The sequence below is a fragment of the Haliotis rufescens genome, unplaced genomic scaffold (genome assembly GCF_023055435.1).
Source record: "Haliotis rufescens isolate VD_foot unplaced genomic scaffold, xgHalRufe1.0.p SCAF_24, whole genome shotgun sequence".
Taxonomy (NCBI): Eukaryota; Metazoa; Mollusca; class Gastropoda; order Lepetellida; family Haliotidae; genus Haliotis; species Haliotis rufescens.
The window spans coordinates 290,395-362,483 of record NW_025963935.1 but is presented as its reverse complement, the minus strand read 5'-3'; the positions used below and the strand labels follow the sequence as shown (position 1 = coordinate 362,483).

Sequence of the window (72,089 nt, the reverse complement as noted above, 5' to 3'; positions counted from 1 at the left end):
AAAGGGAAATGAATTTCCCTCATATGAACATTTAACTGTTCGTGTACATCAATCATTTTTGGGTATGTTGAGCTTTCAGGGATGATATTTTCACCGATAGCTGTACTATTCAACTATAACAACTACTGTGCAAATCACAATAAAGCTCTTATGGTAGTTGTTTTCGCTCTGAAATGGTCAACTATTGCCAACTGTTGAATTTCACTTTTCTCTGTATAAAGAACTCACTGCATAGCTGGCCGATGTATGTCATCTAGAACCACGAGACCGTGAGTGGGGGACATCCGTCAGAATAGTGAGTGTGTGAGTGAGTATGGTTTTACGCCGCTTTTAGCAATATTCCAGCAATATCACGGCGGGGGGCACCAGAAATGGGCTTCACACATTGTAGCAATGTCGGGAATCAAACCCGGGTCTTCGGCGTGACGAGCGAACGCTTTAATCACTAGGCTACCCGACTGCCCCCCGTCAGAATAGAAATTGTGAGCCGGAAAGTGTTCGAGTGTAAATGACCCTTATACCTTGTGAGAAACTGCCGGGGACAATAGTCTACATTGAGAATCTGGATAATTGTATCTTCCTGACCTTTACCCTGACTCTGTATATAGCTATGTAGTATTAAAATAGGTCACAGGTTCTCACTTGAACTGATATTCGGATATTTTAAAAATTATATGTGCAATTATACATTACAAAAGGCAGAGCTGCGGTTACTACACTATTCACAAGATGTATGACTGTACATGGTGTACAGTAACTGTGCATCACTTTGGGCTTATTTACATACCAATCTTTCAGCAGTGATATAACTGAAATACTGTTAAAACAAAATTCACTGGCTAACCATTTACCTTGTGTAAACTTCCATTAACCCTCTGGATGCCGAGTTTTTTTCTGACGCGCATTTTCCTCACACGGCACCGGATCTACCTCTGGCTATAAAATTACGGTTTAGGTGGAGGTGGAGAATATTAAATTTCCCATTTGATCGTGTAAAGGTAACTGCAAATATTAAACCGATTTTAAAAAATACACTTTTAAGTGTTGTCCGAGAATATATTCTGCATTGAAATACATTAAAATTTCTTCACGACTGTGCAACGGTTTATTTTATTAGAAGCGTTACGGAAACTGTGAGCGAACAAAATACTGCCTAATATCTGAACGACATAACTATATATCAAATGGAGTTATATGCGTACGCATAACGACATGTATTCAATGCAAAAAAATAGCATGCCGTAAATGATGAAAACTGATTTTTTTTTCTCTATGACGCCAAAAGGCAACAGAGAGGTTACACATGTACAAAGAAAAGGGGGAATAACTCCACTATGCTTAGCTGTCGATTATTTTAACTCAGGTCACTTGGTGAGAATTAGCTGTGGGTAGGGATAATATATTTTCGTGGTGTTTTGTTCACGAGGAACCAACACCAACACAAATGTCGATAAAGAAACTGTATACGTTTAGTTATAAAAGCAACACCATAAGGAATGATAAAATCGTACTTCATAAAAAAGAGGTAACAGAGGAATGGATGGCCCTATCTAACCTCTAACTTAGTCCTCAGATTCCAACAATCTCCTGGATGTCTAGGTGTAACTTGACTAATGTTGCACCATTATTTATGGAGCACTAGTCTTATCATCAAATGTAATGAAACACGAAAAAAACCAACTCCATTCTATTTGACGTCATTGCTGGTTTTATGTCATATATATATCTCCCCTAGTTTTCATTCATGGTATGGATAATCTCGATGTGTAAAACGCAATTTGACGCTTTTTTGACACAACATAAAATGACTGCTTTCACGAAGTAAATTCTGTCTTGAATATGTAAACAATTAGATAGTTTATCGCGTATCTTAATTGTACAAGACACGCACCTGTTTGGCATCAATGTACGCAATGAAATTTCCAAAAGAATATATCAAAACAAACCAAAGCCTCGTTCTAATCGTTGCAGATTAATCACTCTTGTGTAGATTTTTCGGTAACAACCGAACACAGTAGTTAATCTACACACGAGTAATTAATCTGCCATGATTAGAACGAGGCTTTGTCGAGCTCTAATCGTGCCAGATTAATCACTCGTGTGTAGATTTTTCAGTAACAACTGAAGGACAATAGGACAGAAATGCTGCACTGTGTAAAATCTGTATTTTGCTTTGTTTAAATTTCAAACCAGTGCTGTGTTTCGAGCACAGCTTTCGTTTTCACACCTAACTTATTTTGCTTGATGACATCCAGACACTTTGCTGACAAAGACCATTGGTCATTTGATTCTAAAATGTATGAGGAATTCAAGGATGTATGTACCGCAGCTGAGTTTGAAACCTACGTGATGTTACAGACGCCTCATAACCGTTGTACCTGAAACGTGATGTTCTGAAGACATGTTCGTTCATTAAAAGTGTGCTCCAAAACGCACCCGGAGCCTCTAGATCGCGCTTCACGTGCACTCGTGTCAGTGTTAAATAAAGAATCTGTTCTCCAAAACGCACCCGATGCATAACGATCGCATCGCCTGAACGCACCAACGTATGGCTGTGACTGCACGTGAAATGTGAGGGTTGTGAGCAAATATAAGGCGGTAGCGCGCATCAGTTAGTTACTTGGTCAGAATTCGTTAGTTAGATGGTCAGAAAGAGAGAGAGAGAGACTTGGTCATAGTTCGCTAGAATGTTCGTTAGACCATTCGTTAGATGGTTGGTTAGATGGTTAGAAAGTTGGCCAGAGTTCGTTAGATGGTGTTAGATGGTTAGACAGATGGTGTCAGTCAGACAGTGTTAAGACTCCCTTAGGAGTAACTGTTAGAATTAGCATTTAGTTTCTTTCATTTGAGGTTGATTCATCTTTCCATCACATAATAACAGGTAATCACGTTTAGTTCCTCATAGATCTTCATAGTTTTATAATAGGTTATCACGTTTAGTTCCTGGATTCATTCAAAAAAGGTAAGTCATACACAGTTTAGATTAGTTTTCATTTTAAGTTAAACCACGCTCAAATATTCAGTTCCACTGCGCAACATTTGGTAGCAGAGCGTGGTTTCTCTGGTTAGAATATTTTAGTTTTGTATTAGGCTTTCGTTAGTTTAGATTAGCATTAAGTATAGCTAATTGTTACAAACAGCAGTATGTCGCAGTTAGGGTCTGCGAGTAAGGCGGAAATAGAAAAGAATACTTCTTCAGACGTAGGACTGAAACAGAACAATTCTGAACTTGAGCTAAAGATAGCAAAACTTAAGCATCAGAAAACTATTACAAAGTCAGCTTTGACAAAATCAAAGAACAAATTGTTGAATTTAGTTGAACTTGAGACACCAGATCGTAAGACAATAAGGAGTCTAATTGATCAGGTAAGTTTTCTGCAAAGCAAGGCTATAGGTCTCATAGTGGAATTACTAGAAGCTTACAACTGGGTTAGTGACCTAGAGAAAGTTCAGAAAACTAGTAAGGAGATAGAAACTGTTGAAGATGAAATTGAACTTGCCCTTGATAAGGCTGAAGCATTTCTTAAGGACAGATCACATGTTAGTTCGGACGCAAAAAGCATTCAGTCAGAAATGTTAAGGTCTCGCCAATTCGATGCGAATCGGTCGCATGATAGCTGTAAAGGTTTGTTGCACGATGCAGACTTGGACAGTGATGGCGCTGGGCAAATCAGTAACCAAGGTTACAAACATGCTGCGTTCAAGTTAAGCCATTTTCAACAAAGGTCAAATATGGATATGAAACGGACACCAGTCCCAGATAACACAAAAGGTTCTTATACAACTTCAGGTAAGTCATCTAGGCAACACAATTTAGGTGAAGATATGTGGAAACAATTGAAGAGAGTTTCCATTCCAGTATTTTCTGGTGACGTCAGAGAATATGAAGGCTGGAAGTCTGCTTTTATGGCATGTGTTGATAAAGCTCCAGCCACCAATGAATATAAACTTCTGCAATTGAAGCAGTACCTTTCTGGAGAAGCAGCACACATAGTTTCAAGGCTAGGTCACAGTTCTTCGGTCTATGATGTAGCCGTGGAGAGATTGGACAGAAAATATGGCGGCAAGAGACGCCAGGTAGCATTACAATTGGAAGAAATATACAATTTCAAGCCAATACGATTAGGGAATGCTAAGGATATGGACAAATTTGCGGACATGCTTGATGTAGCTGTAGTCAGTCTGAGAGAATCTGATAAAATAGAGGAACTTGGTAGTGGATGTTTGTATTCACTACTGGTTAAGAAAATGAATGAGCCTATGATTACTCAGTTCCACAGATGGTTATTTGAGCACCAACGACAAGAGTCTGTTGAGACGCTTAGGGAATGGATTCTGCAAGAAGCAGAGTTCCAAACGATAGCTTCAGAGGTAAAACATGGAATAGCTGATAGGTCAAAGACAACAGACAAGAGAGATAGTTCTAAGAAAGGAACATATGCAACCACACATAATAAAACTAGGGCAAGGCAATGTCATGTGTGTCATGAAGCAGATCATGACATTTCAGATTGCATAGAGTTTAAATCTATTGGCCTACCTAAACGCTGGGAAAGGGCAAAACAGTTAGGTTTATGCTTTCGTTGCCTTGATATCGGTCATCTGGGAAGATCGTGCAGCAGAGTTTTGAAGTGTGGGATTGATGGCTGTACAGCAAATCATAACAGGTTACTTCATGATCAAACCAAAGTTACAAGCAGTGCTAGGGCCGACAGTGGTAATGTAGAGATGAAACATACAACAAGAACACCACAAGCAGGTAGGTCAGAAACAATCACCATGGCAACTTCTAAGCAGGAAGGTCATTACCTTTCACTTAGGACAGTTCCTGTTATCCTTAAGAATGGTCAGCACAGACTGATGGTTAATGCCTTGCTGGATGACGCCAGCACGCATACTTACATCAACGAGGATGTAGCAGCAGAACTTGGTGTTCAAGGTCAGACACAGCAAGTGTCAGTCAATGTCCTCAATGACAAACAGGAAATATTTGATAGTATGCTAATTGATATCGGCTTAGAAAATACTGATGGTTCAGTTGACATGAACATCACGGCTTTGACAACTACCAAAGTAACAGGTAGAATGGAGGTCATTGATTGGCGCAAACATGCCAACGAATGGCCACATTTGACGAAAATAAAATCTCCAAAGATAAGTTCACGTCCAAGAGTTGACATCCTGTTAGGTATGGATTATTTAGAGCTGCATTCCTCTCTTAAAGAGGTTCGTGGAGCTCAAGGAGCGCCTGTGGCTCGGTTGACACCCTTAGGTTGGACCTGTGTTGGTGCTGTATCAGGTTCAGACAAAACAACACACGTAGCAGGTTCCTTCTTCATCAGAAATACAGAAATAGAAGCAATCGCAGATACAGATATTGAATCTTTGATTCACTCATTTTGGGAGTCTGAAAGCATTTCAGGTTTGACATCGATTAGAAGCATTGATGAGAATAATGCAGTTAAGGCTGTAGAACAGTCCCTTGTTTAGAGAAAAGACAAATATCAGGTTGGCATTCCATGGAAGGAGGGTCATGAGAATCTGAAAAACAATTATGACATGGCATACAATCGTCTTCTTAATTTAGAAAAGAAGTTGTCAAAGGATCAAACGATTTCAGGAGCCTACAATGAAGTCATAGAACAATACCTGAAAAAAGGTTACATCAGAAAAGTACCTGAAACAGAAATAGATCAAAGTAAATGGTACTTACCACATTTTCCAGTCATTAAACCAGACAGAAGTACAACAAAGGTGAGAATCGTATTCGATGCATCTGCAAAGAATAAAGGCATATCTCTAAATGATGTCATTCATCAAGGACCAAAACTCCAGAATGATCTATTCGAGATCTTGCTGCGGTTTCGAAAACATCCTGTTGCAATCATTTGCGATATTGCTGAAATGTACCTTCAAATTGAAGTCGCTCAGGATGACCGTCCATATCTAAGGTTTCTTTGGAGGTCTATGGATCTGAACAAAAAGCCAGATGTGTTTGAGTTCTCAAAGGTTGTATTTGGACTAAATTGTTCCCCCTTTTTAGCTCAGTATATCACTCAAGAACATGCTAAGTCCATGGAGAAAGACCTTCCATTGGCTGCAGCAACCGTGGAAAAGTCAACATATATGGATGACAATATGGATTCCGTTGACACAAATAGCAAAGCTATAGAGCTTTACAAACAGCTGCAACAGCTGTGGAGTACAGCAGGTATGCACGCTCGTAAGTGGGTTTCCAATTCCGTTCAAGTTCTCCAAGAAATACCAGAAGAGGATAGATTGAAAGAGATTAATATTCAAATGAGTGAATTGCCATCTGTAAAAGCACTGGGCTTACTGTGGAATGCAGAATCAGATGAGTTTAGATTTTCTTTCATGTCCTTAAAGCAGGATATCAAGATGACTAAGAGGAACTTCTTGAAAGAAACTGCTAAGCTGTTTGATCCTCTTGGGTTCTTAGGTCCATTCATCATTAGGGCAAGGGTTCTTCTGCAAGAGATGTGGATATCCGGTGTTAACTGGGATGAAACCCTCAGTCCAGATCTGGAACAAAAAGCATGGTCTTGGTACCTTGAAATTGAAAAGTTGTGTTCTGTTAAAATTCCAAGGGGGCTTGAGGTTAGCTTAGATACTTCAAAGATGAAGTTGCACACATTTGTAGATGCTTCAGAGGCAGCATTTGGAGCTGTGGTATATTTAGTAACCACTCGTGAAGATGACACAAAGTCTAGTTATTTAGTTGCTTCCAAGTGCCATGTTGCTCCCCTCAAGGCAGTTAGTATGCCTCGATTGGAGCTGCTTGCGGCAGTTCTGGGTGTACGACTGTTACTGGCTATAACAAAGGCATTAGAATTACCTTTGCAGCGTGCAACGCTATGGTCAGACAGCCAGAACAATCTGTGGTGGATCAAAAGACAGAGTCGGTGTTTTAAGCCATTTGTAGCAAATAGGATTGGATACATACAGGAGCATACAAACATCAGTCAGTGGAAATACGTACCATCCAAACTGAATGCTGCAGACATTCTTAGTAGAGGTGTGGACGCTGAAGCACTTTTGACAGAGAAATGGCTGAATGGACCTGAATTTGTGACACATGATGAAACCGAATGGCCGAAGCAGACCATTGACATGGACAATACTGAGACATCAGAACTGAAGAAGCCTTCTTCTCAAGTAAACATCGCCATGTTTACTAAGTCTGATCCAATCTCTTGGAGATTAGCGCCATCTAGATTTTCAAGTTGGAAGAGATTGTGTAGAGTATCGGCATGGATCTATAGGTTTCTGAACAACGCTAGGGTTCCATATTCACTTAGGAAAAAGGGTGAACTTGATCCTGAAGAAATTGAGGATGCTGAAACTACAATTATGGTCAGGACTCAAAGAGAAGAATTTTCTGATGACTATTCGTCACTGATGAGGAAATCAAACTTGCCTTCAAACAGCAAGTTGTTTGGCTTACAGCCTTACGTTGATAAAAATGGGTTGATGAGGACAGGAGGGAGACTCAGATTTGCTGACGTATTGTCATTCAGTGCCAGATTTCCCATTATACTCCCTAGACATAGTTGGGTCACCAAACTGATTGTCAAGTTTTACCATGAGCAGGTCAAGCACACAGGTACGAATAGTACGTTATCAGCAGTGTCATCTAGGTTTTGGATTATTTCAGCTAGAGAGGAAATTCGTCAGTGGGAAAGAGAATGTTCTTGGTGTAGACGACAAAAAGCCAAACCAGCGCATCAGATAATGGCAGACCTACCGAAGATCAGAGTGAGGTGTACAATGAAAGCATTTGTGACAACAGGTGTGGACTATGCAGGTCCCTTTTTCACTGTACAGGGTCGAGGCAAGAGTCGACAGAAACGTTATCTCTGCCTTTTCACGTGTTTGTCAACCCGAGCGGTTCATTTAGAAATGGCATTCGGTTTAGACACAGATTCATTTCTGAATGCTCTGTTTCGTATGGCTCACCGACGAGGTATGCCAAAGGAGGTAATCTCGGACAACGGAACCAACTTTGTTGGTGCTGCAAAGGAGCTGAAGCAGCTCATTTCAGGACTAAACTCGGATGTGATTAAGTCAACCTTGGCAAACAAAAGTGTGAAGTGGTTGTTTAATCCTCCACACGCACCATATTTTGGAGGTGTTTTCGAGTCTTTAGTGAAGTCAGCAAAACGGGCTATCTATGCTATACTGAGCTCAGGTGACGTCAGCGATGAAGAGCTGATGACAGCCTTTACAGGAGCTGAAGCTCTTCTGAATTCTAGGCCTTTGACCTATCAAAGTGCACATCCACAGGATGATGTGCCTCTTACGCCCAACCATTTCCTACATGGTCAGGTGGGTGGAGATTTCGCACCAGAGTTAGACTCTACCTCGTTCAGCCCAAAGAAGCGATGGAGGAGAGTTCAAGAACTCATCAGACATGTGTGGAAACGATGGATGAGGGAGTGGCTCCCGACTCTCAACATCAGAAAGAAGTGGTTCACACCATCCAGAGATATACAGGTCGATGACGTTGTCATTGTGGTATCTCCAGATACTCCTCGTGGAGTTTGGCCTCTTGGCAGAGTTCTCAAAACGTATCCTGGAAAGGATGATCACGTTCGTGTTCTTGATGTTAAAGTTGGCAAAACAGTCTTGAAAAGATCTATCACGAAGGTCTGCCCTCTTGAATGGAGTTGAGTTCTGAAATTGTCAAATTGGATAACAGCAACAATTGTACATACTCATAGATTCATATTCTTTTTTTCAGTTTCTTCTAAGTTTAGTCGGTTTTCATGATAGACATGGATCTATCATGGATGGGGGCATGTTCTGAAGACATGTTCGTTCATTAAAAGTGTGCTCCAAAACGCACCCGGAGCCTATAGATCGCGCTTCACGTGCACTCGTGTCAGTGTTAAATAAAGAATCTGTTCTCCAAAACGCACCCGATGCATAACGATCGCATCGCCTGAACGCACCAACGTATGGCTGTGACTGCACGTGAAATGTGAGGGTTGTGAGCAAATATAAGGCGGTAGCGCGCATCAGTTAGTTACTTGGTCAGAATTCGTTAGTTAGATGGTCAGAAAGAGAGAGAGAGAGACTTGGTCATAGTTCGCTAGAATGTTCGTTAGACCATTCGTTAGATGGTTGGTTAGATGGTTAGAAAGTTGGCCAGAGTTCGTTAGATGGTGTTAGATGGTTAGACAGATGGTGTCAGTCAGACAGTGTTAAGACTCCCTTAGGAGTAACTGTTAGAATTAGCATTTAGTTTCTTTCATTTGAGGTTGATTCATCTTTCCATCACATAATAACAGGTAATCACGTTTAGTTCCTCATAGATCTTCATAGTTTTATAATAGGTTATCACGTTTAGTTCCTGGATTCATTCAAAAAAGGTAAGTCATACACAGTTTAGATTAGTTTTCATTTTAAGTTAAACCACGCTCAAATATTCAGTTCCACTGCGCAACACGTGATTTTGTATACACTATCCAATACGGCGGAAAGTTCACTTCGGCGTTCGTGTTTGCGTATTTTCCAAAACATTTTAAACTATTCAAGGGTTATCGGAGACGTTTTGAATGATCATTGGTCATATAAAAGACAGATACCCGTGATCACTAATATGCTATTTTTGAAATTCATTTCTCCGAGTAAATATCCGAAATTTACATTTTAAAACATGGCATCAATAACGCCGTGAGTGGTGATTTAGTATTGTGTAATAAATGGCGACATTTACGATATACCTAATTTTCAGAGGTCATTTTCAGTACTTTTGCTTGGCCTAAGATACCAATGGATGATATCACAGAACAGAGAATTGCCCATCTTATTCAAAACCGTGAAGTGTATTTGTGTGGGTGATGTATTTTGAATTTATTCGACTCCAAAGTGAGGGTTGTAGAGAAGGGACATAGATGTCCCTGTGGCATCTATACCTCCATAAATACAAAATACATTGAAGTCAATACCTAGTCCGCTTTATCCAAAGTATGTGTTTGTACAGTGTGATGATATTACACAGGTCACACACTGTCACGTAGATGGTATACATGAGTTATTATGCTATCATAGTCTGCTTTATCAAAAGAATGTGTTTGTACAGTGTGATGATATTACACAGGTCACACACTGTCATGTAGATGGTATACATGAGTTATTATGCTAGCTTAGTCTGCTTTATCAAAAGTATGTGTTTGTACAGTGTGATGATATTACACAGGTCACATACTGTCATATATACGGTATACAAGCTTGACCTCTCTGGTCTGCAGTGTCAGGTGTTTTTGCGTCCCGCCTGGGTACACCAGTGATTGTCAAGCACATCAACAAAGTGTCTAAATGCTGAACGGCACAAGGGAGACCACTCGGTCAGTTTCAGACATAGAAGAGAAGCTGCGAATCGCCGCTTGCGAGCTGCACAGTCACACAGTAAATCAGTCAACATCATCGCAGCAGTGAGACAGAGTGGGCTCACAATCAAGACAAGCAATGTGCAAGGGAGACAACTCCTGCAGTCCCACGTTACAGGGCCATGCGTCAAAACTGACAACACACCTGCCTTGCGACCTAAAACGTTTCCCTGCAGTGTTCCCACTCCAACTTTATTTCGTTTATTTCTTATATTATTTAGACAGTTTCTTGACAATAGTAAATTAGTTGTTGGAACCGTAACTTTAGTCAAGAGTGTGAAAAGAATATTGATATTGGCTGGTATTAAATACACACTAAAACATTCCTTACTTGGAAAGGTCAAAGAGAAAGGACTGTTTATATAGCCTATCTGGTCCAGGCCTATTTAGATAGCTTCTTTTGAATAGTAAACTGGCTGTTGGGGCTGTAATTTTAGTCGATATTGTAAAAAGTCCGAATAAGAGAGTTGAACGGAAATTACAGTAATGATAATTTGCAAAGAACTGAGGGGACCGGATACATTTATTAATTTATCCATGTCCCATATCATACAAACAAGAATATTGTGATATTTGCCAGCAAAGTTTTACGATAATAACTGTCAGTTAATGTATAACTATACTTCATAAACCCAAACAGCTGTAGTCAGTTTGTAATTACAAAGTGCGTTATAATTTGTACGTGTGATTTGTACATTGCCATTGTCAGCAAATCCCATTATACATAGAAATAAAACATTCGTCTCAGTCTGCGCCAGTAATATTCCTATTTGAATTGTTACATATGTAAATAAAACTCCAAAGTATATCATAAGCAAATGTCTGTGAATCACTATCAAACAGTGATGATACCTGGTATTTGTGTTAATAACAAGTGCTACAAGTGAGAACGCTGAGATCTCAAGAATTGAAGCACCAGTTACGGCAGATGTACGTTAGTCGCTGGCTTGGTGCAAAGTGATAGTCACTGCAGAGAGAAGAGTTTGTAATAGATGTTATAGTTCAGGAAAATATATTATGTTACATATGAGTGTTATTCATAAACAATCATGGTAAACAGGACAGTTTCCAACATTGGATCAGTATACTTATGTAATGGAAATCACTGGCCGTGAATATAAGCACATTTGGAAGCAACGAGTTGTGCGGATATCCAATGTTCTGGTGCCAGACGTGATGTAATCTGGTATATTCCTGGAGGCGCTGTGCCCTAAATTACCGCGGATGACTTTAGTCTCTGACGTAGTAAGATGAGTCAAGTAAGGCCTACATCTATATCGGCCATTGATGAAAGCAACCTGCCCTCAACGGCTACAGACGAACCATATTTCGCAGAAAAATGTAAAAAAGCTCTTGGCAATTTTCGTTAAACATTATTTTTATCCTCGGGTAGGAGTTCCGTATTGTGATCGCTATTTATACGTAACTTTGGATAGTGTTGGTTTGAATTGAGTGTCCCTCCATCACACCTATTTTGGCACAGCGTTCGATGAAGCTGTCTCTAAAGCTCATTGGTTGCTTATTGGTCTGTCCACTTGATAACCACATTGTAACTCTGCACAATTATCGCCATCGATAGATTTCAACATTCCAACAAGGTAATGTACAGCAAGGGCAAAGTTCTCAAGTGCATCATTATCCCCAAATTGTACAAAAGGGTATAGTCAATATTCCCCTTGAATTAAATGACGAGAATGGGTAAATTTTGTACATCTGTTGTTGACAATGTGTTCACATTCACATATATTCTCATATTATTTTCATTGAAGTAAGAGAAAAGTATATTAACTGTCTAAAGTTGTTTCAAAAAGGATTTCTCTGCAACTGTGAGATTTCTACCAGGATTTCTACTACTACACCAAATAAGAATCAGTCGTTTGACCACCGCCGTCATATAGCTGGAATATTGCTGAGTGTGGGGTTAAACAACAAACAAACAGTCGTTCGGCCAGCAGCTTTTCTAGAGAATGATTGTTTGTAGATTGAGATACCTGTGATTGGATGATCTTGTGTAAGATTTGTTGATGTTTTCAAACGTACATCTATCTATTCAGTAAATTGAATGTGACCCTGTTTTTTTCAATTTTAAGTGTTGTCTTTTTAACAGGGTGACTAATCCTGTTTGTTACCATGCATGGGGATGCCTTTGCATATTGTGAACATTTAATATCAGTGTTACCATCTTATATTCCTCAAAGAGGATCTGAAAGTAAAGGGTAAAGCTCTTAAACTATAGGAAGGAGGGGGGGGGAGTTGAAATGAACACATGACCTACAATATAACTTTGTTTTCTCAATTGTAACTAAGATTCATCAGAAAACATGAGCAATGCTGGTAACATTGACCGTCCCCATGGTGCACTGGATAGAACGTCTGCCTCGAGTGCAGAAGGCTGGTGGTTCAATCCCTAGTCGCGTCAAACCAACATCATTAACATATAGTTATTGTAGTTTTCCTGTCTTGTGCTCGGCATGAAGAGGCTAAAACAAGGACTGGTCGGCTCAGAGTCAGTATACTGTGTCTGAGTGTGGTATTCATGTTACAACTTCGGCATGGTATCTCAGTGAGCTAGCACAATAACATTTGCATCAGTCCGGACAAGTACAAGCAGACACAGACACTTCCACACCTGGAGTCAAAGCCCCCAACCCCCGAGCCACTATCAGCAACCCTTATTGAGAACAGAATGCCTCGCGGGAGATAAGAGATATATCTACATTTTACACCACCAATATATCGACGTGAGGGTTCAAGATTTACAGACGATCGATCTGGATATAAGGGACAGCGAAGGCGAATTAGCTACCTTTCTGGTTTTAAAAAAGGTGTCCGGACAAAAGAAGTTAACAACGGTTTTAAAAAGAGCGAAAATACGCAGATATATATTGAGGAGTCAACGTGTCCGCACCGATGGGATGTGCCAAGAGTCAAAAGCTGTAAGTATACCTTTAAAAACTAATATGCCATTCACGAAACTATTTACTTATTTCATGTAACTAAACCAATTTCGATTCAATAGGTATAGTATACTTTTATAGCTGTCTAAAAATAGAAAATGGAAGTAATGACGTCATCGCTTCCGCCGGAATTTTCCGGCATAGAAGCGTTTAGCCGCGAGGGGTAGCGTCCCGGAAGTGGATGACGTCATACCCATTGTTCATCACTCAGGCAGATATACAACAAGTGTATCATTGCATATACCCACCTCTCCTCATCATTGATCCACCACTCCCAATCATTGCCCCACAGCTCCCCATCACTGACCTGCCACTCTTCGTTAGTCGCCCATCACTCCCCATCACTTACCCATCACTCCCCCTCACTGATCCACCACTCCCCATCACTGACTCACCACTCTCCATCAATGACCCACCACTCCCCATCATTGGTCAACCACGCCTAATCATTGACCCATCACTCCCAATCACTGACCAAGCACTCCCCATCACTGACCCACCACTCTCCATCAATGACCACAACTTCCCATCACTGACCAACAACTCCTCCTAACTGTCCATCAATCCCCATCACTGACCCACCACTTCCAATCATTGCCCCACAGGTCCCCATCACTGACCCACCACTAATCATCACTGGCCCACCACTCCCAATCATTCACCCATAACTGATCAACCACTCCCTATCATAGACCCATTACTCCCCATCACTGACCCATCCCTCCCCATCACTGACCCACCACTCCCCATCACTGACCAACCACTTCTCATCACTGACCCACCACTCCTCATCACTGACCCACCACTCCTCATCACTGAGGCACTCGTGAAGAGCAACCTCCTCGTGGTGAGTGCTGGGTAACGCTAATCGCTCTTCCCCCGTGTGGAACCGGGGCAGAATATTTCCACAGCACCCCATTGCTGGTCGTAAGAGGCGACCAAAGTGGGCAGCCCGTTTGCCGTGGGTTGCGTCCCTGTGTCGGCGGAGGACGGGAGTCTGGTGGTTGAGGGCACTGGTTCCAGGAACAGTGTTCCTTTGCCCAATACACCACTTCGACCCTTACTTCGCCTAGACGGGAGGTAGGATGGGCCCGGTCCTATCAATCGGCTGGTCATGCCGAGCCCTGTGCATTCAAAATTGCATTTGCACAAGTTATGTTTCAGAATTGTATTTTATTTGAGGCTTGGCCCTGATTATTCTGACTGATGTCTCAATTTCAAATGTTTGTATTTCCAATGTATGTATTTCAAGTTTGAAATTTGCCTAGAGTCCTATGCCCAGAAGGCGGTGGCTCATGGGCCAATCTGGTAGAACAATATCTTTTGTTTCTGCTTGAGTATATCCTCTTGGTATCCTTGGTGTCGCCTGTCGGAGGCCCACAGGCAGATGGCATTGTCCTTGTTGACACTCCATGGTGGGTGGGGACCCAAGAGGATGAAACACACTTAATACCAACATGGAACCCCCTTTAAAAAAACGCTCTCATGTAAATCATGACTGGTTTGATTCTGAAGATGTTAGTCCAAGGACTTCTCCTGTTACTGTTGACAACTGGCCTCGATTCTTGGTGATATCTGCTTCGGATGGCACCCCGTTAAAGCTGAACCCCTTTGCAATTGAGAAAGCAATACAAGGCATAGCTGGAGATGTGGCAGATGCCAAAAGATTGCGGTCTGGGTGCTTATTGATAGAATGTAAGAGACAAAAGCAAGCCGTCAATTTGCTCTCACTTCAGTCACTTGTCAGTGTTCCTGTTGTGGTATCCCCACACAGATCTCTCAATAGTAGCAAGGGAATCGTTCGAGATAGAGGGCGATTCCTGGCAGATATGACTGAAGATGAAATTGTATTGGAACTTAAAGGTCAAGGTGTAACGTCAGTGAAGCGCTTTACTGCCAAAAGACAAAATGAAGTTGTTTTAACAAACACTTATCTTTTTACATTTGGATCTCCTAAAATCCCAGACTCACTTAAAGCAGGCTATTGTAACATCAAGGTGGATAGGTATATCCCTAATCCGCTGAGATGTTACAAATGCCAAAAATTTGGTCATGGTTCTAAGTCATGCACTCATCCATCTGCTTGTCATCGTTGTGGTGGCAGTTGTGCCGACAGTGCTGTGTGTGATAATGTGCCATCTTGTGTCAACTGCTCTGGGGACCACTATTCCTCCTCAAAGGAATGCCCAACTTGGAAATGTGAAGCAAAAATTGTCAAACTGAAACACGAACAGAACATTTCGTTTCAAGATGCTAAGAAACTTGTACTAGCTGAAGCACATCCAACAGTGCCTTCTTACTCAGTTACAGCTTCTAGACCTTTTTCAGGTAATGTTTCAAAAGTTGTTTCAAGGTCTGTTTCCTTTGCATCCATTGGTTGCCAAACAGATTACACTTGGACAAGAACTGAGTCTCCTCAAGTCATCTCACTTTCTCTGGTTAAAACAACTGCATCTAAAACATCTAGTTCACAGACAACTAAATCAATACCTCCTGCTAACAAAAAAAACCCAAACGTTGATTATTCTAAGAATAAGAATAACTCAGATCGTGTCCCAAAAGGTCATAGAGATCCAGTCTCAATGTTTAATAGGTTTGGTGTGTTCGAGGACATGGACGTGTCCTCTCCACAAAACACACGTTCAAGGAGCCATTCTCCAAAGAAGAAAGACCGAGACCGGTCTCCTGTCAATGCTCCTTAAATGTATCATAATACAATCCTACAGTGGAACTGTCGAGGGCTTAGGGCGAATTTTGATGAGGTGAAACTTTTATCAAAAGAGTTTAATCCAGTGGCTTTTAGTCTTCAAGAAACGTATTTAGGTGACTGCGATAATCTTAGCTTCCGTCAATATGATATGTATCATTCATATGCGAAGGTTACTAATGGTAAAAGGACAGGTGGTGCGAGCATTCTCGTTCAACAAGGGACAATCCATAGTGCTGTTCCCTTAAATACCAACCTACAGGCGGTTGCAGTCCGCTTAACTTTGCATATTGCTATAACTTTATGTTCGCTTTATTTACCACCATCAACTGCACTTCAGATTAAAGATTTAGATAATCTGATCACCCAACTTCCTAAGCCTTTCTTGCTTATGGGCGATCTTAATGGTCACAACCCATTATGGGGTTCCAGTGATCAAAATCATAAAGGGAAAATACTTGAGGAGTTGCTTCAGAAGCATGATCTCTGTCTATTTAATGATGGTAGCAACACGTATTTACATCCAGCGACTGGTACTTACTCTGCTCTTGATTTAGCCTTTGCTGATCCGTCTCTTTTGGATGAGTTCTCATGGTCAGTACATGATGACCTGTGTGGGAGTGATCATTTCCCAACCTTACTCAAAACTATCGTTCCTTGTAAAGACCCACCCATTACTAAATGGAAACTTAACAAGGCAGATTGGCAAACGTTTAGTTCCATGTGCAGTGATGAATTGACCTTCAAAAATTTTACTGATGATCCTGACCCAATCAGATCATTTTCGGATAAATTGATCTCCATTGCCACAGAAACCATCCCCAAGACCTCGATTAATCCACATGTAAAAACACCATGGTATAATGAAGATTGTAGGAAAGCTAGGAAAAATAGGAAAAAGTCTGAAAGAGTGTTTAATAAACACCCAACAGCCAATAATTTGAACTGCTTAAGAATGTCTAGAGCAAAGGCTCGTAGAACAATTAAACAAAATAAACGTACAAGCTGGAAAAAGTTTGTTTCAAAAATAAATTCTCGAACCCCCCTTAATAAAGTATGGAATATGATAAGAAAGATAAAAGGAAAGGGGTCACAGAACAAGATTCAGCATCTACAATCTAATCATGATGTATTGACATCAAAACAGGATATTGCTAATAAGTTGGCAGAAACGTTCAGCCAAAAATCCTCATCTGCCAACTATGACCCAAAATTTCAAAAATTTCAAAATCAGCAGGAAAGGAAAACTCTGAATTTTCGGTCTGATAATGCAGAGGATTACAATGAATCCTTTTCGTTGACTGAGTTACAAGAGGCTTTGAACAAGGCTCCTGATACATCTTCTGGACCAGATGACGTACATTATCAATTTTTGAAACGTCTTCCTGAGCCTTCTCTTTTAACCCTTTTATCCATATTTAATAGTATATGGGAAAATGGTAACTTCCCTCCTTCCTGGCATGAGGCTACTATAATACCTGTGCCTAAACCTGGTAAAGATCACACAGATTCTTCTAATTACAGACCTATTGCTCTGACAAGTTGTCTCTGTAAAACCATGGAACGGATGATTAACCGGCGTCTCGTTTGGTTTCTTGAATCAAATAATCTGATCACAGACATTCAGTGTGGTTTTAGACACAACAGGAGCACCATCGATCATCTTGTCCGATTGGAATCATTTGTACGGAATGGCTTTGTAAACAAGCAACATGTTGTGTCGATCTTTTTTGATCTTGAGAAGGCTTACGATACCACGTGGAAGTATGGTATATTAAAAGATCTCCACGACATGGGTATACGTGGCCGTATGCCTGATTTCATCACTCGCTTTTTAGAAGATAGAAAATTTAAAGTTAGAGTTGGATCCACATTGTCCGAGATATATGATCAGGAAATGGGGGTCCCTCAGGGCAGTATTTTATCAGTGACACTTTTTAGCATTAAAATCAACAGTCTTGCTAAAGTTTTAAATGAAAATATTGATGGTTCGTTGTTTGTTGACGATTTTAATGTTTCATGCTGTGGTGCAAATATGAATAGCATTGAGAGACAGTTACAGCTTTGTCTCAATAAAATACAGAAATGGGCCTTAGAAAATGGTTTTAAGTTTTCCAAAACTAAAACCTGCTGTGTTCATTTTTGCAATAAACAGAAACTGCATAAAGATCCTGAATTGACTTTAAATAATACTCCAATAAAAGTGGTCAAAGAAACCAAGTTTTTGGGTCTTACCTTTGATCAAAAGTTATCATTCATACCCCACATTAAAAATCTTAAAGCTAGATGTTTGAAAGCGCTTGACATTTTAAAGGTAGTGTCAAATACTAGATGGGGTGGTGATAGAGAAACACTATTACATCTCTATAGAACTTTGATAAGGTCTAAACTTGATTACGGCTGCTTCATTTATGGTTCAGCTCGTAAATCATACATTCAAGTACTTGACACTATTCACCATCAGGGTCTTCGGTTGTGTCTTGGAGCATTTAGGACATCGCCAATTGACAGTCTATATGTGGAAGCCAATGAACCCTGTCTTCGCTTAAGACGAATAAAACTGGCATTACAATATATCACTAAACTCCGCTCCCATCCTTCTAATCCAGCATTTAACAATATCTTCAATGCTCCATATCAGCATTTATATCTCAGAAAACCAAACACAATCCCACCACTTGGAATTCGCATGCAATCCCATATCAAGGATGCCCATTTAAATCTATCTGCCATTGCCGAATACAAAATCTCAGAAATGCCTCCTTGGCAATCGATACAACCTGATGTTAATTTAGAATTAGCGAACCTGAAGAAGTCAGACACTAATCAATTATTTTATCAACAAGAATTCATGAACTGAAGATCCGATATTCCTCTTATAACAGTATTTACACTGATGGTTCAAAAGATGATGAAAAGGTGTCTGCTGCAGCTGTTGCTAACAATTATACTATGTCTATACGTATTACTGACGGAAGTTCGATCTTTACGGCAGAAGCTCAGGCTATATTATTAGCTTTGCAATATATTGAACAGTCTTCTAAAAGCAGTTTTCTCATATTATCTGATAGTTTGTCCTGTTTACAGGCCATCAAAAATCGAAAAGTGGATCATCCATTTTTAGCTGACATTTTAAGATGTCATCTCAATTTATCCGTAGCTGGAAAAGATATAATTTTTTGTTGGCTGCCCAGTCATGTTGGCATCAGTGGTAACTGTAAAGCAGATTCTTCGGCAAAAGCCGCTCTAAATAAACAAATTTCAAACACAAACTTCCCTTATTCTGATCTAAAACCTTCCATCAGACAATATGTGAATGACCATTGGCAAAAAAGTTGGAATACCAAGACTATGAACAAACTTCATGCTATCAAACCACAGATTGGAGGTCACGCATGTTCTGGTTTACATCGTCATGATGAGGTTGTTTTACAGCGGTGCCGAATTGGCCATAGTTATTATACACATTCGTTTTTATTGAAGGGTGAAGATCCACCTTTTTGTATACCTTGCCATAGCCCTCTTACTATGAAACACATTCTGCTGGAATGTGTTGATTTTGCACTTGTCAGGCAACGTTTTTATGATAATGTTCGTACCTTATCTGAACTTTTTACCACAGTTTCTAATCATTTGATTTTAGCGTATTTAAAGGAAATCAAGCTCTATGATAAAATATAGATTTTTACCTGAACAGTCAGTTTTTTACCTCTGAATGTGATATATGACTGAGATTTTAGTGATTTTCAACATCACTTTTATTCTATTGGTTGATATCTGATTATGAAAAAGACATTTCTCGCCGCGAATAGCTGCAAAATTGCTGATGCGGCGTTAAGCAATATTCACTCACTCACTCACCTCATCACTGACCCACACCTCCCCATCAATGACCCACACCTCCCCATCACTGACCCACAATTGTCCACCAGTGAGCCACAGTTCCCCATCATTGACTGACCATTGTCCATCACTGACCCACGACCCCCGATCACTGACCCACTACTTCCTATCACAGACCCACCACTCCTCATCACTGTCCCACCTCTCCTCATCATTGGCTCTCCACTCCGAATGACAGACCCACCACTCCTCATCACTAACCCACCACTCCTGATCACTGATCTACAATTCTCAACCAATGAGCCACAGTTCCCCAACACTGAACCACGACTCTTCACCAGTGAACCACAGTTTCACTTCACTGACCCACCACTCCTCATCACTGACCCACCACTCCTCATCACTGACCAACGATTCCTCATCACTAACCCACCACTCCTCATCACTGACCCACACCTCCCCATCAAAGACCCACCACTCCTCATCACTGACCCACACCTCCCCATCAATGACCCACACCTCCCCATCACTGACCCACCACTGTCCACTAGTGAGCCACAGTTTCACATCACTGACCCAACACTCCTCATCACTGAACCACCACCTGCCATTATTGTCCCATCGCTCCCCATCACTGACCCACCACTCCCAATCACAGACCCACCACTCCTCATCACTGACCCTACTATCCTTATCACTGACCCACAACTCCTCATCACTGATCCACCACTCCTCATCACTGTCCCACCGCTCCTCATCACCGACCCACCACTCCCCATCACTGACCCACCGCTCCCCATCACTGTCCCACCACTCTTCATAACTGACCCACCACTCCCCATCACTATCCCACCATTACTAATCACTGACAACACTCCCAATCACTTGCCGACCAATCTTCATCACAGTCCCACCGCTCTCAATCACTGACCAAACACTCCCCAAAATTGACTAACCACTCTCCATCACTGTCCCCCAAATCCTCATCACTGACCAAACACTGTCCACCAGTGAGCCACAGTTCCCCATCATTGACGACCCCCCCCCCCCATCATTGACCTATTACTCCCCACCACGGGCAAATCACTCCCCATCACTGACCCACCAATCTCCATCACTAACCCACAACCCCCGATCACTGTCCCCCCTCTCCTCGTCACTGACTCACCACCCCCCATCATTGACCCACCACTCCTCATCACTGTCTCAACAATCTCCATCACCTATCCACAACACCCCATCTCTGACCCACCACTCCTCATAACTGTCCCAGCAATCTCCATCACTGATCCACAACACCCAATCGCTGACCCACCACTCACCATCAGTGACCAATCACTGACCCACCACTCATCATCACTGACCCACAACTCCCGATCACTGATCCACAACACCCCATCTCTGACCCACCACTCCTCATAACTGTCCCAGCAATCTCCATCACTGATCCACAACACCCAATCGCTGACCCACCACTCACCATCACTGACCCATCACTGACCCACCACTCACCATCACTGACCCACCACTCACCATCACTGACCCACCACTCTCCTTCACCTATCCACAACACCCCATCTCTGACCCACCACTCCTCATAACTGTCCCACACCCAGGTAGGTATCAATAAGTTACATGCAATTAAACCAAATATCGGTTACACCTACTTGGGCTGTCAGTCCAGATTTGAAGAGGTCATTTTGCGACGATGCCGTATTGGCCATGCAAGATATACACATGAATATTTGTTAAAAGGTGAGGATCCTCCGTTTTGTATCCCTTGTGATGAAAGAATCACGGTCAAGCATGTCCTGCTTGACTGTATTGATTTTTCCATCACAAGGGATAAATATTTCAATGTTAAAACAATTAAGGACCTTTTTAATGATGTTAATTCTCGTTTAATATTATGTTTTTTAAAAGAAATTGAACTTGTTCATAAATTTTGAATGTATTAATGTATTATTTTATAAATTGGTAGTGCACATTCATAACTTAGATGGTTAGTGGCTGTACCCTCGAGGGGGGTTGAAGTAGTGTAAAATTATTGTCCCCCTAAGAGGGTATGTAAGTCCCACATCATTCACAGTATTTTTATGCATACCAGAATTTTAAAACGTAGTATTTGTGTCATTTTTAACATAAGGCTTAACTGGTAAACTATCGTCAGTGACTGAAGGGTTGATATAAATCCTGCCAGGGTCCATGCAGGAAGCGAAGGTACTGTAAGTCCCCTTGGTCCCTGGTATGGTGATCTCCCTTTAGTTACTGACGATCTCTAGCCCATTTTTATATTGTGTTGTTAACTTATGTTTGTTGCTTTTAGATATTCCTCAACTAGTTTTAAACCTTTTCTGTGATACAACAGGTGTTGAGACTGATAGGGAATAACAAGGATGTGCACCAGTAGTGGATGTGTATGTTCTGTAGCTGTTATACATCAGATGTTGAAACTGACAGGGAATAACAAGGCGGACACCAGAAATACGTTTCACTAATTCGTTTTAATCGAATTCTTTTGCTTTTGCCACTTGGCTATCCCACCGTCTTAATGAGCAAAGACAACAGTACGAATCAGATTTGAAGTGTCCTTTTTGGAAAGAATATGAGGATTTATATCTACTTTTTTCCACGTTTTTGCTTGACGTTTACCTTTGAATGGGCCAAGTGTTGCTGCTTTATTTTAATCGCTATTGAGTATTTTAGCTCACTTGGTTCGAAGGACCAACGTGAGCTAATGCCATACCGTGGCGTCTGTCGAAACTAACGAAATTTGACTGGAAGCATCCCTAGGTGGGGGGAATCAAAATGGTACAAATGGTGGGGCTGATCCCCAAAGGAGCTGTGAGGCGGGGCCAAATAAGGGTACATTGGCTGCATTGCTTTAAGCGACTTCTCTGGAACTAGTGTATAGATATCAACCATATTTGTTTGGAAGAATTCCCCGGGGGTGAGGATTCAAATTTGTACAATATTCTGTCCTTCGATGACAGGTTTTTTAAAAAGTATAGATATGTGTATATTTAATGTATAACTTCTCGTCACGGTATGGCTGTAATATTGCCGATGTGACGCTTAATATTGACTCACTCACTCACTCATAACTGTCCCAGCAATCTCAATCACTGATCCACAACACCCAATCACTGACCCACCACTCACCATCACTGACCCACCACTCACCATCACTGACCCACCACTCCTCATCACTGTCCCAACAATCTCCATCACCTATCCACAACACCCAATCACTGATCCACCAATCCTCCTCACTGACCCACCACTCCTCATAACTGTCCCAGCAATCTCCATCACTGATCCACAACACCCAATCACTGACCCACCACTCACCATCACTGACCCACCTGTGAGCCACAGTTCCTCATCAATGAACCACGACTCCTCACCACCAGTCTTTGACCCATCACTCCCCTTCACCAACTTTCATCCCTGACCCACCACTCCTCACAACTGTCAAACAATCTCCGTCACTGATCTACAACACCCCATCACTGACCAACCACTCCCAGCAATCTCCATCACTGATCAACAACACCCAATCACTGGCCCACCACTCATCATAACTGTCCTAGCAATCTCCATCACTGATCCACCTCTCCAAATCACTGACCCACCATTCCCCATCAGCAAGTGCGTCATTAGTGGATGTGCATGTTCTGTAGCTGTTATACATCAGGTGTTGAGACTGACAGAGAATAACAAGGATGTGCACCAGTAGTGGATGTGTATGTTGTTTAGCTGTTATACATCAGGTGTTGAGATTGACAGGGACTAACAAGGATGTGCACCAGTAGTGGATTATGTTCTGTAGCTGTTATACATCAGGTGTTGAGACTGACAGGGAATAACAAGGATGTGCACCAGTAGTGGATGTGTATGATATGTAGCTGTTATACAACAGGTGTTGAGACTGATAGGGAATAACAAGGATGTGCACCAGTAGTGGATGTGTATGTTCTGTAGCTGTTATACATCAGGTGTTGAGATTGACAGGGACTAACAAGGATGTGCACCAGTAGTGGATGTGTATGTTCTGTAGCTGTTATACATCAGGTGTTGAGACTGACAGGGAATAACAAGGATGTGCACCAGTAGTGGATGTGTATGTTCTGTAGCTGTTATACATCAGGTGTTGAGATTGACAGGGAATAACAAGGATGTGCACCAGTAGTGGATGTGTATGTTCTGTAGCTGTTATACAACAGGTGTTGAGACTGATAGGGAATAACAAGGATGTGCACCAGTAGTGGATGTGTATGTTCTGTAGCTGTTATACATCAGATGTTGAAACTGACAGGGAATAACAAGGCGGACACCAGAAATACGTTTCACTAATTCGTTTTAATCGAATTCTTTTGCTTTTGCCACTTGGCTATCCCACCGTCTTAATGAGCAAAGACAACAGTACGAATCAGATTTGAAGTGTCCTTTTTGGAAAGAATATGAGGATTTATATCTACTTTTTTCCACGTTTTTGCTTGACGTTTACCTTTGAATGGGCCAAGTGTTGCTGCTTTATTTTAATCGCTATTGAGTATTTTAGCTCACTTGGTTCGAAGGACCAACGTGAGCTAATGCCATACCGTGGCGTCTGTCGAAACTAACGAAATTTGACTGGAAGCATCCCTAGGTGGGGGGAATCAAAATGGTACAAATGGTGGGGCTGATCCCCAAAGGAGCTGTGAGGCGGGGCCAAATAAGGGTACATTGGCTGCATTGCTTTAAGCGACTTCTCTGGAACTAGTGTATAGATATCAACCATATTTGTTTGGAAGAATTCCCCGGGGGTGAGGATTCAAATTTGTACAATTTGACCCCCTAAGGGGCTGAGGGGCGGGGCCAAATAGGGGTAATTTGGCGTTATTGCTTCTTCTCTGGAACTCAGAGATGGACATCTACCATATTTTGTTGGAAGTATTCTCAGGTGATAGGAATTCACAATTGTACAAATGGACTGACTACGTAAATATCCAGTGGAGCGACACGGGCGATATGGGCCTCTTGTTTTGTTATTGGAACAGGGCCGTCTCCGTGGTCTAGAGCGGTGAGCGGAAGGTCCGGGGTTTGATCCCCGGCAGCGTCATACCAAAAGACGTTAAAAGATGGTTCTTGTTGTTGCCCTGTCTGGCGTTCGGCATTAAGGGGCTAAAACAAGGACTGGTCGGCATGGTATCTCAGTAAAGTAGCACTATAAATCGCCATCATTCCGGACTATTAAAAGCAGCCACACGCACGCACGCACGCACGCACGCGCAGGCGCACGCACACGCACACGCACACGCACACGCAAACGCACACGCACGCACACACACACGTCGCTATATAAGTGCAATAATCTTGGACACGACGTTAAACCCTATTTAACCTCACCTGTTATTGGAATGCAATTTTTCTTGCTATCGCTGGCACCAGTCAAAGCTGCCCACTGTGATAGGTGACCACAACCATGCTTGGAGTTCAATTGGCAACCGACTGACCATTTTGTTTATAAACAAGTGATGACTTCAGTGACAATGAATAAACACTTACCCCAGCTAATTATTAATGCTTTGTCAATTTGAATTCTAATTCGTATCAACTATCATATAATTGGTACAGTAGGAATGTAAGGGAGAAGTTGGGTGATTTTATTAAACTGGTTCCATTGTTGGTACGCCACGCAAGTTTAGCGCGATTTAGTTTAGGTAGACAGGAACCCAGTCTAGTGATTTCATGTTAGCCTGCAATCTCGATCCAATCTGATTAATCAAAGTAAAAGGTAACTTCCAGAGCTCGAGATGAGCTGTGTTTTTGCGTTAAATACGCATTAAATAAACTGAAGTACGCAGACAAATCAAATCCTAGCGTATCAATAACACAACAAAAACTACAAATATGCTCTTTAAATAAAGTTTATGCTTATATCATAACTATTATATAAAATGATTGCATATGTTACATCTGTTAGATAACATGATTGTGTATCAGCCGGTCGCCAAATTTACTTAACGCCAGTTATATTCGGAAAAGCGTTTGCAACAAACAAACTAGATGCCAAGTGAAAAGCACATAATACCTCATCAGTATACATTATACATATTTTCTCCCATAACAGGGCTTGATCTTCAATCGCTAGCAGCCGTTTATTGGTAGTGGTTTATTTTTATTCACCCAATCTGATTGGCTGTCTGAGAGTGAAGAGCTGTGTCATCGCGTTTTGATTGGCTGGCTAAAAATAATTGACGCCACTATTTTCGGATCGGGGACTCCTAATGTCTGGTACAGGAAATCCCCGGCTGTCAAAACATTACCGTAGTGATGATGTTTCCATCTCCCAAAGTTGGTGACCGAGAGTAAATTTGTAGGGGAGGAAGGTGTGTGATATGTGGAGATGTATCAGAGAATTTCGGCTTCCCAATGTACGAGATTCAGTTGCAGAAAGACGGTAACCGAAGCGAGATACCGCATCGATATCACGGGACCAGGTGATCAACTCCGATACATTCTTTACAGGGCGTTTTCAAGACTGATAAAACAGCTAAAGAAACAGTTGATTAACTCATGTAAAAATACTGCTAAAATAGTGTACAAACCATATTGTTTTTGTTATTTTCAAAATATATAACCATCAACCACATAAGAAATTTCACGTTATAACGAAGTTTTGATCTTGAGCCGATCGGTCAAAAATATATTTCATAGTTATATTAAAATAATCAGGACTTAAATTTCATATTTTAAGAAAATAAACACGCAAATCATTTGGATCTAAAGCAATACTCAATGTTAATGCAGGGAGCGATCAATCTTTGCCGGATTGACGGATGGACCGTACATCTCACAACCAAGATATTTTGCAACCACAGCAGTTGTTTCTACAGGTGGAGTTTATCCAGATCAATATAATTAATTAATTGTTGCCATTAATTATTAGGTGTTTTGGGGTTTTTTTTAACATGAAGACTTCAATTATTTAAACATATTATCTCAGGACAATTAAGAAACTCACTTTCTATCACCACGTTTAAACTTGAATGTATTAAGTCATACCTTGATCTATGTAAACTCAAGAATGTAATATATGTATTTATATTTTGATTTCTAATAGGGAGCAGGCAAACTGATGAAGATAAAGATGGTGAGCACCAATCAACCTTATTAGGTGTTTTTTTTCAACATTTTTTTTTTCAACAATGATTTATATTTATGCATCTTAAAATATATTTTGTCTTTTAGATACGATGATTTATGTATTTTGAATTTTATTCGACTTCAACGCGAGGTTAGATGTCCCTCTGGCATCCTGCCCCTTGGTATAAAAAAACAACAACAAATAACCAAGAACCTATCTATAGCTCTGAATTCATCTGGGAAATCTGATCAGTCGTAAGACGAGAGTGTAAAGAAGGTGTCACGTGCTGTCAAGTAGCTTGATTGAAATGGTAAATTGGGAGAGAGAAAATGAATATCTCGCCAATCAGAAATATTTCTTTTTAAATTTCAGCAGCAATAATATGCAACACGTCTCTATAGAAACAGATGTATATTTTGCCTTTGTTAAACTATATCGCCCACATGAGGCCTGTGCTGTACTTGCATATGTCACGAAGCCAGCATTGTGCTGCCCTGTGAATTACCGATATCGTATTTAGCAGAGAAAACAGAAGACAGCTTTAGTGTTTAGACCTAGGCCGGAATGACGTGACGTCATCGACAGTGTGACGTCACTGTCATTGTAAATTTGCGCCACGTCGTCTTAGCGAACCTCGGCTCGGTCTGAGGTCACCGAGTGCGGCAAGATTTTGTGTGTGTTTTTCATGATTAATTACTTATGACGTACAATTAACAAAGAAATATATAACGACATGCATGAATATATCACGAGGTACTGTGTTTACATACCAATCACACATAATCTCTATTTACACTCAGTTAACACTTTTCTAATCCGATCATGCGAAGGTCCAAACACAACAAATGACAAAATGTCTGAAAAACGTTTTGACAAGTTTTATTTATCTCCAAAAACAACAAACAGTTTCAATTAAATGAAGACATATTTACACACGACGACGTAAACGGCACCTCATGTCACTGTCACGTCACCTCAACCCTCTACACAAACACATAGCTACGGGGGATTTCGCCATGTGGCCCGCCGTCTCACCGTCTTTGTTCCTGGCGTCGATGTCCACCACGTTCAGAGACAGCAGAAACTTCACCGTCTCTACATCTCCTCCTCTACAGGCGAGGTGAAGGATGTTGTTACCGTCCCCGTCCACCAGATACACATAGGCCCTTTTACTCACCAGGAGCTCCACCACGTCTCTATGTCCCAACAATGCTGCCCCCATCACCGGTGTCATGCTCCTTATCCTACAATTGACCTCGACGCCCCGAGACAGGAGCCGCCTCACCTCCTCCAGGTTCCTGGCATAGCTGGCTTCAAAGAGATCATCGCAGTCTGCTGGTGATGAAGTCGCTGAATCACAAAGAAAACTCTGTACACATCCAGACACCTTCGTTATACATCTACATTGTTCACACCTCAACGCGTGGACAAGTGGCACGATTTGTCATCAAACAATTTCCAACATGGCTGACAGTACAACGATCAAGGTGAAGGACGACAGAAGGTTAATGTAATCAAGGAATATGTAGTCAATGTTTAGAATCGTTCTAAGTTTTCCCCAGATCCTGTCCTGTATTGATAGATGGGCTGAGAGTAAGTAAAACTATGTGAGTATAAAGCTGGTGTTGCGTTTCTTTATTATGCGAGTATGAATCCTGATAAATACAACTTGGAGTAAGCGTCGTTAGATCAATCACTTCTTGACCAGGAACGGCAATACATTTAGTAAATGTAGTGGGGTCTCACTGGACGCCCGAAAGCAGTTACAACACCACCAAATGGGTACCTAACCCTAATGATCGAAAGGGGATCGAAAGACTAAGGATAGAGTTCGAGGTGACCTACCCTAACACTAGCGATATTTGGATGTGTTCAGCGCCAATGTAATATCCCTAATAAAATGCATTCTTGTGCATTATAATGAAAATTAATGAACCGAAAAAATAATATATGTATATCAGTTCCCATTTATAACCATTTAAGCCACTTGAATTACGAGAAAAACGAAATAAAAAAATATATAAAAAATAAAAGTGCTTTCGTAAACTAGCGCTTGCTATAAAATGCGCCGCCGCAGGCTATATTTAGTAAAGAAATATTCAAAACTCTCACCACCGCTTGGCGTATTCAATGTCATTTCGTGTAGAGATGATAAATTACTGGGAGGAGCTTTTTGCACTCTCGATGACCCCTGACGTCACAGGGCATTGTTTTGCCGGTGTGAGTGGCAACAAAATACTACAAATTACGTCAAAAGGTAATAGCTCCGACGTTCATACAGTTTGGCCCTCACTCTATGAAGATTCATACTCCGATGAACTCACACAAAGTGAAGGTCAATTCTTAATTGTCACGTGATTGAAACGTTTGTGGTACTGTATTCTAAAGGTAGGCCTCTCTAAAATATTCTACCTTGCCATTCTTCAAAAAACAATGTTGGTGCCCTGCAGAAATACATTTGTTCCTCATAATATGTTCCGGAATAGAAGAACAAAGCTGCAGGCCTTGAGTCTAGAAATAATATGGCTGACATATTTGGCCATTCTATGATGCAGAACAACGTTTTGAAAATATGATCGAAAAAACACATCCGACACTTGACTGAACAGATTTAGAAAAAATATCATATAGTCTTCAGTCTCAGTTGTAAATATTGTTGTTTGTTCAAAGATGAAACTTACAATTTTGCAACATACTGATTAAAATAGAACAAGCATTTCAGTTGAAACGAGGTGTTGAATGTTTACATCCAGACGTTTGTTATCCCTGGTGACAGGGTAGACAAACGTTTTGGGTGTAAACATTGTGTGAAGCACCTGCTTCCTTCAAATGTATTCTGTTGTACATCAATCTTACTATATTTACAATGTTAGTTTCATTTAAATTCCCAACAAAATTCTGAAGTACAAACTGAAAACTTACCAATCGTTTACGTCCTAACACGAGTGACATGACGTCACGACTATGACGTCACTGTGACGTGTCTGGTTAGGAGCATGACATAGTTTGGCGCTCGGCTGCTTGTGCCGATCATAATATACTAGATCTACAAATCTTACTACCGTCTTACCTAGAAGTCTGATTACAGTCTCAACTTATTTCGGTTCAGATTGCATGTTTAGGTAAAAAATAAAGCCTACTTCATTGGTTAAAGAAATCTACTTCATCATCGTGTGTAAAATATGTCTTTATTTTTATTCTAAGATGCTTCGTTAAAATATCAAAGGCACCGACTATACTTTATCCTGCGATAAAGCATTGTGTCCGTGTGAAGATCCATGGTAGAAAAGGGCTTGAGCAACCCATGCTTGCCTTAAAAGGTAACTATGCTTGTCGTAAGATGCGACCAACGGGATCGGGTGGTCAGGCTCATTTACTTAGTTGATTCATGTCATTGATCCCAATTGCGTGGATCGATGTTCATGATATGAATCAATGGATTGTCTGGTCCAGAATCGATTATTTACAGATAGCTGTCATTTAGCTGGAATATTGATGAGTGCAGCGTAAAACAACAAATCAACTAAACTAACCGTGCGACAACAGTCACAAAATTGTTCGATGCGGGCGTTGGTGCCCTACGAATTAGCATGGATCGATGCTCATGACAACAATCACTGGATTGTCTGGTCCAGACTCTAGATTATTTACAGACCAGGACAATTCCGCTGTCACAGATAGGTCAGGCACCTTTATCACATTGAGGTCGGATTCTCATTTATGCTTCAAAGTAGTTTTCTACTCTAATGTTCCCTAATACAGAACGTTTTTCATTCGACAACGAACGTAAAAAACCAAGTGTTCCGGTTTGGGGACCTAACTACTGACATCTACCCAAATGCCTGTATTCCAGTGTGGAATTAATTATTCATACTCTTTGGGCGCTTTTAAGCTGAATGCATGTATTTGGTGATAAATGTCCCCGTTAGCAAAATGTCCATATTAATGGTAAACATAGGCCTAGTGTATTTAGCCCGAAACCAAAACTATTGTGTCTATTATCATAAGTCTCCACGGCACAACTGCCATCTCAAGAAACCACCTGTCAATGTATACTATAGATCACGCTTTTACTTTGGGATTTTCCCCCTGATCGAGGTATTACCAAGTGATGAAACTAGTCCCGTGACTGCAAATATACTCACAAAAAGGTTCCTGTGACATTGAATAAGGTTTAAAGCAAAGTTATGTTTTTTACCAAATCTGAATCAATTTCGGTTTGCAACAGATAAAAGACTCCTGTAAGTGTTCAAATGGTTTAATTTGCCATTCTGACTTCAGAAAATGCGTGATTTCATGAAAAGAACATGATAATGCCAAAATGTCAATTTACAAATCAATAGCGTGTGTGTCCACCTCTGGTTGCGATGCAAGCAACACATCTTCGTCTCATGGAATGGACCAGGCGTCGCACAAAATCCTGTGGGATATCTGTCCATATCTGCTGGAGCATGTTTCGAAGTTCCTGGAGAGTCTGTGGAACACGTTGTTGACGTAGAAGGCGCCGATCCATCTCATTCCACATGTGCTCGATTGGTGAGAGATAAGGGGAGCGAGCTGGCCAGGGGATGACATTCACGTTGTTTTGTTGAAGAGGGTCCTGAACAAGTCGAGCAATACGAGTTGTCATGTTGAAAGGTAATGCCTGGGGCATAATGACGCGAAAACGGTAGAACAACAGGGCCGATGACCTTGTCGTGGTAGCGCTGTCCATTGAAATTTCCCTCTACCACTATCAAACGGGTCCTCTGTCTTGCTGTAATCCCACCCCATACCATTACGCTGCCGCCCCCGAACCGATCTGCTTCCATGACACAATGATTGACGTAACGTTCACCTCGACGTTGGTACACTCGAATCCGTCCATCACTGTAGCTGAGATGAAAATGAGACTCGTCAGTGAATAGAAATGGCCCCTCTGCATGGCCATCCAGCGTAGACGTTGTCCGCACCACTGTAGACGTACTTGACGGTGGTTTACATGTCAAAATGGGACGTCTGGCGGGTCTTCTGGCGACGATCCCTGCACATCTGAGGCGACGACGTACGGTTTGTTAAGATATTCGTCGAAGGCCAGGGATGCTTCTTGCAGTCACTGTTGCTGGCTGGAATCGATTTCGTAGGTGTGTTGTTCGAATCCAGTTGTCTTGTCGATTATTGGTTATGCATGGCCTGCCACTCCGAGGATGGTCTCTGACTGCATTCGTCTGTTGCCAACGTTGCCATAAACACCAAATGGTTTTTCTGTGGACGTTAAATTTTCTTGTAACATCACGTTGACTCGATCCTGCGTCAAGCATACCAATGGCTCTCAGACGCTCATTTTCAGACAGGCGTGGCATTTCGTAATGTTGAATAATTGCGTAATTTTGTTGTTTTTCTGAGAGGTTGTTGTCAGCACAATGCTATACAATGCATATTTAATCTCGTTAACGCATATATTTTTATACTCATTCTTGGGCAGAAAATAAATTGGGCTTGCATAAAAGTCAACTTTGGCATGGAATGCATGCTTTTCTGTAGCAGCTGCGTTTTTGTGACTTGATTCCATACATGTACTACAATATTGATTTTACTTGTTTGAAAAATACACTTATATATTGGTCTCACAGAAACTTTTGTTGTTGAGTATATATACAGATGAAATGAAACTATATGCCCTGTGTTAATACGATCCATTATCTTGCCCCTTGACTGTATTGCCAGTGTTTCCGCCTCACATGCACGAAGTCATTCATATTCCTGTAAATTATTAGGTAACCCGCAATATTCCTTTTTGCTCTATCACTTTGCGTTGAACGTGTCATGACATGATGCGCCCGCAAATCGAGTTAAAAAGAGCGAGATGCTCGAGATGATTGATACCAAATGTATGTCTAGTTGCCAGTGATAAGATTCAGTAAGGAGATTTGAATTATTTAAGTAACTTAACATCGCTTTTAGAACTAGACAAAAGACGGATTAAATTATGTGTAACTAACATTTTTTAAAGAGACGCGCAACTTTTCTTGTTCTTATCTGAGTCACGCGCTCCTTTATATATTGTGGTGAATATTGGTTGGAGTATTCATTCCGACGTTACCCTATGTACCTGGCTATTGAGTGTCCCGTCTGAGAGATTTTCTGAATTTTCGGAGTCAGTTATTTGCTAAACATATCAGATGAAATAAACATACAATAAACATACAATGAATTCTCATTAAGTAGAAAGAGACCCTGACGTAGAGATCTTCCTTTGGTCCCGGCACGCTTACTATATAATTACCGTGGACATCAGATGTGTTATTTATGTATCTAAATAACATTTCTTCATTCATTTTGACTGGTTATGAAGTGTGTATGACTAATGGATTGCCAGATTATTATAACAGATGAAAACAAACCATCTTCACTAATATAACTAATTCTGCATAATTTTCAAAGTCCTCAATAGATGATAGGAACCCAACATTTCTGTTAACATTACCCTTAGTCATATGAAATTACCCGTTACTAAAATTACTGAATATTCAAAAGCTTCATTTAGGGTTGGCATATCTTCAGTTAGGCATCTTTTCGGACTGATTAGGGGATGACGAGATATTTCATCTCAACACTAATATATACACGTAGCTCCCAACATGTTTTATATTCCACCATACAGAAAATCGTGAACCCAATTATTACTGTTTGAGGGTGCATGTCCAAGGTACAAAATTATTTCAAGCGATACATGTATATCTGTAAACCACACGTTGGCGTGCCCTATACACACCATCATGACATGTCCGGTAAACCTTATGTTTACATGCCCAGTTAAATCTTTGCCGACATGCTCAGTAAGGCCTATGTTGACATGTCCCGCAAACCCTATCTGGACATGTCCCGAAAACCCTATCTCCACATGTCCTGTAACCCCTATATTTACATGCCCAGTTAAATCTTTGCCGACATGCTCAGTAAGGCCTATGTTGACATGTCCCGCAAACCCTATCTGGACATGTCCCGTAAACCCTATCTCCACATGTCCTGTAACCCCTATATTTACATGCCCAGTTAACTCTTTGCCGACATGCTCAGTAAGGCCTATGTTGACATGTCCCGCAAACCCTATCTTGAAATGTCCCGTAAACCCTATCTCCACATGTCCTGTAACCCCTATATTTACATGCCCAGTTAACTCTTTGCCGACATGCTCAGTAAGGCCTATGTTGACATGTCCCGCAAACCCTATCTTGAAATGTCCCGTAAACCCTATCTCCACATGTCCTGTAACCCCTATATTTACATGCCCAGTTAACTCTTTGCCGACATGCTCAGTAAGGCCTATGTTGACATGTCCTGTCAACCCTGTTATGTGTATGGGTGTATGCTTTTATATGTTTGTTAGTATGTCAGATGCATTTAGACTTGAACTGAAACAAGAAGGCTTGGGTTGCGTAATTTTGCTTGAATAGTGCACCTGGGGAGCTGGCCGCCTGAGCGGGTTAAGTAATTATGTCACAAGTGAAGCTTGTAGCTAATCAGGATTATAGTATAAGGTTGTGGTGATTCAGAAATAGTTAGTTTTTCTGCTTCCTGTATTTGAACCTCCTCATTTTTAATGTTAAAGTTCAGAACACTGTGTGAGAGATAGTATCCCATGTCGGGGCTTGTGAAACTGAACTAGAAAACATGCTGATATCTGGAAATGTGTGCCTTGGAAAAATTGCATTGTGAGCTTATGTGGAACTATGGATATATGTGTTTTCGTGGAACAAGGAGTGGAGTGAACAATCAAACATGGAAATCAGGGTGATTATATAAGTATACAATATGCTGTAGCCCTTTTATGGTGATATTATTGTACATGGTAGCCCAAGCCTAATTATCCCATAGTAAACTTAGCTGTATTGGTAATCTAACATGCATTGTTAATAAATATCTGTCTTAATTGTTGTGAGATCCTTTAATTGTGCGAATGGATTTGGAGTGTATCCCTTCATTCCACTTCCACTCGTAACAACCCTGGACAATCTCGACATGCTCTGTATGCCAGAAGCTGACATGCCCTGTAAACCCGATCTCGACATGCTCTGTAAGACCTTGGTTGACATGCCCCCTAAGCCCCATGAAAACATGTTCTGTAAGCCACATGTTGACATGCCAAGCAGACCCTATGTCGACATGCCATGCACACCCTCTGTCGACATGCCAAGTAAACTCCATGTTGACATGCCCTATAAGCCCTGTGTTGCCATGCTCTGTAAGCCCCAATGTTGCCATGCCCTGTAAACCTTATGTTGACATGCCCTGTAAACCCTATGTCGATATGATCTGTATGTCATATGTTAACATACACTGTTAACCCTATGTCGACATGCCCAGGAAACCCTTTGTCAAAATGCTCTGTAAGTCTGTTGTCATTTTAAATGCTACATACAATGTTTGAAATGAGCTTAATTTACGGTATCCACATTTAAACATAGAAAGTTTAGACACATTTTTAAAGGCAGAAGAAGGCATATCCTTTGCATGCATTCGATTGATTGTTTGACATTCAAGACATACTTTTATCCTTTTTTTAAAAGGAAATAATATATTTCATACATCTATCGCATGGCATGTTAAAAGAGACGGTTGTAAATTCAGCCACAAAACCGTTTCCATAATCATAAAAATCTCTGCTAAAAGTCTCACCTCCTACAGCAGAGGAAACATAGGTACAAGGGGACGAGGCGGTGAATGGCACTTGCGTCGACGATGTAGACAGCAACGTTTCATTAACATCATTCTCTTTAGTCCCTTCTCTCATCACACAGCTTGTATTCAGTGCCATCATGTCCACTGTAAGACCAGTGATTCTTTGCTCTGAATCATGCAGATTGTCAATGGTCTGATTAAATTGATTGTTTAAACTCTGAATGTCAGTACTGAACTTTTGCTGCATTCCCCGCAAGCCCTCCCTGCATGATTGTTTTTCATTGGTGAGTCGTTTAGTCACTTGGCTCATCTTCACACAGCTTGTATTCAGTGTCATCAGATCCTGTCTGAGAACAGTGTTCACTATCTTTGCATCACGAAGACCAGCTACCGTCTCATTCAGCTGCAGCTGTAAACTATGGATGTCTTTGTTCAGCCCACCACGTAGTTTTGCAAGACTATCTTTGAAGGTGTCTCTTTCTCGTTCAACATGTCTGAACTGTTGTGTTACTGCCTGAAGTTGTGTCTTCAAGTTGTGTACATTGGCTTTCAGGCTGTTGATTTCATCCTGGACACGTTCCCTAATAATATCCTCAATGTAACCTTCTTTCAGAATGCCAGTAATCGCTTGTTTCACTAGACCCTTCATCAGGGCAGGAATGAACGTGTTAGTCAGGTTCTCTTTCAGTAATGACCCCAACGTGCTAAATGTATGATTCATTTTAGTCTCAAGATAAACAGCTGTTTTGTTCCATGCGTTGATCTCTCCCTCTAGTAGCTTCGGTTGGTCAGTGAAAGCTGTCAAACTGGTGTCAGCATGTACGACACTGACACCACACAACGACACAAGACCGATGACTATTACTGTTGATACCGTCTCCATGGCGCAGTTTACTGTATACGGCTGCACTGATGCGGGATATATATACCATGGTCCGACTCAAGTGTTTGGCCGAAAGCCAGCTCAGGGAAACAGCTGCTCTATAAGTACTTCCTGTGTGTACATGTAGCATCATAACAGCAAAATTGACTAACAGCTTCATCAGAATATTGTGTTTCATACCCGGAATACTTCTGACGTCTGTGAATTTGTATTGTAAACAGGCTGCGCGAAACACACTCAAACAATATCGTGTACTTTAATAGACAGTACATATTTACATTCTCTCACAATACTTTATCGTGGATCCAACAAACAAGCCGACTTACTAAACCATCCTATATAAGAAATTCACGTGGCAGCGTGAACCGTTTGACTTTGCAAGGATTATGATTTAGTTCAGTTTACATGAATTGTTAGTGGAAATATCAGAGCATCAGTGATTGCAGAAAGTCCCCGGTGCAGGTTCATGGCAAGCCTAGCCGATGTCAGTGTGACCTTACATGAGAACCACAGTCCAGAAAGGGAGCTGTGGATCTCGAAACTCGGGACAGGATCTGTTTGAAAAAAATAACACAGGTCATAATTTTATGTAAATAAAAAACTCCACCTCTGTGTGTTTGTAAATAAATCTCATCTCCACTGACAAAAATTGTTCCACCTGCTCCGAAAAGTTTGAATGAGCTTTTTTCTGTGAACATGATTCTTTTTCAGGTGAATAATTGACATGCCTTTGCATGCGTTTGTGACGGGTTAAACCGGTGGGGCAGGATGTGCCCACAGTTTGCGAACACCTGATATCATCACTATTTGATAGTGATTCATAAACACATGCTCATGATATAGTCTGAATCGTACAATCAACTCTGGTTTTGGCAGAGATTTCTTATGAATATGGAAAGGGCTTTGTGGCATTCATGTTCCAGGATTACAAAAACCCATGTTTCCTCAATTTGTCAAAGTGTTTTGTGCCTCTACACCAATCTTTTTTTTTCATAAGTCAGGCAGTTTTAATGTGGAGTGTTGCTTCCAACAGGTAAGAAAATAACTAACTTCCTCAAGTACGACATTTTACCATTATAGAATTCTCTAAGTATTTATATTACCCAAAGAATGTGCCAACCTGTGGTAATAGTAACAGCAACATTTCTCAATGTTTGTACTCAGTATGTATGCCGTAGGACACCGTTCCCACCTTGATGATATATATGTTTGTACCCAGTATGTATGCCGGAGAACAACTTTCCAAACCTTGATGATATATATGTTTGTACCCAGTATGTATGCCTGAGAGAAACGTTCCCACCTTGATGATATATATGTTTGTACCCAGTATGTATGCCGTAGGACACCGTTCCCACCTTGATGATATATATGTTTGTACCCAGTATGTATGCCGGAGAACACTGTTCCCACCTTGATGATATATATGTTTGTACTCAGTATGTATGCCGGAGAACACCGTTCCCACCTTGATGCTATATATGTTTGTACCCAGTATGTATGCCGGAGAACACCGTTCCCACCTTGATGATATATATGTTTGTACTCAGTATGTATGCCGGAGAACACGGTTCCCACCTTGATGATATATATGTTTGTACTCAGTATGTATGCCGGAGAACACCGTTCCCACCTGGATGATATATATGTTTGTACCCAGTATGTATGCCGGAGAAGAACGTTCCCACCTTGATGATATATATGTTTGTACCCAGTATGTATGCGGGAGAACGCCGTTCCCACATTTATGATAAATTTGTTTGTAATCACTACTTATGCCGTACGACAAAGTTCCCACCTTTGTCAGGTATATTTGTGTAGCCTCTTTTGTTAGATATATGTGTGTAGCTAGTATGTGTTTCCACCTTTCTGTTTTGTGGCCTGTATGTGAGCGGGACACTGTTCCCACCTTTGTGAGATATATGTGTGTAGCCTGTATGTGTGCTAATGGTTAGAATCATTGAAGCTAGTAAGACCTTTTAACTGCAGACTATTGCAATGGTGGACACGTATTGCTGTAGGAAATTACAATTCGTAAGTGGAAAGCTTATATGAGTTTACTGTTTTAGATATATCTTGGTAGTATAAATCTCCATCAAATTAATTTGTGAGTTAGCTGAGAAGTTAATCAAAAAGTAAATCACAAAAGTTTGCAAGTAAACTTTAATCTGCTGTTACTTAAATGCCGGACGCGTTACATTAAATTGGGATTATTGTTACAAAAATATAAAGGGTTAAAGTTGAGAATGGCCTTTAACTGAACCGAGATTGGCGAGAGACTACTAATCGACACCACCGACAGGGATCTCTGGCAGCTGCCAACATTTACTCTGCTGTATGCGGATGGTACATTCTACTCGTCTCTTTGATCAGATTTATGCCATCAACGGCAATCTACGGTGTCTTGCCTTTGCTTTCATCGACTGTCTACTACCCAACAGATGAAGAGTGTGTTTTAGTATATCCAGTTGTTTAAAACCTAGGATTTTACCTCAACTCTTCTTAGTTCAGTTGGTCTTCAATCAAATAGTCCTGGGCCATGACTGTGGGCTTTATATATAAAATCTATTTCTGTTACTAAAAGCTCGGGCAAGTCTATATCACACTAAACAAAGACTAGTTTCCTATGTTCCACATCCCACAGCTTCAATCCACAAGTAAAACCCACTGCCTCAACTGCAACACAAACCTTCAATCTCAGCTTCAACCCACAGCTTCAATCTATACTGAAATCTACAGATTAAACCCATAACTGAAACCCATAGCTTCAACCCACAACTGAAACCCACAGCTTTAACCCATCACTGAAATCCACAGCTTTAACCCACACATACTGAAACCCACAGATTCCACCCACAACTGAAACCTATAGCTTCAACCTACCACTGAGACCCACAACTTTAATCCACAACTGAAACCAGCAGCTTCAAAACACAACTGAAACTCAAAGCTTCAACTCACAACTGAAACCTACATCTTAAACCCGCAATTGAAACCAACAGCTTCAAACCACAACTGAATCCCAAAGCTTCCATCCACAACCGAAATTCACAGCTTCAGCTCACAACAGAAACCCACAGCTTCAACTCAAAACTGAAATCCACAGCTTCCACCCACAACCGAAAAACACAGCTTCAGCTCACAACTGAAACCCACAGCTTCAACCTATAGCTTCCACCCACAACTGAAACCCACAGCTTTAACCCACAACTACTGAAACCCACAGCTTCAACCCAACACTGAAACCCACAACTTTAATCCACAACTGAAACCGACAGCTTCAAAACACAACTGAAACCCACAGCTTCAACTCATAACTGAAACCTACATCTTCAACCCGCAACTGAAACCAACAGCTTCAAACCACAACTGAATTCCACAGCTTCCAACAACAACCGAAATCCACAGCTTCAGCTCACAACTGAAACCAACAGCTTCAACAAAAAAATGAAATCCACAGCTTCATCCACAACCGAAACCCTCAGCAACAACACACAACTGAAACCTACAGCTTCAACCAGCAACTGAAACACACAGCTCCAATCCACAACCTAAACCTACAGCTGCAATTCACTACCGAAATCCACTGCTTCAACCCGTAACTGAAATCCACAGCTTCAACTCGCAACTTATACCAACTGCTTTAACCCACAACTGAAACCCACAGATTCAACCCATAACTGAAACCCACAGTTTCAACCCACAACTGAAACCAACATCTTCAACCCACAACTGAAACCAATAGCTTCAAACCACAACTGAAACCAACAGCTTCAACCCACAACTGAAACCTACATTTTCAACCCACAACTGAAACCCACATCTTCATCCCACAACTCAAATCCACAGCTTCAACCCGCAACTGAAACCAACATCTTCAATCAACAACCGAAACCCACATCTTCAACCCGCAACTTAAACCAACAGCGTCAACCAACAACTCAAACCCACAGCTTCAATCCAGAACAGAAATCCACAGCGTCAACCCAAAACAGAAACCCACAGGTGCAACCCAAAACAGAAACCTACAAATTTAGTCAACAACCGAAACCCACAGCGGCAACACACAACCCAAACCCACAGCTTCATCCCACAACCGAAACCCACAGCTTCATCCCACAACCGAAACCCACAGCTTCATCCTACTACCGAAACCCACAGCTAAAACCCACAGCTAAAACCCACAGATTCAATCAACAACTGATACCAACAGCTTCAACCTGCAACTGAAGCCCAAATTTAAACCCATAACTGAAACCCACAACTTCAACCAACAACTGAAACCGACAGCTTCAAACCATAACTGAAACCCATAGCTTCAACCTATAACTGAAACCCACAGGTAAAACCATCAGCTTGAACCCACAACTGAAATCAACGGTTTCAACCCAAAACTAACGGCTTGAACCAAAACTAAAAACAACAACCAACAACTGAAACCCACAGCTTCAACCCACAACTGAAATCCAAAACACAGAACTGAAATTCACAGCTGATACCGAAAACCAACAACTGAAACCCACAGCGTCAACTCACACCTGAAACCAACAGCATCAATAAGCAACCCTCTTCTGGAACCAAGAACCCACAGCTTAAACCCACAACTGCAACCCACAGCTGAAACCCACAACTGAAATCCAAAACCCACAACTGAAACCCACGGCGTAAACTCACAACTGCAAGCCACACCTTCAACCCACAACTGAAACGCACAGCTGTTACCCACAGCTTTAATCTACAGCTTCAACTAACAATTGAAACCCACAATCCAGAATTGCAACCCACATCTTCAACTCGCAACTGAAACCCACAACCCACAGCTTCTCCCGACACTTTAAACGCACAACGCACAACTTCAGCGCACAACTGAAACCAACAATCCATAACTTCAACCCACACCTTCGACCGACAACCCACAGCTTCAACCCTCAACTGAAACCCACAACTGAACCCCACTGCTTCACCACAAAAGTGAAACTCACCGCTTCAACCCACAACTGAAATCTACATCTTCAACCAGCAACTAAAACACACAGCTTCTACACAAAGCTGAAACGTACAGCTTCAACCCACCACTGAAACCCACAGGTTTAATCCACACTGCAATCCACAGCTGAAACCCAGAGCGTCAACCCACACCTGAAACCCACCGTTTCAACCCACAACTGAAATCTACCTCTTCAACCAGCAACTAAACACACAGCTTCAACACAAACCTGAAACGTACAGCTTCAACCCACAACTGAAATCCATAGCTTCAATCCGCAACTGAAACCCAAAGCTTCAATCCACACTGCAATCCATAACTGAAACCCAGAGCGTCAACCCACACCTGAAACCCACAGCTTCAATCCACAACTGAAATCAACAGCTTCAACCCACAACTAACGGCTTCAACCCATAACTAAAACCCACAACTGCAACACACAGCTTCAACCAACAACTGAAATTCAAAACACAGACCTGAAACCCACAACCGATAATGAAAACCCACAACTGAAACCCACAGCGTCAACTCACATCTGAAACCCACAGCATCAATAAGCAACCCTCTTCTGGAACCCACAAAAAACAGCTTAAACCCACAACTGCAACCCACAGCTAAAACCCACAACTGAAATCCAAAACCCACAACTGAAACCCACAGCTTCAACTCAAAACTGCAAGCCACACCTTGAACCCACAACTGAAACGCACACCTTTAACCCACAGCTTCAACCTACAGCTTCAACCCACAACTGAGACCCACAACATACAGCTTCAACCCTCAATTGAAACCCACAATCTAGAATTGTAACCCACATCTTCAACTCGCAACTGAAACCCACAACCCACAGCTTCTCCCGACACTTTAAACGCACAACCCACAACTTCAGCGCACAACTGAAACCAACAATCCATAACTTCAACCCACACCTTCGACCAACAACCCACAACTGAACCCCACCGCTTCACCACAAAAGTGAAACTCACCGCTTCAACCCACAACTGAAATCTACATCTTCAACCAGCAACTAAAACACACAGCTTCAACACAAAACTGAAACTTACAGCTTCAACCCACAACTGAAACCCACAGCTTCAATCCACAATGCAATCCGCAACTGAAACCCAGAGCGTTAACCCACACCTGAAACCCACAGCTTCAATCCACAACTGAAATCAAAAGCTTCAACCCATAACTAAAACCCACAACTGCAACCCACAGCTTCAACCAACAACTGAAATTCAAAACCCACACATGAAACCCACAACCGAAACCGAAAACCCACAACTGAAACCCACAGCGGCAACACACACCTGAAACCCACAGCATCAATAAGCAACCCTCTTCTGAAACCCACAACCCACATCTTAAACCCACGACTGCAACACACAGCTACAACCCACAACTGAAATCCAAAACCAACAACTGAAACCCACAGCGTCAACCCACAACTGCAAGCCACAGCTTCAACCCACAAGTGAAACGCACAGCTTCAACCCACAGCTTCAACCTACAGCTACAACCCACAACTGAGACCCACAACATACAGCTTCAACCCACAACTTCAGCACACAACTGAAACCCATAATCCATAACTTCAACCCACAGCTTCAACCCTCAACTGAAATTCACAGCTTCAATCCGCAACTGAAACCCACAGCTTCAACCCACACTTGAAACCCTCAACTGAAACCCACAACCCACAGCTTCAAACAGAACTGAAACCCACAATCCATAAGTGCAACCCACAACCCACAGCTTCATCACAAAACTGAAACCTACAGCTTCAACCCACGGCTTTAAACCACAACTGAAGCCGACAGCTTCAACACACAACAGAAACCAACAGCTTTAATCCTTAGCTAACAGATTCACCCCACAACCAACATAGCTTCAACCCACAACTGAAACCAACAGCTTCAACCCAAAAATGAAACCGGCAGCTTCAACCCTCATTTGAAACCCACAGCTTCAACTCACAACTGAAACCCACAACCCACAACTGGAACCAACAGCTTCAACTCCCATCTGAAATCCACAACCGACAACTGAAACTGGTGATGCAGAACTGCAACACACAACTGCAACCAACAACTTAAAAATTGCAACCTACAACTAAAACCAACAACCCACAACTTAAACGGGTGACGCAGAATTGCAATGTACAACTGCAACCCACAGCTTCAAACAGCAACCTACAACTGAAACCTACAACACAGCTTAAACCCACAATTGAAACCCACAGCTTCAACCCACAACTGAAATCCACAGCTTCATCCCACAACCCACAGCTTCAACTCACACCTGAAACCCACAGCATCAATCAGCAACCCTCTTCTGAAACCCACAACCCACAGCTTCAACCCACAACTGAAACCCACAGCTTCAATCCGCAACTGAAACCCACAGCTTCAACCCACAACTGAAATCAACAACCCACAGCTTCAACCCACACTTGAAACCCACAACTGAAACCCACAACCCACAGCTTCAAACAGAACTGAAACCCACAATCCATAAGTGCAACCCACAACTGAAACCCACAACCCACAGCTTCAACCCTTAACTGAAATCTACAACTGAACCTAACCGCTTCTCCACAAAACTGAAACCCACAGCTTCAACCCACAACTGAAGCGCAAAGTTTCAACTCACAACTTGCAACCCACAGCCTCAATGCGCAACTGAAACCCACAGCTTCAACCAACAAGTGAAACGCACAGCGTCAACCCACAAGTGAAACACACAACTTAAACCAACGATCCATAACTGAAACCCACAACTGAAATCCACAACCCACAGCTTCAACCAACAACTCGAAACCCACGATCCACAGCTTCAACCCACAACTGAAAGCCACAACCCAAAGCTTCAATCCCCATTTGAAACCCACAACTGAAACCCACAACCCAGAGCTTCAACCAGCAACTGAAACCCACGATCCACAGCTTCAACCAACAACTGAAAGCCAAAACCCACAGCTTCAATCCCCATTTGAAACGCACAACTAAAACCAACAATCCATAACTGAAACCCACAACCGAAACCCACAGCGTCGACCCACAACTGAATCGTACAGCTTCAACCCACAACTGAAACCCAAAGTTTCAACCCAGAACTGAAACCCACAGCTTCAATCCACAAGTGAAAGCCACAGCTTCAATCCACATATGAAACCCACAGCTTCAACTCACACCTGAAACCCACAGCATCAATCAGCAACCCTCTTCTGGAACCCACAACACACAGCTACAACCCACAACTGAAATCCAAAACCAACAACTACAACCATCAGCTGAATCCCACGACTGAAATCCAAAACCCACAACTGAAACCCACAGCGTCAACCCACAACTGCAAGCCACAGCTTCAACCCACAAGTGAAACGCACAGCTTCGACCCACAGCTTCAACCTACAGCTACAACCCACAACTGAGACCCACAACATACAGCTTCAACCCACAACTTCAGCACACAACTGAAACCCATAATCCATAACTTCAACCCACAGCTTCAACCCTCAACTGAAATCCACAGCTTCAATCCGCAACTGAAACCCACAGCTTTAACCCACACTTGAAACCCTCAACTGAAACCCACAACCCACAGCTTCAAACAGAACTGAAACCCACAATCCATAAGTGCAACCCACAACCCACAGCTTCATCACAAAACTGAAACCTACAGCTTCAACCCACGGCTTTAAACCACAACTGAAGCTGACAGCTTCAACACACAACAGAAACCAACAGCTTTAATCCTTAGCTTACAGATTCACCCCACAACCCACATAGCTTCAACCCACAACTGAAACCAACAGCTTCAACCCAAAAATGAAACCGGCAGCTTCAACCCTCATTTGAAACCCACAGCTTCAACTCACAACTGAAACCCACAACCCACAACTGGAACCAACAGCTTCAACTCCCATCTGAAATCCACAACCGACAACTGAAACTGGTGATGCAGAACTGCAACACACAACTGCAACCAACAACTTAAAAATTGCAACCTACAACTAAAACCAACAACCCACAACTTAAACGGGTGACGCAGAATTGCAATGTACAACTGCAACCCACAGCTTCAAACAGCAACCTACAACTGAAACCTACAACACAGCTTAAACCCACAATTGAAACCCACAGCTTCAACCCACAACTGAAATCCACAGCTTCATCCCACAACCCACAGCTTCAACTCACACCTGAAACCCACAGCATCAATCAGCAACCCTCTTCTGAAACCCACAACCCACAGCTTCAACCCACAACTGAAACCCACAGCTTCAATCCGCAACTGAAACCCACAGCTTCAACCCACAACTGAAATCAACAACCCACAGCTTCAACCCACACTTGAAACCCACAACTGAAACCCACAACCCACAGCTTCAAACAGAACTGAAACCCACAATCCATAAGTGCAACCCACACCTTCAACCCACAACCCACAGCTTCAACCCTCAACTGAAATCTACAACTGAACCTAACCGCTTCACCACAAAACTGAAACCCACAGCTTCAACCCACAACTGAAGCGCAAAGTTTCAACCCACAACTTGCAACCCACAGCCTCAATGCGCAACTGAAACCCACAGCTTCAACCAACAAGTGAAACGCACAGCGTCAACCCACAAGTGAAACACACAACTTAAACCAACGATCCATAACTGAAACCCACAACTGAAATCCACAACCCACAGCTTCAACCAACAACTCGAAACCCACGATCCACAGCTTCAACCCACAACTGAAAGCCACAACCCAAAGCTTCAATCCCCATTTGAAACCCACAACTGAAACCCACAACCCAGAGCTTCAACCAGCAACTGAAACCCACGATCCACAGCTTCAACCAACAACTGAAAGCCAAAACCCACAGCTTCAATCCCCATTTGAAACGCACAACTAAAACCAACAATCCATAACTGAAACCCACTACCGAAACCCACAGCGTCGACCCACAACTGAATCGTACAGCTTCAACCCACAACTGAAACCCAAAGTTTCAACCCAGAACTGAAACCCACAGCTTCAATCCACAAGTGAAAGCCACAGCTTCAATCCACATATGAAACCCACAGCTTCAATCAACAACTGAAGCCCACAACTTTAACCGACAACCGAAACCGGCAGCTTCACGCCAGAAATGAAACCCATAGCTTCAACCCACAACTGAAACCCACAGCTTCAACTCACAACTGAAACCCTCGACCCACAGCTTCAATCCATAACCGAAACCCACAACCCACAGTTTCAACCCACAACAGCGACCCACAGCTTTAACCCAAAACAAACACCTGAAACCAACAACTCTTAACTGCAACCCGCAACCCACAGCTTCAAACAACTGAAATCCACAACCGACGACTAAAACTGGCGATGCGGAACTGCAACCCACAATTGCAACCCACAACTTCAAATTGCAACATACAACTGCAACCTACAACGCACAACTGAAACCCACAACTGAAACCAACAGCTTCAACCCAAGACTGAAACCCACAGCTTCATCCAACAACCCACAGCCTCAACCCCCAACTGATTCCCCCAACTGAATCCCCCAACTGAGACCCACAACCCCTAAATACGACCGAAATTTCAGAGATAGAAAAGTTTAAAAAGGTAAATTATTTTACTGAAATGCTTTCATGCATGCGGCCCATTATGCCGTGAGTAGAGTGTTGTCAACGCCAACACTCGAGAGCGCTATATCCGCTCCTTGGCCCAGAAACGATGGTGGAAACGAGGTGGAACAACAGAGTCCGCAACGGATGTAAAGCCTGCACATGTACTTACACGGACCCTGCACAGCTCCTCCCATGAAATACAGATACGTCAACAACGATGCCAGGATCCGTGTTCAAGGCTGAATCACCTCACGTCGGCAATTCAATACACAGACAACATATTCATGTACATTCATGCATGCCTGCATTCAGACTGCAGTGTACGGTGTCCGCAATGTTGAACTTTAGTCTTGTTGTATGTACGATATCCCGGCATCTGAACATCGATTTATTTAATTATTGGGCAATTTTTCTTCCCTACCGCGATACAAATATTCGATGTCTCGGCCCATGACCCATGTTTGCGGCCTCTCATAATTTTATAAATTTACAAAGCAATGTCGGGTAACGTTCGGTTAATTTACCAACCCACTCAACACATGAGACTGAGCCGACGTATTTAGAATTATTTTCCAACAGATAAGTGAGTAATTATGTGATGGTAAAATCAGGAAATTAAATACTGTATTTTCAAAGACGCGCTGTGCTGCCTGCTGACTGACAGTGCTACATTTAACATTTAAACCTCACCTTGCATCCTTTGTTCCAAGTGCAATTTACTACTGGCAAATCTACAGGTAATATACATGACGGCACAGTATGTTTATATCCAGATTAGACTGCTGTGAAAGTAAACTGACTGTACCTGACTGCATCATCAACATTAGCTGAAACAGTAAATTGGTGAAAGTTCTTCGAAGCCCGAGTGACAAAAAGCTGCTGAACCTGACTTTGGGAACACATTTCTAAAAAGAATATCAATTACTAATTTGATAATAAAAGGTCTCACATAATATGTAATCTACCGTCTGATGTCGATCCAGAACTTCGATATGATTTATCCGATGCACTGCAGCAATTTCTCTCTAATGTTTGCACTGACTACTTCAATAAAGAACCCTTCACTGATTAGGTTCTTGTTTTCTTGAGAACTTAGTTGGCCATGTTAGTTGTGATACCCACCAGCCAGCTGCTGTTACGGACAATAAAAGCCAAGGCAAGTCTATATCAAACTAAACCAAGTCTAGTTTCCTTGATCCACTTATGAAAACAGCAGAAGAGGAAAGCAAAAATATTTTAAAGAAATGTATTCATCAATTAAGTGTTAGTCTAGGAGAATCCCGCTAGAGCTAGGCTGGGTCAGTGTTATTGGATATGTTGGACTGCTTGCTGAATAGAACAAGAGCACACGGACAAGGGTAAAATGTGGAGATGAAAGCATTACCACCTCACAAGAATCTGTTATATAATATATATGTTATTGACATTTGAAACTATTGATTGAACAATTATGAGTTATTGTATACTCTGTCGTCATGGACAGCCACCGTGGTCTAACGTCCGCCTGGAGAAAGGAAGGTCAGTGGTTTAATCCCCGGCCGCGTCGTACCAAAATACGTTTAAAGGTGGTACATGTTGTTACCCTGCCTTGCGCTGGGCATTAAGGGGCTAAAATAAAGACTGGTCCGTTCGGAGTACATTTTGAGTGGGGTATTCATGATGTGGCATGGTTTCTCATTGGACTGGCACCAGACAATGCAGTGATTGACATCATGAGTATCGATTGGGATATGCACCAACCAAGTCAGTGAGTCTGACCAGCCGATCCTGTTAGTCGCTGATTACGACAAGCATGGGTTGCTCGGAACGTTTTCCAACTCGGATCTTCACTGGTATTTTCTTAAAATATTAAGGTATTAAATTAAGGATAAGTAAGTTTTGCTGTTGTATTATATTTAAATATGTTTGCCATGAGCCCAACCTTGTTTAAATTATATAGGAAGATGAGCGGTAACAATTGATGTCATTGTTTCCAATTAGAATGCTAGCACAGCAGGAAAGAAAGCATAGCATAATACGCTCACTTGTTAACCCAACAGTTTTTTAATAAGAGCAACATGTACATCAAGAGTATAGGTTTGGTGCGTGCCTTATCATGTTCTGTTTATCGCGGGCTCCTGTAACTGGCGATAAATGTCATTCCGCGATTAATACAGGTAAATACGATCTACTCCAGAACTGGAATAGATTACTATGGGTTAGGGGAAAATGTCTGGATTTGGATTTCGGCAAGCGTCGTGCTGGGGTTTTTTTTTTTGGTTGGTTTTGGTTGGATTACGGGCCTGGGTGCATGGGGCTTTCGAAAGGTTTTGCTTTGGACGTGCAGACGGCATTTCCAGATTTGACGTATCAGTGACAAAAATGATGTTCGATGCAATTCCCTATTTTGATTTGTACCGTATGTTCCCGTGCCTATTCGGGTGAACACTTGCCTTTGCATGTGATTGTGGCAGTCCCCAGGTGGCGAGCGCCCAGTATCATCATTGTTTGATAGTGAATCATGACACGCGCTCCTGATGTGGTAGGAATATCTAGGGCAGTCGACGTTTGGCTGGGCTCTTGTCGCTTTTGTTAACTGATAAACTTCAGAAATAATATCAGTGTATAGTCATGTAACATCAAATACATGTCAATTGCTCATGACCAGCCCATGTCCAACCAATCTTGTAATTATAACATACTCACATATCGGTCTTAAGATGACATAAAACTGAATTATATTTGCTGTTAACATATCAAAGTTTACGAAAATGTTACAAACTGTTCAGCCACAGCAAGGCTATTCGTTCGTGACATTTTTCATCTAATCTGCTGATTTATTTTCAACACTGTCAAATCTCCTTCCTTGTTTCGAGAGAATACTTGGCAGTAAGAGTTGTGAATAAAAACTTGACCTCTGGACATGGCACATTGAAACTTGGACTGACTGATGTTGCTTTATAGTGCTATCCCACTGATATACCATGCCGCAGTTAAACATGAATACCCCACTCAGACACAATATACTCCAAGCCGACCAGTCTTTGTTTGAAACCCATAATGCTGAGCGCCAGACAGGGTAACAACAAGTATCATCTTTTAATGTAGTTTGATTTGATGCGGCTGGGAATCCCCGAACCGTCCGCTCTCAGGGCGAACGCTGTACCACTAGACCATGGAGGCGGTCTCAATTTAAAAAAAAAATTGTTGTGAATAGTATACTCAACAACAAAAGTTCCCGTGACGCCAATATATTTGTGCATTTTTCAAACAAGTAAAGTATGGTTTTCAATATTGTAGTATATTTATGGAATCAAGTCACAAAAACGCACCTGCTACAGAAAAGTATGCATTCCATGCAAAAATTGACTTTATTGCAAGCCCCATTTCACTACCAAATAATGGGTTTGAAAACATGTGCATTAACGGGATTCCATATGAATTGTTTAGCATCGTGCTGACAACAATCACTCAGAAAAACCACAAAATTACGCAATTATTCAAAATTCCGAAATGCCACGCCTCTCCGAATATAAGCGTCTGCGAGCCATTAGAATCCTTGACGCAGGATCGAGTCAACGCGTTGATGCAAGACAACTTCACGACCACAGAAACACCATTTGGTGTTTATAGCAACGTTGTCAACAGACGAATGCAGTCAGAGACCATCATCGGTGTGGTAGGTCATGCGTAATCAATAATCGACAAGACAACTGGATTGGAACAACACACCTACAAAATCGATTCCAGCCAGCAACAGTGACTGCGAGAAGCATCCCTGGCCTTCGACGAATATCTTCACAAGCCGTACGTGTCGCCTCAGATGTGCAGGGATTGTCGGCAGACGACCCGCCAGACGTCCCATTATTACAGGTAAACACCATCAAGCACGGCTCCAGTGGTACAGTGGCCGTCCATGCAGTGCGGATAAGTTCTATTCACTGACAAGTCTCGTTTTCACCTCAGCCACAGAGATGGACGACGTCGAGGTTAACGTTACGTCAATCATTGTGTCATGGAAGAAGATTGGTTCGGGGCGGCAGCGTTATGATATGGGGTGTGATTACAGCACGACAGAAGACCCGTTTGATAGTGGTACAGGGAAATCTTGATGGACAGCGCTACCGCGACGAGATCATCGGCACTGTTGTTTTACCGTTTTTTGTGTCGTCATGGCCAAGGCATTACCTTTCGACATGACAACGCCCGGCCTCATATTGCTCGACTTGTTAAGAAATCTCTTCAACAAAACAACGTGAATGTCATCCCCTAGGCGGCTCGCTCCCCTGATCTCTCACCAATCGAGCACATGTGGGATGAGATGCATCCGCGGCTTCGACGTCAACCACGTGTTCCACGAGCACTCCAGGAACTTCGAAACATGCTCCAGTAGATATCCCTCATAACTTTGTGCCTCGCCTGGTCCATTCCATGAGACGAAGATGTGTTGCTTGTTATTGATTTGTAAATTGACATTTTGGAATTTTCATGTTTTTTATGAAATCACGCATTTTCTAAAGTCATTATGGCAAATAAAACCATTTGAACACTTACAGGAGTCTTTTATCTGTTGCAAACCGAAATTGTTTCAGATTTGGAAGAAAACATAACTTTGCATAAAATTTTATTTAATGTCACAGGAGCTTTTGTTGTTCAATATATATAAAACTAACGTTGTCATCGACAGAGTGTTGTCGACTTTGTCAAGCGAGTGCTGGGGTTCAAACTGCCGTGATGCATATACAACTGGTGACATGCATAGACTTCGACATGTTGCCACACATACTGTTCTGACACTTCACTGTTGCCAACTAAACAACCTTTAGAGAGGACCTGACCAGCTGTTTAATGGATATACCTAACATCAGAATTTGCCACACGCTCTGATACATATAGATCAGTCTGCAAGAAAGATGAGGTTGATATCACTCTGAAGGAAGGAAGGTTGATAATATTTAGATGGGTACCCGACAGGTAAGGTTGATAGTAATTAAAGTGACACTGAAAAGGAAACGTGCCCGACAAGTAAAGTTCCTTGTACTTCATTGGGAACCAGACAGGTCAGGGTGATAGTACTTAGGTCGGTAACACAACAGATGTGGTTGGTAGTATTTAGATGGGAACTAGATAGATCAGTGTGATAGTACTTAGGTGGGTAACACGACAGATGTGGTTGGTAGTTTTAGATTGGTACCGAAACTGTAATGTTTATAATAGTCAGATTGACAGATGACCAGTAAAGTTCATAGTACTTCGATGGGTGTCGGAGAGAGTGTGTGTGGGGGTTGTTGTGATTTACCTACAAGGACGAACGTTTGACGCTGATGGCCCTTTTGTTTGGTAAAAACGCAAATCACAGCAGGTATTTCTAGGAAACCCTCTCATCTTAATCTGGTTCCCCACAGTAACGAAACACTGTTGACAGGAACAGATTGGTCACAATAACCTAAACCGTGGTTTATCTTCAAGGCCAACTGAAGCATTCTGAGGTTGTCGTGTATAATGACATGACGCAACCGCAAGGAGTAAGTCACAATAGTAGTCTATAGCATACCTTTATAATCATCGTGTACAAGAGAGGCTTATGTCTTAATGATACATGTTGATCACAGTTCCTCGTTCGTGAGGTATCATATCCTGTCCTGGCAGTTGTTCTCATGTTAATGGAATTTTCCAACAAAATATCCTGTACAATCAAACCTTCACACAACATATATAGAGAATACTACACTCATTAGATACCATTTTTACGAAACGAGTGGACTTTCTATGGTATCTGACCGAGCGAAAGCGAGATCAGATACCATAGAAAGTTCTCGAGTTTCGCAAAAATGGTATCTAACGAGAATGTGTGTGGTATTTTATTTATTACCCACGTTAAATATATATTTAAGTGTAATTACACAACAACTTCCGTTCGTTGACAGGCCAAACTGAAACCGGTTGCAAAATCTGGTTGCCCATGAATATTGATATGTGACCAAATATGGGCATTGTTGACATGTTTATGCATACGCATTAACAACATGCGCCTGCTGTTCTGTTTGCAAACAAACCAGCACCGACCACTGCAAAAAAAATCCATCTATACAAGCTTGTATATGTTTTGGAATGATGATATTTCCAAAGCATATACAAGAGTGGAATCATGATATATACAAAAATATACAAGTTTGTATATACAACATATACAAAAATATACAAATTTGTATATATGGTGTATCCAAATTTGTTTTCACACAGAAATTGTTAATACTCCAATGGTGACTTTTTTATGATAAAGTTGTCTTTTATAAGTGAATGAGATGTTTTACAGTTGTTCATGTGAAAAAAACTTTGAATGTTTATTCAACGTCCGAAAACCCATAACACGGGGATATATGTTGTATTAATGTCTTATGTTTTACAAAAGATAAGTAAGTACAAAGGTATGCTTTTCTCAATAAGCTTCAACATTGGTTAAAGGGACATTGCAAGTTTTGTGGCAGTATTGCTCCCAGATGGCGGCGGCGTCCACTAATGCCTACATCCACTAATGCCTACGGTCTACAATAAACAAAGTCATGCACCGGTGATTTTCAGCGACACCTACTATCAGTGCATCATTTCTGCATCATTGCATTAGTTCTTATAGTATACACCATCAGATATTTGATGATTTCAAATACATTTCAAAAGGTCATGCCTAGCATGGGTATGTTGTTTTCATTGTGTAGGCATTATTCCACACTGCTTTATTTTTTTGTAGGCAATAGTAACTGTAGGCAAAAGTGGACGTAGGCATTAGTGGCTGGAACCCAGATGGCCGGGTGCGCAGAAACTATTCCCGATTTTTTAAAAGTATTGATTTAACTCCGAAATTTTACATCCGCCATCTTTGTGTATTTGACTTTTGCCACTGTTACATTTGTTGGTATGAATGTTGTCCAAAATTGCTTAAAATGCAATCAAATGTTCAAAACATATCTTGGGGCTCAGCCTAATATCTGTAGCAAATAAATTTAATGTACAACAGGTGCAAGAATTTTTTTAAAAATCTTACAAATACAAATGATAAAAGGTCGAATATGAATACTTATACCTGTACTTTTTAGAACAAGAAATTGACACATTGACGTATTCAGATTAAATTGATATGTTCTTTACTTATGTAAATGGAAATGATAAAAAAATAATTAACCATGAGATACTCTGGCTATTGTGCAAAGCATCCAGTCCCAATGAAAGTGAACAGCATACCGATGTTATACAAAGCAATCATATAATATTTCGCAACCGATATTTCTAAACATTCAGGCAATCAACATAATGACGGTATCAGTGGGCACATCGTGATATTTGAAGATAAAAAATGATAACACATGCCAGCAGTCTGGGGAGTAATACACAGCATCTTGACAATGAACAAAAAGAAGAATAAGAATAAGAATAGTTTATTAAAGTGTCACTATTTAGACAACCAACCATTTTGGCTTTCGAGACAAAATACGCATCACACACCCATAGAAGTACCACGAACACACACATCTGCAAATTCAGTCACTAACCCACCCACATGTATTTCGTTACACACACCACACCACACCACACCACACCACACCAGTACTACAGAATTCCATACTCGGTATTGACCCATGACATATCCTTCTTCATGTCAGGGAATGGGTTTTTGGATGGTGGTCAACGGACACGTCTTGCCTTAGGGAAAGCTGCTGTACTGTCCAGCTTCTTCATGTATGTCTGATCTGTGAGCCTCTTCGCCATCTGCATTTCCGTCGACTCGTACTGTAAAAAATCTGTATGCCGTCTTCATCATAGTTACTTTCCTCGGAGGGCATCAACTCAGCTATCTTTAATGCGTCCTCGTACCTCTGTTTCTTCTGGACGGGAAGGTTGCGATGGCGTATCCCGAGGACTCGGTTAAGACTCTTCTGAAGAAAAACAACTTTATTTATAATTGCATTTCAAATTTATAATGCATATGCATGTATTACCATGTATATGCCCATGAGCAAAGCAGGGAAATATGTGAAAATCAAATTCAAATTTATTCCGATAACCCTTAAGCAACGTGTCAGTATTATAGCTTGATGTATTAGAACAACACTATTTGTGAATGCCAGGTGCTACCGGTAGTTTTGAGTATGCAGAGCCTTTTTGAAGATTCACTTTTTGTAATTCGACATCAAACGGATTGCATCGCACTCTAAGTAAACAATTTCATTTAACCCTAAATAAGTTAATTGATCTTGTTAACCTGCAGTATACTGTATCACTTAGTATTGCCTTAACGAGGAGTAATCCCTTGTCAGTTGTTGGTGAGTAATCAATTAATGTCTGGAGAAAGGGATTAGCCTCACAATAAATTAACATTTCACACTACAACAGAAGAGACTATCGATCATTATGCCTTCATAAGAAAGTGAGAAAGATAAAGATTGAATGATACATAACGGGCCGTGCCTGCATTATATAGCCTACAAGACTCGTCACTGTAAACTAATAGAGGATTAATTTCAATTTTACAGAATATTCAACTGCAAAGTATATGATAAAGTGTTGAAGTAGCATTAGATATGTTTGAGATTACAGTTTTCAATTAACTGTTTTATGTACCTTGCTGTCTTTGAGAGAGTCAGTGTCTGTAGAGCTGGCCTGGTCTAATTGGTATTCAGTCCCCAGGACACAAATATTGTTTTCTAGCATTGTATTGTGAGCAGCCGGATGCGTAAATAATATGTAATATATTTCCGTATTTTATTTTATAGTACTTGTTGTTTTAATATTGTTAACAACAGAGAGAACGAAGATTTTTTTGAAAAACCACAACAGCATGCATATGTTCTAGCAAAAGGAAACTTGATAAATATTCGTTTTGCTTAATTTCTACTTTGGAAAACTTATTTGGCGCTCTGAAAGCTTGATGCTGTATAATTAGGCACGCGCATGGTTGGATGCAAACCAAATGTTTAATTCTCGCAAATTAAGCGGCGATATAGGAGCATACATCTAATGTCATTTAATACAGAATAATACATCAAGATGGCAGTTTCAATGTTAAGATTAAGTATTTCTGAAGATACGTGATTAATATCGTTAGAATTTCGGTGATACAGTGATACAAATATAAGTGAGGGTTGTGATTTATTTAGGAACGAAGTCAGTATTTGGGGATTTAACTTGCGCTTTCCGACATTATGCGTATTTCGCACACGATTAAGAAAATAATGTAATTCATTAATTTATACGGATTACAAATGCATCAATCCTAAATCACCCTTACATAGTTTGTTGAATGTTATTTCGTGAATATACAAATTGCATAACACATTCCCTGAGGACAAACCCAAATGGCCCGTCCCTTTGTGATAGGTGTTAATTAGAGAATGTATTGCCACCACATTATGTCCCGGCACTTTTATGACATGTAATGAACCTAGTCGCTGCCAGGGTCTGTAACAACAACATTGGTCTTATAAAATCAAGGTAGCATAAATGTTACATAATTCGTATTAAAAAAATTCACTGAAAAAATATAACATGAATATATTTGCCTTTTTTGGGATAATATAATATTGGGAAAATATACTTAAAAGCACCTGATTAAAGAATTTCAGAATCAACTGTTTCTTGTATTTATGACCGACTTCACACAAACTGAATTATTAAACATATGTTTATATAGCTATAATTACATGCATGACACCTACATTATCATGAAATAATAATGTTGGTCATGTTCGTTAATTTGTACATTTCGTTGTTATTGGCAGAGGATGTTGTAATTGTACACGTGTTCTGATCTTATTTGACGTAGAATACTGTTTGAGTGACTTTCGTCCATCAGTGTGAAAGGATTTCCCACACATAAACCCTAAATCCTTTGTCAAACAGAAAGAAGTCATATAGATATCATATCTAACTGGTACTAAAAGTTTACTATCAATCTCCTCTGATAACAAACTGTTACATTTAATATCCCCAAGCACCAACACCGGTATGCTAATGGAGAAACGCGAATAATATCCTGTCTACATTGTCACACCCGGTGATTGTTAAGACATTCAGACAATATGGCAGTCTGTATTCATTTCTTATATCCCAAAAGTCCCCACCAAGCTTCCTTTATACAAATTGTATTAACAAAACACATATATACATTAAAACAGAACAAAACCAATTGGTCAACAGTTTGGTGCGGTCGATGGAAAGGTGTTAAATTACTAAGAAAAGCTATTTAACTGTTTAATACTTAGTACGTGTCTTAAAATATGAATTTATTCTTAAGTCATAACCCGAACGTAGGATGTACATGGACCGATTTCAAAATAGCTAAATTGACAAATTGTTACCCATAAACCACTGAATATAAACTCACTTAGTCTTTAGAATAGAAAGGCTAATCGTTTCTTAATATATTGTCCTTCATCCAATGGAAGTTTAAATCACTACAACCGAGTCCGAGGCGAAAAAGGATTATTTGACAAAATCTGGTAACATGGCTTAACTGTATAAGGAGCAACACTGTCCAAGTTTAATAATCCTCTATATCAGATGACTATTGCAATTTTTAATGGTATCAGGTAGGAATAACTTGGCATAGCATTCTGTTCTACAACATATAGCCTGTATATTGGTTCGATTTCTATAAATGTAATTACTAACAGCAAAGATGTTTTCCATCTTGTAAAAAGGTGTAATGACTGTGTTAGTTTCTCTATAAATTTTCTTGTGGCCTGTACCCCATATCGCCCCACAAATAGTCGGTATAGTCCGTATTGAGTGAGTGAGTTAAATTTTAACGCCTAATCGGCATTATTTCAGCGTCCGAAATGAATCTTAGTGTAATCATGCTAGGATTAATTCTTGTTCTTGGTACAATTATCCAAACTATGGGCATTATATGCTTGTTCATAACTTCTAACGATGTATGTGAAAGGAGTTATTTAACTGAGTGAGTGAGTATGGTTCACGGCGGTGAACACCAGAAAGGTATCTAAGACTTCTAAGGCAATTAATCATAGGGATTTCCTTTTTTACTCTATCGTCAATATCAGAATCTGACTGAAATATTATTCCCAAAGTCATAAATATTAATTCCTTTCATTTTAAGATTGGGTTTTGCACTTGGGAAGACTTTACTTTAACGTGAAATAGAAAGGTTTCTGTTTTCTCTGGATTCAATTTTACTTGCTTTTATCCATTTGGTAATTTTCTCCAAATCAGCATTAATATTTTACGCAGTAGTATTTGGAATTGTCCATTTGGGGAATTGTCTGGACCCCACCGCAAACACAGTAAGCAGAAATTCCAATGTTAATGATATGTACAATAGTTTGCTGGTTTGACATGTAAGACTCCATAATTTGAGTTATAATATAAAAGTCATAGTAGTATTAAATTATATTTTTTAAAAATAATTAATGTATTTGACATGGAAGACGAAGCGACACACATTGTATTCTATAATAATGCACAATGTTGAATGCTTTAAACCTGTTGCATTGAACAAATACTGGATTTGATGTTGTCATATAGTGAATCAATATGTGTCTAGTCTTCCAAATGTTCTATTGCGAACACATATAGTGTCAGCGCTCATGATCGCCATATCTATGAATGAATGAAAATATCATCATTAATAAACTCACCTGAGCTCACAGTGTGTCCTGAAGACAAATTGCTACAAGGCATCCTGCACGACTTCGTTCACGTTCACCCTCAAATGTACGATAGAAATCTGCGATTGTGCGTGTTCAATGTTCGAATGCTTGTATGCGACAGGCCTTCGTTTATTTATTAAAATTCCACTAATTCATAAATCACATTGAGTTGCTCGCCTCTTCTCCAGTAGCTCACACTCTCAACTGATGTAGCTGCCTTGATTAACTGGAGTCCGCATGTAACTAATTACAAACTCTGTTCTAATTATGCTAATCGTGGAAGTGGAAGTTCTATGTATATTTTGGAAATACCAAATATACAAAATTGTATATTTTGTATAAATTGGAATTTTCCCTTGTGGACGCTCAGGATCCTTTTGGAAGAAAGTCTTCAACTTATGGTAATTCAAGCGCCATGTTGTTAGTACGCAGGACACCGATAAGAAAATTTGAAATGTCACATTAGCGCCGCGCTTTGAATATCGGACCAACAGTCGGTCACACTGCCGGGGTCCCGCCTGTGCAATGAAAATGGTTTGGTTTCCTTGATCTATCAGCTGAATATCACGTCCGTACCATTTTGGAAGAGGAAAATCAGACTGTTCGCCAAAGACATTCATGTTAACTGTACCAAATTGAAAGTTGCGAAAGTGGTCGGGTGCGTCACGCTACATTGTAAATCGATTTATTTATCTAGCTCGATTATATGTCTGTAGAAGCTCTATGCATAACTTATATAGAATGCAAACCGAATTTGATGCGTGTGACTATCTTGTTTGGTTAAATAAAGTGTTTGTAATTATCTCTCGTTCTCATGAATTTCTTCAGTTCTACCTTGTAATCGCAAAATGAATGACGTCTCGCGTTTTTTTATGAATGAAAAAAGTAGTCCCGGTGTGACAGAGGTCACGGTTATCTAATCAAAACGAATAAAACAAGGTCAACCTTGTACGACACACGTGTGACGTACGGATTTAGTATCTTACCACCTGTATCTTCACCACGTGGGTAATAAAAACGGGTATGTCTTGTGATTTCAAGTGACATCGTTTCAATGCAGAATTTGGAATTTTGATTCGTGCTTGCCATCGATATGGCAGAGTAGTTACTTCCTCCATGTTTTACAAATGTGGACCTTTACAGGACAGACCTGAGATTTCTGACCCATGCCAGGAGGGTTGAGATTTACTTTCAAAGGAAAACCTAGCAATTGTGCAAGCCAAGGTTGCAGCATACTGGTCAATATTTGACATCCTGACATTCCTCACACATCTGAGTACACACGCATTTCCTGACCATGACCAGATTCCTCACGTGTGTGTAATTTATTACTTTGCAATGTATGCGAGTTTCATATCCATTTCCACTTTTCTAAAATTACGACACGTCTTACATGTATATGTGCATACATTTACCGTTGCTTATAATCAAAGGCTATAGATAAAGGATTCACAGCAGTTTGCTACAAATATGAATTATCATTTAAACATTACTACCCCAATAGCACTATTAGTTGGTTGGTTGGATTGTTGTTTTACGACGCACTCATCAATATTCCAGCTATATGACGGCGGTCGATAGATAATCGAGTCTGGACCAGACAATCAAGTTATTTATGCCACACAATTGGGGTACAATTACATATTCAGCAATCAAGTCAGCGAGTCTGACCACCCGTTCCCGATAGTGGCCTCTTACGACAAGCAAAGTCGCCTTTTACAGCAAGCATTGGTTGCTGAAGACCTATTCTAACCCGAATTTTCACGGGTCTCAATAGCATGGTAAATCTCGGTTAACATGGGTTAACATTCTTTATTAACAACGCCTTGATCTCACTTTAAGTGGTGAACCACCCACAACACATTTCAATCACTCTCACAAACAAGGTACATACAGGTGAAGACTAAGTTATTGTGTGCGCTACAAGTTACTGATAATTTGTCGAGGAACAATGGTCTTGTATGTTGATCATAGTCCCATTGGAATACGCAATAAAAACACATTACCCTCTGCTTTCAACATTGATAAAAGTCATTCGTTGCTGATATGAATTGATTGAGCATTCAGCGGTCAAATACAAAATTAAAGAGAAATAAATTTCCCTCATATGTACATTTAACTGTTTGTGTGCATCAATCATTTTTGGGTCATGTTAGGCTTTCAGGGATGACATTTTCACCGATAGCTGTACTGTTCAACTATAACAACTACTGTGCAAATCACAATAAAGCTCTTATGGTCGTTGTTTACGCTTTGAAATGGTGAACTGTTGCCAACTGTTGAATTTCACTTTTCTCTGTATAAAGAACTCACTGCATAGCTGGCCAATGTATGTCATCTAGAACCACGAGACCGTGAGTAGGGGACATCCGTCAGAATAGAAATTGTGAGCGCGAAAGTGTTTGACGTGTAAATGAACCTTATACCTTGTGAGAAACTGCCGGGGACAATAGTCTACATTGAGAGTCTGGGTAATTGTATCTTCCTGACCTTTAACCTAACTCTGTATATGGCTATGTAGTATTAAAATAGGTCACATGTTCTCACTTGATCTGATATTATGCCATGAATTTGGAGATAACTCAAGTTTGATTGATCCATAAGAGGTTATCAAATCACAATAAACCCCCTCTGTAAGAAACATGCCTTTTGACAGCCTGCCATTGTCGAATAACATATTTTAAAAATTATATGTGCAATTATACATTACAAAAGGCAACGTTGCGGTAACTACACTATTCACGAGATGTATGACTGTACATTGTGTACAGTAACTGCGATTCAAATCTACAAAGGGATTTTATTTAAGGTTTTGGTGGCAACAGATGCTTGAAATTTGGCGCTCTTCTAAATACGACTGTGACGTCAAACATACGACTCTGACGTCATATTGATGCGTCACAGTTTGCGTGGCATAATAGCGACTTGTGGTGTAAAAAGAGGAACAAAATTGCAATGTTTGCTTAGTTTTCTGTTGGGGTGTCAACTTCATGTCAGCTCACCAAATTGCATGCTACATGCTTTCAGAGTCGTGTGAAGTATCAGTGTGAGCGAACTGCTTGAGCACCCTATTTCCATCTGCGGTGCCGGATTTCGCTGAACAGAGTAGCGTCCCATAAACGTGCCAGAATACTATGATCATAGACCCATGCACGTTGGTTTCATCAAAGTGATAAATGTTTAATAGTTGCATCACTTTGGGCTTATTTACAAACCCATCTTTCAGCAGTGATATAACTGAAATACTGTTGAAGCCAAACTCACTTGCTAACCATTTAACTTGTGTAAACTTCCATTAACCCTCTGCATGGCAAGGGTTTTTTTCCTTAGCACATTTCCCTAAGATCGGAAAAGTGAAGTTTGTGCGAGAATTGCGCTAACGTGGCACTGGATCTACCTCTGGCTGTAAAATTACGCAGAGGTGGAGACTATTAAATTTCCCATTTGATGGTGTAAAGTTAACTGCAAATATTAAACTGGTTTTAAAAAAACACTTCTAAGTGTTGTCCGAGAATTTATTCTGCATTGAAAAACAGTAAATATCTTCCCTTTTTAGCTTTACTGAATCTATTTCAAACAAAATATGCCCTATTATCTGAACGACATAACTATATATCAAATGTAGTTATATGCGTATGTATAACGACATACATTCAATGCAAAAAATAGCATGCTGTAAATGACGAAAACTGATTTTTCTATGACGGCAAAAGGCGACAGAGAGGTTACACACGTACACAGAAAAGGGGGCATAACTCCGCTAGGCTTAGCACTAGTTTATTGTAACCCAAGTCACTTGGTGAGAATAAGCTGTGGGTAAGGATAATATATTTTTGTGGTGTCTTGTTCATGAGGAACCAAACTATTCCAACACAAATATCGATAAAGAAACTGTATGCGTTTAGTTATAAAAGCAACATCATTAGCAATGATGAAATCGTACTTCATTAAAAAGAGATAATAGAGAAATGGATGTCCCTATGTAACCTATAACTTAGTCCTTAGATTCCAACATTCTCCTGAATGGCTTAGTTTAATTTGACTAATGTTGCACCGTTATTTATGGAGCACTATAGTGCCTTATCATGAAATGAAATGAAATAAAATAACACTATTCTATCTGACGTCATGGCCTCTTTTATGTCATTGATAACGTCGGAGAAAGAGGACACTGGTATTTTGATTAATATATATCTCCCCCAACTTTTTATTCATTGAATGGAAAATCTTGATGTGTAAAACGGAATTTGACGCTTTTTCGACACAACATAAAATGACTGCTTTCACCAAGTAAATAATGTCTTGAATATGTAAACAATTAGATAGTTTATCATGTATCTTAATTGGACAAGACACGCATTTTATTTGTGGGGGGGAAGGGATGTGATATGTGGAGATGTATCAGAGAATTTCGGTTTCCAAGTGTATGAGATTCAGTTGCAGAATGAGAAGACGGTAACCGAAGCGAGATACCGCTTCGATATTATGGGACCAGGTGAGCCACTCCGGTAGATTCTTGAAGGGCTTTTTAAAGATTAATAAAACAACCAATGAAACAGTTAATCAATTCTTGTAAAAATACTGATAAAATAGTGAAACAAACCATATTGTTCTGGGTATTTTAAAAAAAATAACCATCAACCACATAAGAAATGTCACATTGTTTTGAGATATTGATCAAAAGGCGATTGATGGTTTGTGTAACCCACCGTCAAAAACATATTTTATAGTTATATATAAAATATTCGACGCTAATATTTCATATTTTAAGAAAATAAACACCTTAAATAATGTGTATCAAAAGACATACTCAGTTTGATGCATTAAACGATCAACCTTTGACAGACAGAGCATCTCATTACAAAAATGTTTTGCAACCACAGCAGTTGTTTCCCCTTTCAACAGTTGGGGTTTATCCAGATCAATATAATTCATTCATTTGGGCGTGTAATTATTTGTTTGTTGTTGTTTTGTTAACTTGAAGACTTTAATTATTTAAACATACTATTTCCGGCCAATTAATAACCCCCCCCCCCCAAACAAAAAACGAAAATACCAAAAACATTACTACATTTAAACTTGTTTAAGTACCTAGATTTATATATTTATATTTTTTCTTAGCTATTTTGATTTCTTATAGGGAGCAGAAAAAATGATGAAGATAAAGATGGTGGGCACCAATCAACCTTATTAGTTTGTTTTTTCAAAAACAATATTCATTTTTTTTAAATAATGATTTACATTTATGCATCTTAAATAAATATTTGGAATTTTGGATAGGTTGAAATCAGCTCAAAATTAATTTCATATTATCATTTTTGGGTAGAAAATCACTATCTCAGTTAATTATTTTGAGAATTAACAGACAATACAGAGTATTAAAGAAATATAGAACTATGTTTGTCTCATGTATATAAACCAAAGTTGTTGTTTTTATTTACCTTGTTTACTGAAAATTTGCCATTAAAGGTTTACAGTGTTTTTTTTTCACTCAATCTTATTGGCTGCCTGAGCTACTTTGCTATTTTAACCAGAAACCTTAAATTATTCTATTGTGTTATGTGTCAATTTTCAGAACTTGGTAAATAAAGAAAAACTCTAATTTATGGATGATGAAGAAACGACACAAAAGAGGTCATCTAATACCATTTTCCATTAACCTCATTTCTCAATATAAGCAATGTTTAAATTTTAATACTTTTTACAAACAATTCACATATGATCAGGTCACTAAAATATATATTTACTATCAGTATTGTTGATAAAAAGAAGCACATGTTTAATTTTAATTACCTATGATCAGTAATTCTTAATTTATAATCTGATAAAATAAGAAAGAAATAACGTTTGGATGTAACTGTAACAGTAAAACAACAACGTAATATTACAAGGGTATTAAAATAATGTAAATATTTGTATAACTTTTGAAATGATAATTTATTGTTTACATATATGCTATGTATATATGTTTCACACACAATTAAGTTTTGTGCTTGTCAAATATTTTTTCGTTTATAATGGAAACACATGTGCTCAGAAACAAAACAAATAATAAAAAAAAAGATGACATGAAATAATCATCATTTTACATATAAAATTATTCACTGTAAAGTTCATTTTAAAGACGAAAATTCGATTAAAAATATTACAATTCATTTAACCTAGCAGTAATCAGCTGATCAGTTGCCTGAATTGGTATTTATAGAATCTAGCCTGATCAATCCTGTTGACAGTTCCTATGGCCCTTGTTTTCTTTCAGTGGTCTTGTGGTAGAGCGTCCGCCCGGAGAGCTGAAGGTCCAGGGTTCGATCCCGGGCCGCGTCATACAAAAAGACGTTAAAAGATTGTACTTGTTGTTACCCTGTCTGGCGCTCGGCATTAAGGGGCTAAAACAAGGACTGGTCGGCTCGGAGTCAGTATACTGTGTCTGAGTGGGGTATTCATGTTAAACTGCGGCATGGTATCTCATTGAGCTAGCACTATAAATCGGCATCAGTCCGGACTAGTACAAGCAGCCACACACACACATATACGTGCATGCACGTCGCTATATAAGTGCAATATTCTTGGACGCGACGTTAAACCCAATTTCACCTCACCTGTTTTCTTTCACAATATGTTACAAACAAGACAATATTTAAATTCCTCATATTTGGGTTTATTACATTAGTTACTAATGGACAAATAAACGAATAACATATTTACATACCCTAAAAATCTTGGCCTATTTAGTGTTGCGCATTGAGAATGATAGTCACTGCAAGACGAATGCAAATAAAGTTGTGGGCAGATTAATCAAAAGTCATCAACAAATATCAAATCACATTAATTATTTTCGAAACGTGACTCCCATCAACTTTTAATAGTTGACAAAGAACATAACATGAATGCTAACAAGTGGCTTGCCTGTCACGGGAAAACTCGTGTGGGTTGTCTTTGCTAGATCCTTTTTACCTGTTTTTGGTGCAGCCTTACTGAGCATATTCGAAAACGAGGCTGAAGGAAATCCCGAGTGGTTACAAAACACAGGGAATCTTCAACTACGAGCTCGACTTTTTATGGCATATTGTTTTTGGAGAAAAAGGAATAACCACTGTATTCGGTTGTAACCGAAACATCTACACAATCGTGATTGATCTAAGGCCTCGTTCTTATCATGGCAGATTAATCACTCGTGTGTAGATTTTTCGGTAACAACAGAACACAGTGGTTAATCCTCTATATCACAATATTGAAAAAAAGAATTAACCCATGGATTATATAAGCAAAACGAGAGGAATAGTTCGTTAATTGTTTGTGACTGACGCGCACCTGGCGAATCGTTAGATATCACTGCTCTGTGTATCAAACGGCATAAAAACCGATTCCAAGAACAAGGTAATTCTTTCAGAAATGTGTGCATATATTTCAACGAAAAATATTATCCATTTTGTGAAAGTAATATATTCAGTTTTAGTTATAAAATAACATGAAACGGCTGTTCATGGACATTGCTAATATGAACTTATAATATTGACTATTGCACATCCCAAGAAATACGTACATGCTGCAGTTACATTTACACCTCATCTTGTAACACTTGCCCAAAGGAAAGAAATATCGTATTCGACACTAAAAACCAATCAATTGTTATGGAACAATGTTCAAACAAACAGGAGATTATCAAAGGTTCGTTCATACATGTTGTGGCCTATATTTACGTAGGATATCATTTTGAACATTGACAAATATCCAAAGTGAAATTAATTGTTTAAAAAAATGTATAAAAATATGCAAAATCTACAGCATAACTTAAAACGTAAACAACATGATGCAATGATCATGTGCGCTCTCAGTCAAGGACCTTAAAGAAATTACCAAATATGTACAACAATGTTTACGTATGACATTACTACCTGTGACTGTCTTTTACAAAATGGCGTGTTCACTGTCAACAGTACGCAGGATTTTACGAGTGGACTTTCGTTGATTCAGGGATCGAATATACATAAATGTGACATGTAAGTAATCAGAAACATTCTGACAATCTATGTACTGTTATTATAATTTTCATTGAAACAAACTGAAAAAGTCAGAAATTCCGATAAATACTGTTGGCGTTGTGCATGATTTTGCGTCAGTCAGGGCATCACTCAGGACGGTAACTTTTACAATTTCTGTTGAAAATATCAAATCATTGCAATGTATCTATTTTAAATTCCCTAATTCTTCCTACGATTCTCTTCTCATGCATATTCTGAAAATGTTGAGACAATATCTTGAATAAATAGACGAGTAGATAGCTTACAATAGGAGAAAATGCTTCACTGTGTAAAATCTGTATTTCGCTTTGTTTAGGTTTCAAACCAGTGCAGTATTTCGAGCACAGCGTTCGTTTTCTCACCTAACTTATTTCCCTTGATTTCATCCAGCCACTTTGTATTGGTGACAAAGACCATTGGTCATTTGATTCTAAAATGTTTGAGGAATTCAAGGATGTGTGTATTGCAGCTACGTTTGAAATATACGTGATGTTACAGACGCCTCATAACCGGTGTACCTGAAAAGTGATTTTGTATACACTATCCAATATGGCAGAAAGTTCATTTCGGCGTTCGTTTTTGCGTATTTTCCAAATAATTCTGAACGATTCTAGGGTTATCAGAGACGTTTTGGAATGATCATTGGTGATTTCATGAAAAAAAGATACCCTTGATCACTAATATGCTATTTTAGAAATTAATTTCTCCGAGTAAATATCCAAAATTTACATTTCAAAACATGCTGTAAATAACGCCGTGAGTGGTGGTTTAGAAATGCGTAAAAAATGGCGACATTTACGATGTACCTAATTTTCAGAGGTCATTTTTAGTACTTTTGCTTGGCCTAAAATGCCAGTGGATGATATAACAGAACAGGGAATTCCCTACCTCATTCAAAACTGTGAAGTGTATTTGAGTGGGTGATGTATTTTGAATTATATTCGACTACAAAGTGTGGGTTAAAGAAAAGGGACATAGATGTCCCTGTGGCATCAAGGGGGTTAATAGATGAACTTCAGTTGAAATGGGAAACCACCTGTTAAGTAGAATAAGTTATGTATGGATATTGACCCCCATATTTGGCGTTGTTGCAGCATTCATAGTTATTGGGGAATACATAAATTGCAAGTGATTTCTTCGCATTTGATTGGCTAACCAATCAACTTTGATGCGTGCCCATGCTCCCGTCAAGGGCTCAGTCACACATTCAGGTTGTTTACAGCCGTCCTTGATAAGACCATTCCCAATTAAACTTTGTCAAAAGGTCTGATCAATATCCTGTGATTCGTGGCGAGAAATTCACAAGCAATCAGAAAGCATCCTGATTCAGCCGTTTCCAGGCGTATTAGTCCCGATTCTCCCGTTCTCAATCCGATTCTGATCCGATTTGTATCTTTAGCAAGGTGAAAAACGACAGTATCTCTCCTGACAGAGTCCCGAGTCTCCCGAATGTGATTAGACAGTGATCAGGCAGTGACCGGACAGTGAACCAACAAAGACGGTTCGCATTCGGCAAGATCTGGATGCAATCTGGAATCAATTGACAAGAAAGGGCAATGAAAATTCATGCCCGTTCATCACGACATCGTCCCGATCCACAGAACACCGCCACACAACATAGGACGTTGTTACAATTTTGATCCGATACAGCAGAATCTGTCAGACATAGTCACGATTGTAATCCGACTAGACAAAATCAGCTGAGTTTCCCAAATGTTAGGGGACGCTCCATACTGTCAGGAGTGCTTTGCCAATCTCTCTTGACCTTCCCCGATCTTGGGGGACTCTGTAACGAACGTATACGACTGCGTTCAGACACTGATAGGACGTTCCAGATCATTGAGAACAGTTTTCTGACTTTTTTTTCACTTTTGCTTTCGAGCGCTATCTGATCTCAAACGGGAGCCATAAACGGCACTGTGTGAACCTGGCCTAACCAAACGAAAAAGTAGGCTACATCTACTGTCTCCTGATTGGCCGATAATAGGGTGTGCTGGACTTTGGAGTTTACCCTGAAAGATGTCACTGATTTCGTGCTGTTGTCTCTCTTTCTTGTGTAATGATTAAGTAAGCAGTCTTTTAAGACATTTCTTTATACAATTGACTAGTGTATTATCTGCGGTCAACGTTTGATATTTAAACGTTTTGCATGCTTGAAGGTCCAAACTTAAGCCGATGGGGGTGCTTCGTGAAAATCCGCTACGTAAAACCCAGGAGAACACACTATTATCTTCCAGCAACACTGGTGTGCACAATTTGTATAAATCCATAACATTAAACCGATCTGCACATGTTCCTTAAATCGGGTAGATCAAACTGGTGTGACACTTTGATGTTCAGAAAACGCGACATACTTTATACTGGTTTATACCTCCATAAACACAAAATATTTTACTATTTTTTGGAGTGTTTTTATTGACTAACCTATGTGCCAATTTGCAGTCTTGTTTTCTCTGCAATTTGGGCATAAATCTGAAAATTTGTCACTCCTTGGAAATGAAGAATTACATGTTTGTACAGTGTGATGATATTACACAGATCACACACTGTCATATATACGGTATACATCAGTTGTATGGTATCTTAGTCAGCTTTATCAAAGTAATACGTTTGTACAGTGTGATGATATCACACAGGTCACATACTGTCATATATACGGTATACACGCTTGACCTCTCTGGACTGCAGTGTCAAGTGTTCTGCATCCCCCTTGGTACACCAGTGATTGTCAAACACATCAACAAAGTGTCTAAATGATGAACGGCACAAGGGAGACTACTCAGTTAGTTCCAGGCACGAACGGCAAGGCGCGCATCGCCGCGTGCGAGCTGCACGGTCACACAGTAAGTCAGTCAACATCATCGCAGCAATGAGACAGAGTGGGCTCGCTATCAAGACAAGCACTGTACAAGGGAGACAACTCCTGCATTCACACGTTACAGGGCCATACGACCAAACTTACAACGCATCTGTCTTTCCACCTAAAACGTTTCCCTGCAGTGTTTTATTGTAAAATATACAACTCCCTGTCGTCGTTTATTTCTTTAATAAAGAAATCCAGTCCCGCCTGGTCCAGGCTGATTTAGACCGCTTCTTTTCAATAGTAAATTAGTTGTTTGAACCGTAACTTTAGTCAAGTGTGTAAAAAGTCCAGTATAAGTAGTATAGGTAATGGGGGTTCTGGCTCACTTCAACTGGAGCCAGATTTCTATACCTATACTGCTACTACAGGGGGTATTTTTTATGTGTAAATGGTGATGCGATTCAACCATAGTCATGAGATTAAAATAAATTTATTATTATATATTTACTTATGTAATCATTCTTCTAAATGTTGGTTTTGAGACGGATTAATTGTTGTCTCCCCTGTTCTATGAACTTTTTTTCTTCATCTTCGCCACTAATACCATTGGTCTGTGATCGACTTTACTAGTTCATGGCGTTGTATTTGGTGAGTTCTGAAACTCCTCTTCGGATGTCTTACAATCAGCTATTGCTGTTGAAACATGATCCTCAATGCTGTTCAAATTTGCTTCGGCGAGTATCCGAATATTATCATGTTTTAATGCTTTCTTTTGCAACTTACAAGAAATGAGTTTTGTCACTATTCCTGCCAGTCCTGAGACTCCTGCGACTATTTGCATGCCAAGTACGATAGGTGCGGCGATTAAAGTTGATAATACACCAACACCGGCTACACCGAGTCCCGTTACAAGCGCGGTGTCAACTCTGTTGATAGCATTCACAGCTCTGCAATACTTTTTATGCAATCTAAGTCTAAACTCCCTCTCCATCCCTATTCGATGTATTCGTTTATTTGATGTAATCAAAATTCATCAACTTCATCGAGCCCTGGATATAAATCCATATTATTATTATATCATATAATAGTCTTTAATTGATCTTGCTTCAATGTTTTGAGAGTATACATCAACCTTATCAAATGTATATTAATTGGCATGAATATCTTAGTAAGAGAAATGCTGCCAATTTTAATAATTTGGACCCCCTCAAGGGTTGCAACAGGTGATGCTCCAATATGAATAATACTGCAACATTGACGTTGGTGTTTCTTAAACCATTTAATCGAAGGACCTGGTAATATTTCGAAGGCATCTTCCGGTGCATCTCCGAACAAGACTTCAATAATAAGTGTAGAAGGATTAGGTATTGCACTCAAGTTCTGTTTAATATCATTGAATTCAATAACCAAATTTACAATAACATTTTTTTATACTGGACAACTATATAACACCCTTTTTCGTTTTGATGGGATATAAGCCCCGGGTACGACCACACTATTTATTATCTTAGTTAATTTATGTACCTTACCCGTCATCAAATACGGCAAGATAATGCCGATATTCAATAGCCACTCGATGTTTGCTTCAACCAAAGTCCATTTACTGTCATCGTTGCGAGTAAGATTTTACAAAGTGTTTTTATATTAGTCTACTAACGTCGACATTGGTTAAATCTCCTAGATTACCTGTGAATGTAACTTCTCTCCTCTTGTATACATTATCTTGTAAGTGTAAAGCATATAACTTACCATCGGTACCGCGTTTACCGAATCATTCTGTGTCTCTGAGATCGGAAAGCGCAATTGTATTACATTGTCTGAGCATTCCCGGGCCTGATGAATCAACCATTATTTATAATATGGAGTGTTACACTCAAGTATCCTCTATGTAAAGGTTGATGTTTTACATCTAATACAGAAATTCTGAGGCCTGAAATGATACCACGCTTTATTTTTTTATATTGTAATGACGAGAAACATTTCGTTCTACCTACTATTGTATTTTTCATCTTTGACTGGAACAGCTCTGAGTAGAGATGAAGGACTTTCGAGTTGAATATTATCCGTAGTGCTTATTTGATCAAGATGGATGCACAACTCTTTATAGGGAACTAAATCGGACAATTCAAATCCCCCCCAATGTTATGTTGTGTTGTATATTCAACGTTGATAATCCAAGTGTATCTGCTGAGCCCCATCCCCAAAGTATTTCTTTTTCTCCAGCGCTTAAACTCATTATCCAATCCGACTCACCTTGTGTGAGACTAGCTCCCAAAGGCTTAAAAAAATCATCATTGAGTGAGCAAACGCTGTAATACCCATCAGGTATAATAATAGGAGTGTGACTACCAATTTCACCTATTGATAACTTATTATTATTTCTAGCAGCACTTATATTGGTCCACCGTG

The 72,089-nt window shown here is 40.3% G+C and overlaps 1 protein-coding gene across 1 annotated transcript; it reads right to left on the bottom strand.

Annotated features, from left to right (window-relative positions):
* Positions 1–27,914: 27,914 nt before the first annotated feature.
* Positions 27,915–36,636, bottom strand: LOC125383552. Its single transcript, XM_048401908.1, has 2 exons — positions 35,710–36,636; positions 27,915–28,401 (listed from the first exon to the last, which is right to left on the bottom strand). Exons 1-2 carry the CDS (start codon positions 36,593–36,595, stop codon positions 28,022–28,024), a joined length of 1,266 nt encoding a protein of 421 aa, XP_048257865.1. The 5' UTR covers positions 36,596–36,636; the 3' UTR covers positions 27,915–28,021.
* Positions 36,637–72,089: the final 35,453 nt, after the last annotated feature.

Bases quoted from the DNA above. Each gene is read 5' to 3' on its own strand.
- LOC125383552 (XM_048401908.1), bottom strand. From the start codon at position 36,595: ATGGAGACGGTATCAACAGTAATAGTCATCGGTCTTGTGTCGTTGTGT. The intron at 28,402-35,709 runs GTGAGACTTTTA...TTTGTGATTCAG, and splicing joins TGTTTCCTCTGCTGTAGGAG to CGACTTCATCACCAGCAGAC.